Genomic DNA, 72,089 nt, shown 5'->3' on the forward strand with positions numbered 1-72,089 from the left:
TTGAAGTTAAGGTGTTTAATTTATACAACTTTTTAACTAAGGAACTATATATTATCAATCAACACTGAATTTAAGAAAATATTAAACATTCTATTTTCAAATGAACAAGAATAACCTGATTTGTCACAAGAAATTGAAATCAAATTCTGTCTAAAAGACGATACAATAAGTGTATTTTTTAAATCCATGTAGACATCAGTTCTTAAATAAAGCCTAAAAACACCTATGGACTCAACTTTAGCCTTCTTTCCATTCCCCATATAGATGTATCATTCACCATTAAGCGGAAGACAACTCCTGAGATAACCTTACATAGTGATATTTATGTAAATAGTAGCACCGATATCTATCCATCAGGTGTTAGTTAATATATTTGGGGTAGTTTTTCTTCATATGACTTTTCTTCTTATAGAAGAAACAAGTGGACTCCTTATCCGATTTCTTGTGCTCCTTATAGCTATAGTCCCCAGAATCTACAATTTGATTATCCTTTCCTTTATTGTTGATCATCTTTCGCTTCTTATTCAACCTTGAAAACCATATGTTAAGTGAGCACTCTCAGATGTCTCAGCCCTTAGTCTCTCCTCCTCTTACATGCATTGAGCTATAAGCTTATTCAATGTCCATTTTTCCTTTTAAGTATTATAAGAAATCTTAAAAGTAGTGAATCGTGCAGGTAGAGACATCAATACGAAATGTACTAACATATTCTCAAACATTTTAAGTTTTAGTGCTTTCAGAATTCTGGCGATATTGAACATTTTCATAATGTACTCCTTGATATTTCCTTTTCCATTATATCACATAGATAGCAACTTCGAAAGAAGTTTAATAGTCTCGACCTTTTTGTTTGCAACAAAATCGTCTGTTAGTTGGCTTAGGAAACTCGTAGCATCCTCTCCTACAATTATTGAGCCTTTAATTGATGTCGGAATAGAAAGCCTCATGCTACTTAGACTCATGTAGTTTGTTCGCTCTCATTTTTTAAATTTAGCCTTCTGCTCTATAATGCTGGCACTAGTCAAGGGTGTGAGGTGATTATTGTTGGATCGAGAAGGCGCTAGAGGGGGGGTGAATAGTGCTCGTGGCTTATTTGTTCGATTCGAAAATAATAATCGAGTAAAGCAACAGAAATATAAAAGAACACAAGGCAAACACAAGGTATTTACTTGGTTCGGAGCCTATGACGACTCCTACTCCAAGGCCCACGCTCGTTGAGCGTTTACGTTTGGCAAAAACTATAATTTTGAAAAGGATTACAAATTTCAAGTACAATTCACAATCATTAAATATACCAATGACAATAGAGATGGTCGTTTCTGAGCTCCAGGTCGTCGGCGTCAAGTTGTGTCTTCGTCGGAACTTCTCGTTAGCAGCTGGTTGCATAAGGGTTGCTTCGAAGGTGATTTTTTGACTGCTGCCTCGAGAGCTCCTCGAGGCAGCAGTCAAAAACACACATGTTAGTTCACCAAACACACATGAAGGCGCCTCAGATACTGTTCATCCGAGGCTTGCCTTGCTCATTTGTCCCTGCAAAGCATGTTAGTTCACCAAATACACACATACCCTGCAAGACAAAGTTAACACACATAAAATATAGTAAAAGCAGTAGACGACAGTCACCGGACTGTCCGGTTTTGACTTCGAATTTCCCCCCGGAAACCCTAGGTCGAACCGACGCCTACTGTTCCCTCTTCCAGGGAATGCGCCCTCACTTACTCCCCTCAGGAGAGATTACCTGATGCCAGTTCGGTCCTCCAGACTGATTGGACTTTTGCTTAGCGTCTGATGCTTCCGGTCTTCATGCTGGACTTCCGGTCCATGACCTATCCAGACTTCTACCCAGTTCGCGACACCAGGATTTCAACCTAGGGTTACTGCCCCCTAGGATTTTTGCTCGAAGCTCCGACCCGCCAAGTCTTTCCGCATAGGGTTACCACCCCCTATGGCCTAGGGTTACCACCTCCTAGGGTTTTCCCTTTGCCTAACCGCAGCTAGGACTTTTGCCTAAGTAAACTTAGGACTTTCCTGCAATGCTCATTCAAGATATCAGATAACAAAACACCTTAACTTCAAACCCTTTGACATAATCAAAACATAGGTTCGATCATTGATGCTTCCTGCACCAACAATCTCTCCCTTTTTTATTACGACAATATAGTTCAAAGTTAAGAAAATATAGCAGCAATATGAGGAATTTAAAGCAAAGGAATAAATGAGATAAGAAAAGAAAAATTTCTTATATTCCCTCCTTACTTAACTTTGATCTCTCTCCCCTTTGACATAAATCAAAAAGAAATTACTTAGGGAGAAGGATTCTTTTTTTTTCATGTACTTTTTAGCTCCCCCTGAAGAGTAGCTAAAACTTAGTACTGTTAACAAAAACTTAGGGTGCGTTTGGTACGCACGTTTTTCATTTTCATTTTCTGGAAAATGCACGTTTTTTTGAAAAATGGTGTTTGGTTTGCGTTTTTTGTAATTGTTTTCTATAAAAATAGCTAGCGTTTTCTAGAAAAACAGAAAATGAAAAAAAGTCATTTTCTGTTTTCTAGAAAACGCACGTTTTCCAGAAAATGAAAATGGAAAACGCGCATACCAAACGAACCCTTAGCTTCTTTAAATAATTATTTTGAGAGACACTATGCTAAATTCTTTTGAAAGCTTTTTAAAATAATTCTTCAAATGATTTTGAAATAATTTTCAAAGTATTTTTTAAGTAATTTTTCAAATGATTTTGAAATAATTTTCAAAGTATTTTTTAAAATAATTTTTCAAATGATTTTGAAATAATTTTCAAAGTATTTTATGTAATTTTTCAATGATTTTGAAATAATTTTCAAAATATTTTTTAAATAATTTTTCAAGTGATTTTGAAATAATTTTCAAAGTATTTTTTAAGTAATTTTTCAAATGATTTTGAAATAATTTTCAAAGTATTTTAAGTAATTTTTCAAGTGATTTTGAAATAATTTTCAAAGTATTTTGTAAATAATTTTTCAAGTGATTTTGAAATAATTTTCAAAGTATTTTTTAAGTAATTTTTCAAATGATTTTGAAATAATTTTCAAAGTATTTTGTAAATAATTTTTCAAGTGATTTTGAAATAATTTTCAAAGTATTTTTTAAGTAATTTTTCAAGTGATTTTGAAATAATTTTCAAAGTATTTTGTAAATAATTTTTCAAGTGATTTTGAAATAATTTTCAAAGTATTTTTTAAGTAATTTTTCAAATGATTTTGAAATAATTTTCAATGTATTTTTTAAATAATTTTTCAAATTATTTTGAAATAATTTTCAAAGTATTTTAAGTAATTTTTCAAATGATTTTGAAATAATTTTCAAAGTATTTTTTAAATAATTTTTCAAGTGGTTTTGAAATAATTTTCAAAGTATTTTTTAAGTAATTTTTCAAATGATTTTGAAATAATTTTCAAAGTATTTTTTAAATTATTTTTCAAGTGGTTTTGAATAATTTTCAAAGTATTTTTTAAGTAATTTTTCAAATGATTTTGAAATAATTTTCAAAGATTTTTAAAGTTTTTTTTTAAGTAATAAAAGATTTTTCAAGGAATTTTTAAAATAATTTTAAAAAGATTTTTCAAGGAATTTTGAAAATAAGTTTTAAAGGATTTTTCAAGGAATTTTTAAAATAATTTTTAAAGGATTTTTAAGGAATTTTTAAAAGATTTTCCAAAGAATTTTTTAAATTGATTTTTGTTTAAGTTAAAATTAAATTGTCTAATTAAACATTGAATAAATTGAAATTGTTCAACTAAGTTAACCCTAGGTCCATCTCATTCGATTCTAAGTTATCAATCAGGTAATCTTAAGTAATTTTGTGAGATGATTATTTTTGGTTATTTCTAAGGATTAATTTACATTTGAGTTAAACTTAGGTTTTCCAATTAGTCAATTAAATATGTCTTTCCATGATTGGTTCCTAGGTCAGGGCGAGACTCTAGGCCTTCTTGGGTATGAGATCATCCACCCCTTCCTAGACAGAACCGTTCAAAGAGTATATATATATTTTTTTTTTGAAACTCCTAGATTTAACTAGCAAGTATAAATTACGCCTAGATCCTTAAGCTATTCTAGTCTAAGCATGTATATTGCAAGGAAAATAAATAAACAAGCATCAATAAAGTTTATGTATTTATTAAGATAGTTTTTCTATTGGCTCCTCTAGATCATAGCCTCGATATGGTCTATCAAGGAAATGGATCTGCTCCTTGGGGACCTAATAGTGACTAGGTCCAACTTGATTAACCAAGTTGGACTTTGGCACCCATGCTTGGACAATTTTTCTTTTATTTCTATTAACTAAGGATAGATATGCTTTGTTCTTTCTTTTGGTTTTAAACCCAAGTCCGGATTTGTTGAAAACAGCTCGTTGTTTTCCAAGAATCAGATCAAGATTCTTGGAACCCAGGGTGAACCGTTCCAACGTGTCCTTGAGTTCTTTAATTTGAGTTTTCAAACTAGAATTCTCTTCCTCAAGTTGTTGGACTTGAGTTGAGTTTCCAATTTGAACTGACTCAGTTAAGGAGCTCGAGTCAGTCGCTTCCTTAAAGGTTGTTACCTCCTTTAGAAGTGACTTGACTCGGACGTTGGATTTAGCCAACTTCTTTAATAAATAAGGCACTAAATTCTTTAATTCATCTAATTGAGTTTCGGCAAGTAGCAAACTTACAGTGGGGTTCGGTCCTTCGGAAACGAATGCGGATCCGTGGCTTCACTCGGACTCGCTTTTTGACTTGCTCTCGGTTTCAGACTCGAACTCGGTTTCAATGATGTTTGCTTACACTGGTAACGTGAGGAAGCTCGACGGTTCTTCTTCATCAGTCTTGGATTCGTCTGATGACTCAGACCAAGTTGCTTTCAATGCCTTCTTTCTCCGTTGCTTTTTGTTTGGGCAATCCGGCTTGTAGTGCCCCTTCTCGTTGCAGCCGTAGCAGGTGACTCCGGACTTGTCCTTCGTGTGCGTTTGAGTCGCCTTCTTATTTCTGCAGATCCTTCGTACAAGCCTTAATAGCTCGAAAACAATCTCGTCGTTATCTTCCGATTCATCTTTGATTTCGGGTTTGGTTTTGTGCTTTGCTTTAGTTTCCCGAGTTCTGCTTGTACCTGCAACCAAAGCAACACCTTTCTCGACCGGGCGTGCATTAGTCTGCTCATGCAATTCGAAATCAGAGAAAAATTCATCAAGTTTAATTAAAGATTAATTCTTAGAAATTTTGTAGGCATCTACCATTGATGCCCATAATGTATTCCTGGGAAAGGTATTAAGCGCGTACCTTATTACATCGCAATTTTCTATTCTCTGGCCGATCGCGTGAAGGGCGTTAAGGAGGTCCTGGATGAGCTCATGCAACTGGCTCGCCATCTCACTTTCCTGCATTTTGATGTTATATAATTTATTTAAAATAAAGTCTTGTTTATTTACCTTAGCGTCAGGAGTGCCCTCGTGCAACTTAATTAGCTTTTCCCATAGCTCTTTTCCGTTTGAGAATGATCCGACTCTGTCAGTTCTTCTTTTGTTAACCCGCATTGTAGCATGCAAGTTGCTTTGGCGTCGGCTTCAACCTTCTTCCTTATGCTGGTATCCCAGTTAATGCATGAAACTAGTTCTCCAGCGCCGTCACGTGGAAGTCCGAGACCGGTCTGGATAATAATTCACATCTCGACTTGCGTCTTGAGGTGATATTCCATCCGGTTCTTCCAATGTCCAAAGTCCTCGCTGGAAAAGAGTGGCAGGTGGACTGTGCTGAAACCTTCTTGGAGAGCCATTAAAGAATCTAGCACACAATAAAACGAAAAACAAATCCCAGGACTTGATCCTGGATTAGCAGTGCGGGATGTATGATAAAAGTAAACGAACTCAAGTGGTGTTGCACCAACTTCGAGCAAAAAAATTGATTCGAACGAGAAAATAGATCGAAATATGGCAATTATACTAGTTCCGATCGACTCCGAAAAATTGAAAAGACCACGAAAAAATTTGCTTGACTGGTGGTTGCACCAAATCAAAGCGACCTCGCTCTGATACCAATTGTTGGATCGAGAACGCGCTAGAGAGGGGGGGTGAATAGCGCTCGTGACTTATTCGTTCGATTCGAAAATACTAATCGAGTAAAACAGCGGATATATAAAAGAACACAACGCAAACACAAGGTATTTACTTGGTTCGGAGCCTATCGCGACTCCTACTCCAAGGTCCACGCTCGTTGAGCATTTACGTTGGACAACAACTATAATTTCGAAAAGGATTACAAATTTCAAGTACAATTCACAATCATTAAATATACCAACGACAATAGAGATGGCCGTTTCTGAGCTCCGGGTCGTCGGTGTCAAGTTGTAGCTTCTTCGGAACTTCTCGTTAGCAGCTGGTTGCGTAAGGGTTGCTTGGAAGGTGATTTTTTGACTGTTGCCTCGAGAGCTCCTTTTATACACTGCTGGAAGCGCCTCCAAACCAGTCCGAGGCGCCTCCAAACCAGTCCGAGGCGCCTCCAAGCCTCTCGAGTCGACCGCGTGGATCAGCGGAGAAACCTTCATCGCTTATCCTGCTTGTGGCGCCTCCATGGCCACTCCAAGGAGCCTCCAAGCTCTGGTCCAAGGTGCCTCCAACTCCATCCGAGGTGCCTCCAGCTCCTCTTCGCAGCCAGCTCACACTCTGCACCCGAGGTGCCTCCAAGCTCCATGGAGGCGCCTCGGATACTATTCATTCGAGACTTGCCTTGCTCATTTGTCTCTGCAAAGCATGTTAGTTCACCAAACACACACATACCCTACAAGACAAAGTTAGTGTTAGGACCAAAAGTAGCTAGAGGGGGGGGTGAATAGCTCGTCACTCGCTCGTTCTCGACGTTGCTTGGCGTTGCTTGTTTCTTCAAGAATATGCAGCGAAAAATACAGAAACAAACACTCAATGCTAACACTAGGATTTTACTTGGTATCCACCTCCAAAGGAGGTGACTAATCCAAGGATCCACACCACGCACACACCCTCCACTATGAATAACACTCCTTTATGGTAACTACCAAAGGCGGAGAAGCCTTACAAAACTCTCAGTACAAGAAGAAAGGAAAGGGAAACAAAATACAAGCGCAAAGCTTACAATGAGTACAGAAAACCCTAACCCTAGCTTCTCTTCTTGCCTTTGATCCGCCTCTTGACTTGGAAAGCTTCCAAGATCCTTCAAGAACTGGCGATCTGATCTTTGAGAGCGCTGTGGAGAAGTTGGCGAGAGATCTGGAGTGATTCGGTGAAGCGATACCGCAGCCATCGCACGCCTGCAGCTTAAATCGACGCCAACGGTCGGAACCCGATCGATTCAAATGTTCCCAATCGATCGGGGAGGCTTTGGATCGATCCACGGATCGATCCAGAGCGCCTCTGTGCTCTAGGAAAAACGCCTGGATCGATCCACGGATCGATCCAGCGCTTATCGCGCAAAACAGCCGCGTCCCAATCGATCCACTGATCGATTGGGACATCTGGATCGATCCACGGATCGATCTAGAGGCTTTCTGTTCGCAGGGAAAAGCCTGGATCGATCCACTGATCGATCCAGCTCCTGGATCGATCCCCTGATCGATCCAGCACTTGGTTTTTGCCCAAAACCAAGTTCCAAGACTCCCAAACCAACATCCGGTCATTCTTGACCTGTTGGTACATCATGCCTAGCATCTGGTCACTCCCTTGACCTGCCAGGACTTCTCACCAAGTGTCCGGTCAATTCCTTTGACCCACTTGGACTTTTCTCGTCATGCCAAGTATCTGGTCACTCCCTTGACCTACTTGGACTTTCCTATTCAGATGTCTGGTCAATCCCTTTGACCTATCTGTATTTCCTCGTGCCAAGTATCCAGTCAATCCTTTGACCTACTTGGACTTCCCAACACCAGATGTCCGATCATCCTTGATCCATCTGGATTTTCCCTTGCCTGGCTTCACTCACCAGGACTTTCACCTAGCTTCACTCACTAGGGTTTTCCATCTGCCTAGCTTCACTCACTAGGTCTTTCACCTGGCTTCACTCACCAGGATTTTCCTTCTGCCTAACATCCCAGTTAGGACTTCCCAGTCAAGTATTCGGTCAACCTTGACCTACTTGACTCTTCTTCAATTAACATCTTATTGTCAAACATCTAAACCCAAACCAAGACTCAGCTTGGTCAACCAGGTCAACCTTGACCTGAGGGATGTTGCACCAACAGTTAGCACACATAAAATATAGTAAAAGCTGTAGACGATAGTCACCGGACTGTCCGGTTCTGACTTCGGATTTCCCACTAGAAACCCTAGGTCGAACCGACGCCTACTGTTCCCTCTTCCAGGGAACGCGTCATCACTTACTCCCCTCAGGAGAGATTACCTGATGCCAGTTTGGTCCTCCAGTCCGACTGGACTTTTGCTAACGTCCGATGCTTCCGGTGCACGACACATCCAGACTTCTACTCGGTTCGCGACACCAGGATTTCAACCTAGGGTTACCGCCCCCAAGGAATTTTCACTACAAGAAAAATGTCATTCAACAACACTCAAACGACAACGGTTTTATACCAAACCGTTGTCTTTTTATCTTTTAACAACGGTTTTAATCAAAACTGTTGTCTTTTAGTAATTTTTTTGGCCTATGACAACGGTTTTTAAAAACTGTTGTCAATTTATGTTTTTTTGAGGATACGACAACGGTTTTTAAAGGGAACGACAACAGTTTTTTAAAACTATTGTCTATGTGCACTTTTTTGGGATTACGACAACAGTGTTTAAAAACTGTTGTCTATTAAGTGTTGTTGAATGCGATTATATTTTCTTTCGCCACTTTTTCTCCTTCGTCATTTGTCTGTTTTACGCTTTATTTTTTTCTGTCTCTTTCCCAAAACCCTACTCTTCGCCGCCTCCTCCTCACCGCCCTCTTCGTCGCCTCCCTCCTCACCAACCTCTTCACCGCCTTCTTCACCGCCTCCCTCCTCACCGCCCTCTTCGCTGCCTCCCTCTTCGCCGCCTCCCTCCTCACCACCCTCTTCGCTGCCTCCTTCCTCGCCGCCCTCTTCGTCGCCTCAACTTTCGGCCTCGCCACCTCCTCCTCGCGGCCTCTACTTTCAGCCATCTTCACCGCCTCCTCCTCGTCGCCTCGACTTTCAGCCAGTTCCAACACAAGAAGGAAGAAGAAGGAAGGAGGAGGAGGAAGATGGAAATCCCTCTCCTGATTGTCTCACTGATCTTTCTCTGCTTCTTTTCCTCTGCTCTCTCATCTTCTGTGGTCACCTATTTACCTGGATTCCAAGGCCCCCTTCCCTACATGACCAAGGGAAGCTTGGTCTACGATCGGCGACGGTGAATCATGTTTCGGCGTCTCCTGTTGCAGCATCCCCGCCGTGGTGTCGCCACTGGCTTCCTCGCTCTCACCGCCTTCACTCTCGGTTCCTCCGACGGCCCCTCCCTCCCCACAAGTAACCCTCCTTTCTTCCTTTTCCCTTCACCTCCTTTCTCAATATTTTCTCTTCTTTCTCACGCATGTGCTCCCCTTCGTAAAAGATGTCGCCATTTCGATATACGATCCGTTTCGGCAATTTCTGTCTTCGACTTCGTCGATTTTCTCACAAGATTTCACGCTTCCATTCTCAGTCTTTTCTCCAGGTTTAAACCTAACCTATCGTCCTTAAAGTTTTCTTTCATCGATTTGGAGTTGCATAATCTTTTAATCTGATTCGTAGAGTTTTTTGCACGGCATTTTCCAACCGCGTGCCCTCTTCCACCTCCGGATTCAAGTAAGGACGTGGCATGCTGCAGTGGATGCCTCAAAAGGAACTCTATTGTCAAAGCGGCCGTGATAGCTGGTCCTGCCGTGGTGAATATATGTCTTACTGAAGGTGAAAGGACTTTATTGTGTCTTCAGATTTCCTCAATATGTGGATTTTTTTTAGGTGTATTCGTTTGAACGATGAGCTTTTTCCAATACTTCTTTTTAGATGTATATGGTCCTATGCCTATAATGGGTATAGGTTCTGGCACTATCATTGATCCTGATGGGATGATCTTGACCCGTGCAGACTTTTCTAGTAGGCAAGTGATCTCAAAAGGCAAAGTGAGTATGCAAACCTACAACTTAGTTATTCATCTTGATGAAGAAATGCGCTTAGAACTGGATGAGGACTGAGAATTTGAATTTGCAAGTTATATCCAGTTGGACTTGGTTACAAAAACTATCTGGGTGAAGTTACAAGCAATTAGATTTCATCATGTAGACTAATAAAGATTGTGACTCATGTCTTAGTCCACCTTTGTAGGGCGGAAATTGTAGAAGATTGCAAGATGCATATCGGTCTTTTTGAAGTTTCCTTGGTTAGCTTGCTGTCATACAAGTTTGAAAGATGTTCTCCTAACTCAGTCTGGTTCATATCTGACTATGCTAAGTTTGCTTGAGATGATGAGATGTAATAGTCCTGGACCATATCTTTAAGTTTCCTGGACCATATAAGGGAAGCTTGGTCTACCATCCTTATTCCTGGACCAAGGTAACTTCTTCTTCTTGATCAATAATTGAGGAAGCAATATGATACATGCTTTTGTCCTGTCTGTGTGAAAACATTCGTGCAGGTAGCCAACATTATCTTTGTAGATTCCCCGTTGGGTTATGGATTCTCATACTCAAGAAAATATGAAGGGTATGATGCCAACGATACTATTTGGTCCGAACAGGCTTCTAAGTTTCTTTTACAGGTGGGAAAGATCATATATATTCCTGATGTAATTACTGTAAGTGCCTTAAATATGTAATCTTTCACTTTTGCAGTGGCTTGTTGAGCACCCACAGTTCATCTCCAATCCCCTCTACATTGCTGGGGATTCATATGCTGGAAAAATTGTACCTATGGTGGCCAAAAGAATATTGGATGGTAACTCTACTTTTAATGTAAACTATTGATGAGGGTGTTAATTTACATGCCATTTTCATTTACTGTAATTCAGGTATTGATGAAGGGAAAGAACCATTACTTAACCTTCAGGTAAATTGCTTGAATTGATGGGCCACTGGCAATAAAGGGAAAGAATCTAATTTTGATCTTTAAATTATGTCATAGTTTATATGAAAGAAAAAGCCTTGGCTTTCAGGGTTACTTGATTGGCAATCCATCCACGGGTGGAAAAGTCGATACCAATTCTAAAATACCTTATGCTCACAGCATGGGAATCATATCAAATGACTTCTTTGGGGTAATCTTAGTAGATCAACTAGGACGAATTTCTCAAAATGATCTTTGGTATCACTTCACGAATTGTTATTTAGTTATTATTTTTTTCCAATTAATTATATTTTGTTCTTTAAGATCATATAATTTATGTGTGTTCACAGTTCACAAAAGCGGAGTACTCTCAAGAAGAAATTGATGAAGTGCGCTCTGAGATAGCAGAATGCATACAAGATCATATTTATGAATAGGTATATACATGAGTTCATCTTATTGCATTTGACAATAATAATATTCAGTTAAATTGAATACATGCTGCTTATACTTGATTGCACTTGATTTGGAGATATCTGTCTCTGAGTCCATTTACCAAATCCAATCGGCATGACTAAACTGCATACTTGATGCACCAACATCAAATACAAACCGATAACTTAATCCTTTGTCAAATATAAAAATTGATTAACCTTAATCCTTTGTCAAATATGTATACTGTATTTTGGTTTACATAACAAACTTTCTGGGGTTCTCAATTTTATAATGTAGATGTCTTTGTTTAGAAGGGTAATAATCTTGTTACTGCAGCATCTTCATTTTTTAGATGACTCCATTATTAATAGTGACGAAGGGGGTATTTTACATCAAATTGAGATGATTATGGCCAATTTTTTCTGGGGTTCTATCAGTTCCAATAGGAAGATTCACTGGATCTCTTGGAAAGATATTTGTAAACCTAAGCTAGAAGGAGGATTGGGAGTAGAGAACACACTTGTCGAAATTTCTGTCTAGCATGTACTGTGGGTCAGTCTCTCCTGTGGTGGTTTTACTCAAAAACAATCTTCACATTGTTGGAAAAGGACGTTACAGATGAGAAACGTAGCAGAAGAGCAGATTAGATGGCGTTTAGGTGAAGATCATATTAATTTCTGGTTTGATACATGGTTAGATGCAGGTCCTTTGTTAAATCCCTCAGTCTCATCGTTAAATCTTGGGCTTTTATGTTCTTTACTAGTTTTATCTGTGTGATTTCCATGATCTAATTAGCGGTATCCTCTATGATGTTGTTGGAAGTTTGGATTGCTCTTTTCTACTCTCTATTCCGTGTAAAAACTAAATAAACCATCTCTATGCTTTTGCATGATTGTCGGAGAATTTTATTCGAATATGAATTGGGGAAAATGCTAATATAGTTAGGAATTTTGATTCCTGCTAGAAGTTAGGCCGTTTACTGAGTCTATTTGAGTATCAAGAGAGTAGATCCTTATGATAATTGTGGGTTGATCAATTTGCTTGCTCTGTGAATTTAAATTAGTAAAGCTTGTTTGCTTGATTCTCTGTGTGCTGCTTTGTTGCTTCAGCCCTTGTTTGTATTTGTGATTTTGTATGCTCTGGAAATAAGTTGGAACTTGATTTTTCATGTCTAATTTAGCTAGATTCTATAATGCTTTTTTGATGCTCGATGATAGAACCAGAATCTGGTTGTTGCTCTAAGCCATTTCTGCAAGTAGATTTTCCTGAATTTGCTATTAATTAAGCAAATGCTATATGTAGATCTGCAAGTCTTCGATTTTTAGATTAATTTAAATAATTATGCTGATTTACTAAAGAAATTGCTGGCGGATTATCTCGCTAACAAAGCAGTTGAACCTATAGTAGATGGAGTTTCGCTAGACTTCAAATTGGATAGAATTTTTTTTGGTATATGTAAAGTTGATAGGTTTGGTTTACCATACTTAAGAGTTACTTGTAAAGCCATATAGCTGGTCTTTTAAGACATACTACTCTGAGTTTTTGTAAAGCTGTAATAAGGTCAGGTGTGAAATTTCCAAGAGATCCATTTTTTATGTCATTTACTCCTGGGAAATGAATTAACTTGCAATCATATGCTATTTACCTCAGGGAAAAGATAATGACCCGTTTCTGTGAAAGGAGAAGAAAAGAGAAGCTAGGAGGGAGGAGAAACCAGAAAAGGCTGCAGTTTAGAAGATGCACAGGTAGAGAAGACGTGCTCCAACAAAACATGATATTTTGGACTATATGTGTGATATATATAAACTTTTGGCTGTGTAAACTTTTGTGATGTTTGAATGTTGATGTTTGGAACTTTAATGATGTTTGGATGATGATGTTTGGTACTTTAATGAAATTTACATTGTAAATATTGATTATGTAGGTTTTTTATCAATGAAATTTGCACTGGATGTTTTTTATAAACCATTGAGTAGGAAAAGATTAATAAGTTTTTTATTTATTGTCAAAATATTGTATATTGTACCCAAAGACATCAGTTTAAATATGTCAAACTGTTGTCAATGGCGTTAAAAGACAATAGTGACAAACTGATGTTATTTAACATCGTTGCCTAAAAAGACAACGGTTTTTAACCGTTGTCAAACCGATGTCATTGGCAAAAAAGACAACGCTTTTTAGCCGTTGTCGTAGACAATTCAAAACTGTTGTTGAAAAGCCTAGGCATACGCTCAAAGACAACGGTGAAAAACTGTTGTCTTTGTAGGAAAAGACAACAGTTTTTCACCGTTGTAAAAATGTTGTCTTTGCCTTCAAAGACAACGGTTAAAAACTGTTGTCGTTGGCCACCCCTTTTAACAACACAGTCTTTAACAACAGTTCAAAATAGCCTACGATAACGGTTTAAAACCGTTGTTGTTTGTCTTTTTTCTTGTAGTGTTTGCCCGAAGCTCCGACCCGCCAAGCCTTTCCGCATAAGGTTACCACCTCCTAGGGTTACCACCTCCTAGGATTTTCCCTTTACCTAACCGCAGCTAGGACTTTTGTCTAAGTAAACTTAGGACTTTCCTACAATGCTCATTCAAGATATCAGATAACAAAACACCTTAACTTTGAACCCTTTGACATAATCAAAACATAGGTTCGATCATTGATGTTTCCTGCACCAACAATTATGTCTCAATGCATAGTCTAAGTTTATACATCTCAAGACTATGATCACGTACTTTTTCCATTATGCAAAGTTAGAACTAGTCAATATAGGGATGTTATTAATACTCACAATTATTAATTGCACTAGAATTATAAGGGTGAAAACAATGTAAACTTATGATTTAATTAAAACCAAGAATAGATATAAGCAAGATAGTAAATATCATATAAAGTATACAATAATATAAAAAAAAAACATATGAATGAGCTCTTTATGAGATACTAAATACAACATTACACATTATCTGTGGATTAAAAATGTAATTTGTTAGCGGTACTTTCTAATATAACTCAAATCTTAGGTAGCAACATAATGTGTCTTCCTTTGGGTTATCATATTATACGCATACTTGGACACTTTATATGAATTATAAAATGGTCCATAGCTCACAATAACCTTAATTAGACACACAATATGTCTTCTTTTGGGCCGACATATTTTGTGCATGATTTGAACAAAAAATTAAAATTTATTCTTTAGTTGTAAGCTACATTGAACATATATTTGACATAAAAATAATTTTCCTTTGGGTCAATTACTTTTCGTATAGATATGCATCTATTTACACAAAATACACTAAACCTACCTAAGGTGTCTTTCTTTTCACTTTCACAATAATTCAATTTAGAAGAACATGTGTAGATAGACCGAAGACTTCCCTAAGAACCTTAATGGAACATACAAGTACTTAATTACCCTTAATTGCTCATAATTAAACTTTTTAATCGATTAATATCTTACAACAATTGATTGACAACAACTAATCGATTACCTCAATCTATTTGAAAGCTTACTATGTGCGACTTTAGTACCATCAATCTATTTGAAAGTTTGCTATATGTGACTTCAATACCATCAATCGATTGATGGTGTGTGCCAATCAATAAGTATCACCAATTGATCCCACTAGTTGATTAAAAAACATTCTGTATTCAACAACACAAGTATCAATCTATTGTTGAATCATGACAATCAATTGGTTGCCACCAATCGATTCACGCAGTCGATCCCAGAGCCTTTTGTGCTTGATTTCAATATTGACAATCAATTGGTGTATTGGTGGCTTCAATTGATTATCCTAATTGATTTAAATCGATTCTGTACCTGATTTCAAAATTATCAATCGATTGATGTAAATCATCAATAAATTGGTAACTTCAATCGATCAAACTGATCGCTAAAAATCATTTCTGTTAGACTTCAAGGCTCTCGATTGATTGGTGAAAATGGTGAATCAATTGGTAGCTATAGTCGATTCAGCCAATCGATCAAAATTGATTCAGTTCGCTAATTTTGGCTTGGCAATCAATTGCCCAACTAAGGTAATTGTTTGAGCCATCACAATTTTGTAGGTCCGGGTTGGCTGGCTAGAGGGTTAGGGGTGAATATCCTACAAGTCAAATTCAAATCTCTTGCTACCAAACATAGCAAGGAACACACATTAATTCAAACAAATAAAAATATAAAAAATAAAGAAGAAATAAGAATTACTTAGTTACAATCTAGATAGTTGTTAATCTAAGGCAATGAAAAAACTCCACTAAAATTCTCCTTCAATACAGAGGACGGAGTAACCTTTTACAAATATTTATAGTGCAGAACAATTAAGCAAGAATTATGAAATGAAAAGTACAAGTGTGTTGTTATTAGACTTTGAGCAACAGGGTTCTATTTATAGCTCACTAGTTAAAGTTAACAGTTTGCTGACTTGACACCTCCCAGGCTCTTGAACTCGGTCGAATCAATCCACTCCTCATCGTCTTCTCTCTAAATGGATATTCACTTCCTGGGTGCCTAGACCCAGTCTGGGCGCCTGGAGTTGGTTGACATGGACTCCATGTTGATCCTCTTCGACCAATGGCTCGCTAACATGCCCAAAACAATTCGAACACTTAGACTCGGTCCGGACACCTAGAGTCTGGGCACTTGGACACGGTCAACTTAGAAGTTGACCATTTTCTCGTCCAATCGCTTGGGCGATACTCCAACCATCCAAAGTTGAGCTCATCCAAACCCAAAGTTGGCTTCTCCTTCCTCGGAAGCGCCACACGTATCATTCTCATCCGTTGGTGTATGATTCCATAGCTCCTTGTTTCTCAAATGCACCAAGCCCGTCGATTCACTTCCCATGTCATCATTTTCGCTTATTGCATCTTCCACTCGACTTCTTGTGTTTCTAAGTCCTTACACACTTAGACAAAAGAGATCAAAATTATAGAGTCTAACATAACTCGGTTGATCACATCAAAATCAATCTGGGGTACTTACAGTTTTTCTTTTTTTATGTGCATCAACTCAAGTTAAATTAAGGTAAAATAAATAATAAAATAATTTATTCTAAAACAAATATATTTGCATTTAGTACAAATAATAAGTTTGCAATAAATCTAAGAAAAATGTTATACCTCCCCCTTAACTTAATCCCTAATTTCTTCTCCTTTGATCATATAAAAAAAATTCGAAAAATATTCAAAAAAATTTTAAGGGTTGTAAACAGAGTAAAAAAGAACATATCTTTTTACCAAAATTATTTTTCAAAGATAGTAATTTTTTACCAATTAATTCTCTATTTGTAAAAAATAATTTTTAAATTTTGAAAAAATATTAAAATTTTTTGTAATGGTCAAATAGAACTAAGTTGGAGTTGGATAAGGATAAAATATTTTATGACAACCATATTTTATTTTGACCAGAATAAATTATTTTGAGCAAAAATAATTATTTTTTAATTTAAATAATTAAAAATAAAATTTATCATTTAAAATTATTTTTTAAAAAATCTAAAATATAACGGTCTTCAGTTAAAAAATTAAGATTTTAAAAATTAATTTCCTAAATACTTTAAATTTTAAAATTATATTTTTTATCAAAAATTCATAAAAATTATATAATAGCCAAAAAAAAAATCTTAAATATTCTTAAGCTAACAGAAAACATAATTTATTATAAAAACAAAGATTTTCAAAAATCAATTTGAAACATTTGTATTTTAAAATTTATTTTTTGAAATAAATTTTTTAAAAAAATAATATAATGGTTAAATCTAATTTTGTTTTATCTTAACAGATAATACCTTTATTTTTTACAAAAAAAATAAATAGAAAATATAAACGAAAGGTCTATGAAATAATTAATTTTGTTAAAAATGTAAAATTCAAACCAAATTAAATTTAAGCTTGCATACAAAATTAATTTAACCTAAGTATGATTTAGAAACTCAAAATGAATTCCTACCTTTAGATTTATTAAATACTTTTGTGGAATGTAATTTTTCACACTTTTAGTAATTTGGTCTCTATGATTTTTTAATATACCAATTTAGCTCTTTGTATTTCTAAAATTTGAAATTGGTGAAACATTCAAATTTGAGGATGCATAATTCCTTTTCAATAATTCTATTTCTTCTTTAAGTTTTGGATTTTTTGTTTGAATTTTGTCAAAATTTTCTACTAATAAAGCATAATTTTTCTTTGACTCTAGATATTTTGACCATAGCTTGTTTTACATAGAGATCTGCTTAACATTTTGATGGCTTCATATAATTTATCAGAAGATAAGAGACGTACTTCACTTACAGTCTCGGACTTATCCGTAAACGCTTCCCCTTCATTGATGCTCTCCTTGGAAATGGCTTTGTCGTCTTCTTCTCGGTGACTAGCTATTAGTGCTAGTCCGGCGTATTCTTTGAGCTCAGACTCTTCCAATGACGACTCATCTCATATAGCTTTGAGATTCTTATGTTTTAACTATCTTGGTCCTATACTTTTTTTTCTTTTGCCTTGCTTTTCAATTTCAGGCAGTTGTCTTTGATATGCCCTTTTTCTTGACAGTTGTAGCATAGAATCTTTCTTTTGCTTCAAAGTAGCTTGATTGCTTATTTCTTATCAAAGTTATTAGATTTAAAGAACTTTAAAAACTTTCTTACCATAAAAGTTTCTTCATGTTTGTCAAGTCATGATTCGGAGTCCAACTCGATCTTATCGGCTTGTATTGCTAAACCCTTATTTAGCTCCTTTCTTTGTCATGTACATCGAGAATCGTGTAATTCAAATATAGAGAATAAATTTTCTAAACTACTTACCTCAAGGTTCTTGGAAATATAATAGGAGTCTACTATAGACATCCATTGTGGTGTTCTCAGGAACACAATTAATGCATACCTTTGCAAATCCTGATTCATTACTATTTCTCCAAGGTTCATAAGTTCGGTGATCAGCTCCTTAATTAATCCTTGCTTGTAGATAAGCTACTGTTTCTTCCTTTTCCATCCGTCCAGAGGTTACTGAGTTGGTTTCGGAGGAGATCCTGTCTTAGGAGTTTAGCCCCCGAGGTTCCTTCGTGTAACTTTAGGAATTTCTCCCAAAATTCTTTTGGGGATTCATAGGCACCAACTCTATTGATTTCTTGAGGCGACAGTGTGCTTAACAGATGAAATTCTGCTTTATTATTGGCTATGAAGTCATTCTGCTCCTTCTTATTCCATAGATGTTTTTCCTTTTCTTCTCCATGTTAATCTTTGGGTATTACAAAATCATACTTTATTGTTAAAAGATTCTTAAAATCAGTTTTAAAAATATCTCCATTTCCTTTTTAATTTCTAAATCATGAAATTCGCCTCAAACTTTGGTGGATGAATGCTCGATTTGACCATCATCTTCTTGCTTTAGCTAGCAATTAGTCCTTTTAGACCGGTTTGGCTCTAATGTCACTTGTAGGAGCTTGCAAGTCAAATTCAAATATCTTGCTACCAAACTTATCAAGGAACACACATTAATTTAAACAAATAAAAACATAAACAATATAATGAAGCGGTAGGAATTATTTGATTACAACTTATGTGGTTGTTAATCTAAGGCAATGAAAAAAGCTCAACTAAAATTCTCCTTCAATGCAGTGGGCAGAGTAGCCTCTTCTTACAAACGTTTAAAGCGCAGAACATCTAAACTAGAATTACGAAATGAAAAGTGCAAGTGCATTGTTATTAGACTAGAGCTGCTCTTTTCTATTTGGAGTTGCTTGATCGCCTTCTTGAAGATAATGTTGACCGAGTTGCTTGTATCAACAAACGTATGGTGTATGTTATAATTAGCTATAACAACCTTAATAATTAAAGCATCATCATGGGGTACTTCCACCCCTTTTAAATCCTTAGACCTAAAACTAATCTCGGGCACTTATCCTGCTCTTAGCTACAACTGACTACATAGATTTCCAATCGGCAGGCGTGCGAATTCTCACAGGATTGGAGTCTCCGTCGGTTAGGCCTCTTGATTGAGTTTTCTTCTTACCGTATTGGGAGATGCTCCTGTTTGTCCAGGGCACAGGCTTGAGCCCAACTTTATTGTTGTTGGGGCGTTTGCTGGTGCCTCTAGCATCTCGATGGTCCCTTCTAGGTGGCCCATTCGACCAATGATAGCGTCAACAGTTAGGAGACGGAGAGCACTGGTAGAATCCCTAGTTAGCCTCCCGACGCTTCTTTTGATTGTAGTGGTAGCAATCTTGAGTATTGTGCATCTTTGATCGATAGTAAATGCAGAACTTTGGAGTCCATCTAGGGGGCTCAGGGAATCTCATCCGCTCTACCTCTATGTATTGTACAACGTGGGACCTTTGCTCATGGGGATGTGGAGGAAGGCCCACTCTAGGCCCTTTGTGAGGCAGGGGAGGGGGAGGAGTTAAATTGCATGATAAGTATTGTTGCATCATAAGAAGACTAAATTGCATGATAAGATTGTTGCATAAGAGTTTTTTTTTTTTGGAACACACCACTTCTAGAATAATGGATTATCATTATATCTTATTAAAAGCTAATCAAGATTTATCCATTTTTTTAAAAAAATTTATTTTTTTTAAAAAAATTTTTAGTCGGATGCTAGGGTAAATGAAGACCTAAAGATGAGAAAGCTCCAGACACAAAGTCTAGGAAATACGAGGTTCATCTAGCATGATGTAATTGATTTTAATTGGTATATTAAAGGAAGACATGTGCTTGAGGTTTAAGGAATTCAAACACCCTTTGTTAGGATTTACCAATTTATTGGCGGTGACTAAAAAATAGAGAAATGATATGATTTTGAAGTGTTTATAAGGGGATTAGGACACAAGAAGATACTATTGTTCCATTGTACTCTTTCAACTCAAGATTGTTCTCAAGCTCTCATTTGCAACACTCTCAAGTAACCAAAAGAAGGAGAATCATGCTTAACTTGTAATGTTTTCTACATCTTCTTTGTGTTACCTTTCTTTGAGTGAGAGTTGTAGACTCCTTGTAATACTGTTGTAAAAGGTTTCTCCACTTTCAATTTTTATTCGTGAAGGAGAAGTTTTAGTGGAAGAAGAGAGTTAGGAGTTGACCCTTGGATTTGTCATCTCAAGGAGGCAGATACCAAGTAAATCAAATGTATTAGCATTTTGGTTTGCTTTGCTTCAAGTTTCCGCTGCAAATCAAAATTGAAGAAGTGAAGTGAACTATTCACCCTCCTTTAACTCTCATGGTCCTAGCAAATGGTATCAGAGCCATGGTTTAGACCGGATGCTATATGGGGTGGCCTTGAATGAAGTTGAGGGCAGGCCTAGAGTAGGTCAAGAGTGACTAAATGCTTGAGGGGAGACTCGAAACAGGTCAATAATGACCGGATGCTTGAGGGGAGACCCAAAGTAGGTCAAGAATAACTGGATGCTTGCGAGGAGTCTCGGAACATGTCAAGAGTAACTGGATGTTTGAGGGGAGGTTGGAGTAGGTCAAGAGTAATCAAATGCTTGAGGGATACCCGAACCATGAGAGTAATAGTAGTATTTCGTTTAAGGGTTGAGAATACAATCAAAGTTCCAAATTGAAAATACATAGAAAAGATCATGAGTTTAAAAAATAAAAGATATCTCAATTGGTTTGAAGTCTTTTGAGAATAACCATAAAATAAATTCATGAAAATTTGGCCCAAAGTAGAGAATATCATATAATTGTGAAAATATGTGAATTTTTTTAGTCCTAACTATCTAGCTTACGCTGACTAATTCTAGGGGTGATCGGCCGGTCTAACGAAAGTTTTCTATCGACTATCAAAATAAATTGAAAAACGTTTGTAGTGAGCGGTCCATTAGTTCAGCATTCTTAGATCAAACGCTCGTTAAAAGAAATTTATTCATTAATTCGTTGAAATTAGAATTCCATCCTTAGATATTTAAAAAAATTGAGAAGGTGTCTTGCTGTTCTTCCATTGCTGAAATTCCGATCCCTGATTGTTATTTTTCTTGCCGTGAGAATTTTCTACCCTGGCATTAGTAAGTCTTGATGGGACGGTGAAGGCTCTTATGGCATTTAATCTAGACAAACTTTCCCTTAGCTGCGTGTTAGAAGGATGCGTGAGAGAACTCTAACACTTATCAAACACTCAACTAAGGACTCAAACATAGTACCACTTGATGCAACAAGCAAAACTCACGAAGATGAAAATCTAAACTCTTGAAGAGAACTCAAATTTATTAACATGCATGCCCCATTTTATTTAAAAGATAGCAACAAATTAACATATTCCTAAAATACTTTGATCAAACTTGGAACCGACTACCCTATTTTTTCCAAAAGAATTGCCTAATTTGCTACAAACTAATCAAAATAAAACACTCTAGTTTCAATATTCATAAGATTTAAAACTTCAGAACATAAATGATACCATTATGATGCCAAGAATTTGTATGTAGATACAATTTCGTAACTTCTGTTTTTGTTTGGAAGGGATGCATCCAAGAACGAATTGGATTTTGCTCATCCATTACCATTCACTCTTCTTGTCAGAATAGAATTGGCCATCATTGACAAGTATAAATGGAAGAGCAGTAGCTTTGAGTATGAAATCTTCAATCGCATCCACTGGAAGCCGGTCTTGAGGAACCAATGTAAGTGTGGATGGTGAAGTGGTTAGCAGGGAGTGTGATTTGGCTACTTTTCTAGCATGTTGTCTGGTGTTCAAATTCAAATACCTTTTGCCACAAACCGCATTTGCTTCATCGGTCGTTGTCGTTATCAGAAAGGGAGATTGCGTAGGCAAAAGATTCCAAGGAAGTTTTTGTGGAAGGGAATGGAACAGCAATGGCTACAGCTAATGTTCCTTGAAATTTTAGTGTTAGTTGAAAACTCAGTTGAGGTTCAACAGCACCCACTGAGTTTCCCTGCTACCCTTCAAAGAAAAAAAATATATGAATTTTTTGAATTTTTTTTTTAAAGTGACAAACTTTAGATTTCATGGTAAATCTTTTGTTTTTTCTCTTATTTCTTTATCAAATTTTAGTATGTTATTCCCAACGTGCGTAAGCTACATTTCTACCTGCTTAAATCATTAGACTTAATTAGTTTTTCAATTTTTTTAAAACATATTTAAATTTCTTTTAGAGAGTAGTTGATGTTTTTGTCTTTATCTGTACGGTTGTTATTGAAGGAGACTTATTGTCTCTTCTTTTAAAGAAAAATTTACACATAAAAACTTGTGTATTAATTTTTTTATTAATTATATTGATTGGCTTGCATATTCATCTTGAGGGTGAAAATTCAAAGGGCACCTCAAATTATATAAATCATTAAAAAAATGCTATGTTAATAAAAAAACAAAAGAAAGTTAAAAAAGATGCCCTACCAGATGTTTTATTCGGAAAATACCTTTACTTTTAGTAATATTGTACTAATTACTAAACTGTAGAGTAATACTCCGTAGCTGCTATATGCAAGGAAGGAGGATAATGAAGTGGAGCGGAAGTAGATTTGTCATTTCTATCCTTATTTTTGAATTATATTTCTGTTCTCATCCTTGATTGTATCTAATCATGGAATCTTCATTTTCGCTTCAAATGTCCATTCTCCGTTGACTTGGTAATTTTTTTTTTCCAATTTTTAATGCTTTTAATAAAAATATTAATACAAGAATCGGTATATAAATGTTAATATTAATTAAACAAATATATATATATATCTTACTATCTTATTAAAAATCTTTACTAACTAACTTTGATGAAGTCTAAAATAAATTTACGTTAATATCATTTTTTCTATTCACACTAAAAATAATTCCAAAGTTTATTAGTAATTCCACAAGTGAAACAATCAGTGATCTAGAGCTCAAGACTCGGCTGCGACATATTATTATAAATTTTTTTCTCATCATTAATTTTCTCTGGTTGTTTTATATAAAAAAATATAGTTCTCTTTAGTCCCACATCTTAGAATTGACAACACTATGATCAAAGAAGTTTCTATAAATATTTTAGGCCGACAATATTAAAAAATATACTTTTCTTAATTTTTTTTACTAAGATAAGTATAATATTAAATTAAATTAATTTTTTTTCATAGGGAAGTCGTAAGGGTGACACTCAAAAATTCAAACAATTTGGATTTTCAAAGACCCAAATAATTCAGATTTTCAAAAGTCAGGTACTTTACCCTAATGACTCTACTTTAGTATTTTGCTTTAATTAATATAATTTCATTATAAAAGGTCAATGTGATTTCAATATATTATATATATATAATAATAATAATAATAATAATAACATTAATAATATCTAATTTAATAAACAGAAATGATTAAATTTCATTATTATTATTACCATCATCATCATCATCATCGATATGAGTTTAGAAATAGGGATAGCATCCCATACTCACACTGTCAATTGTGCAAATTTGAAAAATCCTTGAACTTGAACCCACTTTTGAAAAGATACCCCAAACCCGTCCCGTTTCAAATTTTCCTCACGGGGCCCGGATCTATGAGGAAATTGTCATCCCTAGATACACGTAACAATTAATATAACATTATTGTAGTATTATAGTAGCTATTACTTAGCCGCTACTAAAATAATAGTTGTTATAATTTTATTGTAGTTATTTAATAATTTTTATAATTATTTTAAAATAATTTTGATTTAGAATGATTTAGAATTATTTTATTTTAAAAATTATTTTAATATAATAATATTCTGGATTTAAAACTTAAGATTGAAAATTTTAGGTTTTAAAATTTAAAATTTTAAAATTTAAGATTCAACTATCTATGTAGCTATTACAACTTATATAGTAACTACATAATAATTTAGTAGCTTTTACAACTTCTGTAAAGTGATTTGATTTGATTTTATTTTATTTTTAAATATCTTTTCACTTTTTAAATTCTTTGACGATTTATATAATTTGCATTGTTGTTTTAATTTTTTACCTAAGAATTTTTTTCTCATCTAAATTATTTTTTAAAATCTAGATTTCTTATATAAATTATTATCTTCTCCAACAACTGATAATGGAGCCAAATTATAAGATTACTTTTCTTGTGTTGATCAAATGGAGGGCTCAAGGAACAATAACAATACTATAATCAAGATAACGACTTCAAATCATTCAATTTGTAGATAGCGAATGGATGATTTACTCTTGTTTTTATTATAAAGATACTCTTTTGGACAATGAAAGCAAACCCAAGAATATGTCTGATAGCGACTGGAAAAAAAATAGAAAAACATTTAGAAAGATTAGCAACAGGTCGATAATAACATGTACCTAACATATTGCCAATGAAGCACAAACGACACTATTAATCTTGTAGAAGTTGCATGAGAAGAAATTTTCAAAACAAAATCTTTCATTTTAGGAAGCAATGCATTTGAGAGACCAAGATAGAATGTCTCTTTCTAAGCACTAGACTGTCTTTCCAAGTATACTTAATTAGTTGGTTTCTATGGAAATGAAATTAGCTGACATGCTTTTATGTCAAATTGATTCTTTGTTAGGGAGTTGGGAGGCACTTGTTGAATCTCTAGTGACTTTGCAAACTACTTTAATGATAGTAAATTATGTTAGCGCAATCAGGCCAAGTGATGAGTTTGATCAAATTATTTTGATATATTTTGCAATAGATTTAAATTAGGTTTATGTTATGTTAATTGAAGACTTTTGTCAAGTATACATGTGTAAAAATCTTGATAGGTTTTTATAGGTGCAATGGTTGAGAAATGCAAGTAGTCAATACTGACTAGATAGTAGATGAACAAGTGCAAAAAGCATTAGTATATAAGCAAGTCAATTTTAAATTGATAGAGGAAGAAGTCCAAGTGAACAAAGTTATTAGGGTGAAGAAGTTTGGCAGGTGTTGTCAAATAGAGAATTCCAAAAGGATCTTGACAAACAGAGAAAATCAATAGGAGTTGGTATGATTTGACTTCTAACCTTACCTAATATCCAATATTCAACCATCCCATATAATTACCCTTGACTTGCTTCTACTTTCACTAAACTACTTGACATTCAATCTCCCATGATCAGTTAAGACTTCCTATCAAGTGTTTGACATTCAATTCTATTATATATCTAATATTCAATTCTTCATGAACTATTAGGATTTTCATATCTAAATTTTTAACTTCAACTACTAACTATTTAGTCATCTTTAACTCACTTAGAGTTCTTCATTATCAAAATTTTATTGGACTTTCAACCATTAAATACTTGATCAACATTGACTCGTTTGAGGTTATCATTTAGACACTCACGATTCAATCCCATCTATGACGAATTTACAAAAAAATTTCTCCAAATAGAAAGCATAATCAAAAGATACTGAATTTCTTTTGGATTTATCAATATTGACTCATTTGAACTTTTTACTATCTAATATCTAATATCTAATAAATCTTGGCATACTAAACATTTCATTAAAGTATTAAATATATTAATTAAATATCAAAATCTAATCTAAATCTTATCAACCTTGATTAAAAGTCGATTGCACCAGTAGTTTTTAATTTGACTTTGTTTCTAATCAAGAGAAAGTACGTCTTGCAAAATCCATGTGGATTTTTTATTTGCTTGCCTTGTTTCATAACACTAGACCAATTATCAACATCAATATAATAACTAAATTCATTAATAGACATTCAAAATTTTTCATAAAAATACAATTTTCAAAATTAGTCATCAAAGTATCTTGCATACGAAATTTCTAATAAAGAAATGAACACAGGGCCCTCCGTGGTTGTGAGCCCGCGCGAGAGGAAAAACAAAACACGTGAGAAAGGAAAATTTCATTTCGTCCGTTTGGACGGATAAAAAAATTTCCAAAAATAATCCGGGTGGATTCTTAAATTCTTCTATTCATTATTTTATAATAAATTTACAACAGAAAGGATGTAATTCATTCTTTTTCACAAAATAAACACTGAAAATTTGCTAATTTTTCCTCATGAAAATTTTCCAGAAGAAGTGTTGAGATCGCGCCGTAACAAATGTGAAGAATCACATAAGAGAAATCGAAGAGGAAAAAACATCAAAAGAGGAGAGAAGACTTAAAAAAAAAAAATTTACTTCACAAAACATCCAAGAAAACTCTATAAGAATTAAGTTAGAGTTACAATGATGCTTATATATAGTATTTTTATCAAGAATACCAAGTAAATATAAAATCCCGTAACTCTCAGTGCCTCATGAAAAGTCGTAGCAGATGTTCTCTTGAAGTTGCTGATTGAAGGCTCTTATATAGGCTCATTTCGGGTGCCTAGAACCTCTCCAGGTGCTTGGACCATGCTGATGTGGCGAGCTCTCATCGAAACTTCATCCACGAAGTTTTATCCACCTTCGGGCGCTTGAACCCCCTCCGGGCGCTTGGACCATTGACGTGGGCTCGACTAGTCGATACACTCCAACTCAACTTCGGGATGGAATTTCTAGTCCAAGCGCTTGGACCACCTAGGTGCCTGACACTTGCCTAGGCGAGGCTGGTATGAGCGCTCGTACTCTTTTTTTTTCAGCATTCTTCCCTGCAAAATAGAGTTAGTCCAAGTATAAAAATTATCTTGCAAAATAGAGTTAGCACATTAAAAATATGATAGTAGTAGTAATCAGATCATGCCTCCTTAGGACCAGCATCTAGTAAAGGTCTAAGTTTAGGTTTCTCAAGTGGACCTAAGCTGGGCCGACACCTACAGCTCCCTCAACTAGGAACGCATCGTCACTGGATCTCTTCTCTAGTTGCTTACTTCCACTTACTAATAGCAGTCGTTTGACTTTGTCTTTGACCCACCAGGTCTTCTCGTCAGTTGTCAAGTCTCAAGGACCCAACTAGATTTTGGCCGGTTGTTAGGTCCCGTGAATTCAACCGGACTTTCTGCCAAATATCGGGTCCCACAGACCTATCTAGACTTCGTACCAATTATCAGATCCCTCAGACCTAGCTGAATTTCAGTCTAGTGTCATGTCCTTCAGACCAGTCAACTCCTGCACACTTGGTAGAAAACTTAGACAAACAACACATCTAATTTTAACCTATTTGTCATATATCAAAACTTGATTATCAGTGCAACCTGCACCAACAGAGCATGCCTCCGGGCATGCTCCTATCACAAGCGTGCCCATTCCTGTCGACTCGGACACGGCTAGGCCATGTCCAGTGGCATGGTCATGTTATTCTCCTCATACTCGGGCACGGCCAGGTCGTGTCCGGTGGCACGACCTTAAGTATATGAAAATTCACTTAACTGCATCCCAATGTTGTTGATCAGGATTTGAAAGAAACTAACTATACTAACATCTTGTGTCAAATCATGTCTTGTGTAAACCATAACATATATTAGACAACCAACTGTACTAGCATAGAGAACTTTTGACATGTCTTGGATCTCTTCATCCATCCTTGGGCATTGTACAAGAGATAATTAATGCACCAGAGGTGGACTTATAGACTTTGCATTACTCATGTTGAATCTGTCCAACACCTTCTCAATGTAACTATGCTGAGATAGTTACAATTTCCTAGAGACTATATCTTTATATATCTCCATCCCAAAAATCTTCTTGGCTGCACCCAAACCCTTCATGTTAAATTCATTGCTCAGTAGATTATTTAACTTATTGACCTCCTTCATACTCTTCACAGCAATCAACATGTCATTAACATATAGTAGCAAGAAGATAAGTGAATCATCATTAAGGCTCCTCACATAAATACATCAGTCATACTCACTTCTTGTGTATACATTTTGAATCATGTATGAATCAAAATACTTGTACCACTATCTTGGAGATTACTTTTGGTCATAAACTAACTTCTTCAATTTACATACTAAGTGCTTTTGCCCAGGCAACCTAAAACCTTTTGGTTATGATATGTAAATCTGCTCCTCTAAATCACCGAGAAGAAATGTTATTTTTACATCCATTTTCTCTAACTATAAATCATGATGTGATACCAATCCAAAATTTCTCTGATAGATGTATATCTAATCACCGAAGAAAATATGTCATCATAGTCAATCCTCTTTCTCTGTGAGTATCCCTTTGCTACTAGTCGAGCCTTGAATTTCTCCTCCTCCTTTTCAGAGATGACTCCCTTCTTCTTGCATACTCATTTGCATCATATAACCCTCTTACCTTTAGGAAGTTCCACCAAATCCCAAGTTTGTTTCTTATGTAAATACTCTATCTCCTCTACCATAGCACACATCCACTTATCCTTCTTTGAGTTGTGTATTACCTCCTAAAAAGTAGTAGGATCTTCGGTAAAAGTGATATATGCATAAGAAACCATGTCTTCAAAACCATACTGGGTAGGTAGTTTGATTGTATGTTGGGTCTTGTCTCTAGTTATAGTATGATACTCCATGTGTTTTGAGTTACCACCATTAAAATCATGAGTTTCTAGTTCCACTTGTACAACATCCTTCTCTTTACTGTAGTTTTTTGATGTTTGATTATCTTTCCCCTGAGTACATTGTAACATGGCGCTTTCATCAAATACTACATCTCTACTAATCATCACATTTCTTGCCTTAGGATCACAAAGCTTGAAACCTTGTATCCCTTTCTGATAATCTAGAAAAATACCTTGTCTAAACTTCACATTCAACTTTGATTTGTCCTCACTAGAAATGTGCATATAGGTTGGACATTCAAACACTCTCGGACTAGAGTAATCAACTAGAATTTCCATTCATACCTTCTCTGATACTTTGTCATCTAGTGTTGCTATTGGTGATTAATTGATCAAGAAACATGCCATATTTGCTGCCTCTACCCAAAAGTTCTCTGCAAGCTCGGCATTCAACCTGAGACATCGAACTCTTTTGATTATTGTCTTGTTCATCCTTTTTGCTATGCCATTTGGCTACGGTGTTCTACGAACCATGAAGTGTCATCTCTTGATACCATGTTGCTCACAAAATTCCTAGAAATTCAAATATGTGTACTCAATCCCATTATTGATCTCAGACATTTCAGTTTTTTAGTCTAATTCTCTACTTCAAATTTCACATCTTAAACTTTCAGAAAGTTTATGACTTGTGACACATGAGGTACACCCAAACTTTCCATGAGTAATTGTCGATGAAGCTCAAAATATAAGTATCCACCACGTGATGCTATATTGGCCTATCCTCTAAGATCTATATGCATATAAAACAGTGCTTTGTTTCTTGATAACATAATACTTGTAGAAGTCGAGTTTGTATGCCTTAATGCCCTTCAATAGACCTCTTTTATAAAGCTCCAACATCTCACAGTCACTGATGTGACTAGTTGCATATGCCACAAGACTATATTATCTAATTCTAGTTCTACAGTGGCAGCTCCACCTACAACTGTAGTACCTAACAATCTATAGATGTTTCGTGTTAGCACTACAACAAAAACCCTCATAGACATTGGTTTTCCACTGGTGTCTATTTCATTTTCGACCGATGTCTATGAAGCTGATGTTAAAAGTCTGCCATTTTAGACATCGGGTTAAAACCGGTGTAGTATCACTTAACGACACCGGTTTTACAGCGGTGGAAAACCGATGTAATATTAGTTAATAACACCGGTTTTACAGCGGTGGAAAACCGATGTAATATGTATATTTTTTCACAAATTTGATTTCCGAAACCATGAAAAACCGACAATAACAAAAAAAATACACAAATATTCACAAATTATACAAATATTCTTCATTCAATAATATCCATAAAATACACAAATATTAACAAATTATATAAATAATCTTCTTAGAACAATATCCATAAAATACCCAAACATTCTTTTTACATCAAAAGCTAGCTAATAGATATACTATCCCTAACCATTAATGGGTACCCCACGGAGCAGTAGGCCTCACTTCCTGTCCAGATCCAACATTCAATCCTTTCCCTAGGTCCCATAGCATAGTTCAGTGGTCGTCTCTGAAGTCCTCAGTGGTAGAAGTCCGACCCCATTCTCCTTTTCTTGTTCACTCCTCCCTTTTCCCAGTCATCCCTCTTCCCTGTCATCTGTGCAATTAGTTTGTAAATTCAAATAACCAGAACACGAGAAAAATATACATATTCAATGACATTCAATAAAATATATAATATAGTTAAACAAAGTGAAGACCTTGACAAAATTAAGACTCCAATGGTTTAGTCATGCATATTGCATAGAGTTCAATTGAGGAGTAAGAACTAAGAACCATATAGCTGACCAAATAGTTAGCAAAAATATGGGTTCATTGATGTTGATAACATATTTCTCTGTCCTATTTACTAATAACCACCTGATATGGGTTCATTAAAAAATTTTGTCATATTTTGTCAAAATTAGAATCAACTAGCTATAGACTGAAACTGAGCCTAAGCAGAATCAGAATCATAAACTTGCTGAACAATCTTGGGCATCCTACAATAGATTATCCAAAAGTTGCAAAACAAAGTTGTAAAAAGTAGTAAAAGATTTGCAACTCTTATTCGATGCATAACAACAATTTTGATTTTGACACACGAGGCATTAACACCTGTTTTAACTTGACGCTATCTACTTGATAAAGTCAAGCAAAGACATTTACCTTCACTTCGATCCTTGAATCCTCGAATAATACATGCAAGACTCCAAGGCCTTCCACCAGAGCATGCTTTTGCTCCACCTTTTAATATGCCATTGTGTTGCTTCACTCTGAGAATATGTCATCTTTTGTCAAACAATGGGAAGGGTTTCACTTATATATGCACGAATCTATATATTCATCAACAACATCTTCCTGCTAGACGAATCTAATGAAGGTAAAGGCACACAAATAATACAAAAAAAAATTCTTCTGAGTGTGTGTTGATAAAATATGGCTACGCACCTTAAAAGTCCTCATATTTAACAGAGAAACTTTTCCACCTGATGCAGACGTTGCATAAGAGTCATTCTTAGATAAAGCAATACAAGCAGTTGCTTCTTCTGGATTGTTATCACTCCTTTCATTGGTCATAAGAATACCATTTGGTGGCTGACGGAGCTGAGGAGCAACAGATGCAGTTGACTGAACAAGCAAAGCAAACAATCAGCACTAGGCTTATAGCAAATAGATAATTTCTTACAACTGTTTCTTTCTGACCTTTCCCGATGGATTTCGTTCATCGCACGACCACTGCCAGAGTTTATGCACTGCATTGGAACCAAGTGCTAGTAAACTGCATCCAGAAGAAAAACTACATTGGAACCAAGTGCTTTGATTTTACCATCAGTTGAAGTTGAGAAGAAAAACTTCACAGATAGAAATAATGAAACACTAGAAATATATAATTCTGTTTCTGTCCAGTATACTGTTTCTGTCCAGTTGAAGCATCCCACACCTATTCATCATGCAACGGAACCTGTTAAGAACATACAATTCTTCTTGTACAATCTTCTGACTGATCAACCACATGGTTTTACTCACTTTAATTGCCTTGTCATTGCCGCAAGTGATGATCGAGAGAGTCTTCTTGGGATAGGAAAAGGCAATGTCATTAACACTGCCTATATGAGCATCAATCTGCAGAACAAGATGCTATCATCATCATCATATATATGGTTGCCAAACACCATAACTATTAACTGACCTCCAAATGTTGTCGTAATTCTTCATTTAAATTAAAAGCATAGATCTGCACTAGATGCTTTGAAAATGCAACACCTATTAGTATCACATAAGAATAACAAGAATTTTAGTTTGATGAACTTGATTAAAATAATCCAACTTTGTTTTTTTGCTTCGGCATACCAAGAATAGAACCTTCAGGACTCCACAAGCATCTGTTGACAGATTAGAACAAAAAATACTTTGTTCACTACAGCAAAGAACAAAAAATGATAAAATCTAAATTAATAAAACACATAAATAAAGTCCAATTCGATCGAAAGCTTACCACATATACACAACTATGCAAGTGTCTGTGATTGGCTTCAATTCACAAAAGGGAATTATGTCATTGCAGTTAACATAGACTGTGCGCTCCATGCCAAACACAAAAGGGAATTATGATATCAAGTAACTGTGTCAATTAAAGAGCAAGTTGAATCTCAAGTAGATGTTGATGGTCCATTTGCTGCATGCTTACATTGAGAACTTGTTGTCTTTGCCTTGTCATCTCATTCCCACCCACGAGAAAGTAAGCAGTGTGCCTGAAAGCCAGCCTAAATAATAAAAATAATAATAGTATTCATATCATCAACAAAGGAAGACACAGTGTGGGTTGATATGTGCCTGAAAAAATTCATCATTTTGACTTTTGAATTAGGATCGATGCTCATGGTGCTATCGAGTGCTTGTTGCATGTGGTGCAACCACCTCTCAGCAGCTTGGTGTGTAACAGGGAATGGTGCATGTCGTCCGATCAGAGCTGGATGACTTGCAATAATGATTGATTCAAACGAAACCGTGTTGCAACAATTCAGCCAAAGGTTTCCCTTCATTACAGAAGCAAACTTAGAACTAGAATCTATAGAGAGAGATGGATGTATCAATTTCTTGTACATTTTTCAGATTTTTTCTTCTGTATCAGCTGAGTCCAGATACTAAATTATTCTTATGATTTCCTTACCAAATGAATAAAACATGCCTTTTGTTGCATCAAACTCCATAATACTGGTCTAAATTTAGCAGCATATCCACAAACTAAAATTAATTATTCATAATAAATTCAAATGCACGAACTCAGGTGTTTCAGTTATGTGACTATTTTTGATATAATCACATAACCGAAACACCAGAGATATGATCAGTATAACAATATCTCAGTATGCATCAAAGTAGGACACCAACCATTCTTGTACTTCCTAACCACCATTCTCCTAAAGGCTCAATGAACAAATCCTGAACACAAGGTGATTACAAAAGAGAATAGAATATTTAAGAGGTCATATGAAATTACAATGATACGAATATCATCACAATAATCAATTTGTGTAAGATTCTGATCATATAAAACAAATATAAAATGATAAATTTGGCAGATGCTAAATGATTTTGCTACTTTAAAAGGCGAAACAAATAGTGCAAGTTTCAGAAAGAAGCTATCAGACATCAAAAGAACAAGTTCCCTTCACCTTTCCTCTGGGAATACAGATTAGGGCCTCCCATCCTCTGAACGAAGAACTCGTACTGGTTCCAAATCGCGTCCTCCTTCTTCGAATTCGAAAAGATAGATCAGAACCCCACTCTTCCTCATCAGCGAAAACCCTACCAACCATCTGTGTTAACAAAATCAGAGATGGTTATAATCAATCGAGCATCTACAACGGACGGAGAGGGTCGCGGAGGAAGAGGTAGGTAGATCGGCTCACCTGTTGTAGAAATTGGTTGAGAGATCGATGAAGGGCTGGATTCCGCCTAGGGTTTCGAAGAGGTTGGTCTCGTCGATGGCGAGGCGTCGCTCACTGCCACTTCGCTCGAGGACGAAGGTAGCGTATTATCTATAGCCTTGATAATTGTGGCGCCGACCCATTTTGACTTAACCCACCTGCTAAACTATTGAAGATGAGGAAGAATTTCAGTAGCGACAATGGATAAAGAAAAAAAATTTCGGAATGTAAAGAAGGACTCCAACGATCACAGTGAATGTTGGACCGGAGATGGATGAAGGAAAAACTATCGGAATGCGAAGAAGGCCTCCTCTTCTCAACCAAATGGAGGAGTTGGAGGAGATGCGGTGTGGTTGGACGGAGAAGCAAGTTCGTCGTGTCTTGATCCTAATCGGGAGAGGATCTAGGAAGGGGGGAAGAGGGAGATGAGGTTGAGAGAGATGGTCGGAGGTTTAGGTTTAGGCTGAGAGAGATGGTCGGATGGTCGGATGGTCGGAGGTTTAGGTTTAGGCTGAGAGAGATGTCTCGGTTTAGGTTATCGCGAGAGAGATGGTCGCGCGGAGGAAGGGGCGGGATAAAGATTTAGGTTTGGAGGGAATTCATAGTGTGCAGATTTTGGCTTGTGTGGAAAATTAAAATATTTTATTTGGGTTCATTAACATCGGATTTTAAAAACCGATGTTAAAATCGGTGTCTATTAACGAAAAAAAGGGCGCTCATAGACATCGCCTAAAAAACCGATGTTTATGAGCTAAAATCTGCGCTCATAGACACCGGATTTTAGAAAAACCGGTGTAAAATACTCAAAGACATCGGTTTTAGCCTAAAACCGTTGTTGTTCCACTGATGTCTATGAGCGATTTTGTTGTAGTGTAGTTTCTATCTTTTCATCACTGTTAGAGTATCTTTATTGATTTTCATTACTCTTCATGCATATTTGTGACATGCTAAATTCAAGATCCAAGAACATGCTGAATCCAAGATCCAAGAATCTGTGAATGACTCTGAACTAGATAAAACAAAAAACATATCACTATTGCCACTCTATGAATTTTCTTCTTCCACTATATTTGCAAACTTCGATGAGTTATCTTTACTCTTTGCATTTTCTTTTTTTCTCTCTTGACAATCTCTCTTGATGTGATCTTTTATCCCACACTTGTAGCATGTGATCTCTTTCTTCTTTCTCAATTTAGATCGGGCCATATTATCGTATCCCGACCCATATCAAGTCTTACTCCTATCACATTCTTAATTATCTCTTACCCTAAATTTTTCACCTTGAAATGTCTCATCACTGGCTTTCTTCAACTGATGAAATCCCAACAGATCACTTATAACTTCCTCTAGCTTGAGGGTTTCCTTTCTCCACACCAGAGTCATAACTAAATTCTCGTACATGGAGATAATGGTAGAGAATTCAATAACATCAGTGCCTTGTCTTCATCTTCGATCTTCACATCAACTGTTTTTAGATCACTTACAATCTGATTGAAGATGTTGATATGTTGGCTCATATCTACGCCTTCTGACATCTTAAGCCTGAACAATTTATACTTAAGATAGAGCTTGTTCGTCAATGACTTGGGCATGTAATGACTTTGCAATTTCTGCCAAACTACCATCGATGTTTCCACGTGCATAACATGATACGCCACATCATCTGTTAGACAAAGCATGATCGTTGTCACTGCCTTGGCTTGTAGTTCCTCCTAATCTGACCTTTCCATTGCTTTCGATTTCATTTGGCCTAGTGCCTTCACCATGCCTTATTGCACGAACAAATCTTTAACCCTCCTCTGCTACAAATCAAAATTTTTAGTTCCATCGAACTTCACCATATTGAATTTCACAGAAGAGATCCTAGAAATGATGTCGTGAATTTGATATAAATTGTTGAGATCGCATCGCAACAAACATGAAGAATCACAGAAGAGAAACCAAAGAGGAAGAAAAATCGAAAGAGGAGAGAATATGACAAAGAATTATCGTGGTTAGGCAATGTACCTACTCTATAAAATGGTCATGAAACTCTATAAGAATTAAGATTAGAGTATAATGATAATATTTATACATCCCAAGTCAGACATGATATTTTAGACCAAAAATACAAAGTAAATTTAAAATCCTGCAACTCTCGGCTCCTCCAGAACGAGGCATGGCTAGACCATGTCCAGTGGCACGGTTGTGCTCTTCCAGTCAGACCTTAACATGACTAGACCATGTCTGATGACATAGTTGTACTATTCTCCTCAGACTCAGACTCGACCATCCTATTCTCTTTAGACCCAGACACAACTAGGTCATGTTCGATGGCACGGTTATGCCTAACATAACCTCATATAAGTCATCTCCGGTCGGAAATAAAACCTTTTAAAAAAATTATGTACAATTGAAGTAATTATGATTGAAAATGATCAAAAATGTAAAGTGTAAAATCCAAAGTAAAGCTTACAAATAAAGTAGAATAAGAAATACACATGGACTAATATTGTCATTAGTCAACTGCCCTGAATAAAATTGCAACCGAATCACATTGATCTCTAATATTGTTGGAATTTTTGGTGGAACTTGGATAAGGAAACAATAATGTAGGTGAGACTTTGTAACAAGTATGAGGATGGGAGAAAGACTCTATGAAGAGAAATGTTTACTGCATACAATTTTCATCATACAAGATCCCTATTTATACACTTAGATTCATGCTTCCACATTCTTCTACAATTAATACATCACATCATTCAATATAAAACAATTATATTTATTTTTTTCTATACTAATGACTCTTGTCATAAAGAGTTTTATTGAACTTAGTAAGATAATTGAACTTTGCTTAGTTCATGAAGAGTCGCATGAAGTCAAATTAATTTTGACAACTTCCTTGTATGGTTGACGAAGTCAAGTTGTTCTTGGCATTGCTCTTGCATAGATGAAGAAGTCAATTTATCTTTGGAATAAGTTTACATGTCAACATCTATCCCCCTAAACTTGTTCTTCCTTGAACTCCCAGCAAATTCCTTAGGTATTGAAAAACTTTCATTTTTAGAGGCTTTGTAAATACATCAGTTACTTGATCATTTGACTTCACATGGAGCAATTCTATTTCTTTTAACATAATATACTCCAGCTTATGAAATGAAAGCGAGTATTGATAAGCTTGGATCTTTCATGATGAACTGGGGTTTTGGCTAAAGCAATTACTGATTTGTTATTCACATAGATCTTGGTTGTAGCTTCTTGTTGCAATCTAATATCCTGGAGTAATCTCTTTAGCCAACTAGCATGACAAATATAAGAGGTTGCAGCAATATACTTAGCTTCATAAGTTGATAGAGCAACAATTGAGTGTTTCTTTGAAGACTAAGTGATGTAACATTACCAAGATATAGCACATATCCAATAATACTCTTGCGATCATCATCACTTCTAGCCCAATCGCAATCATTGAAACCAATAAACTCCATATCTTTCGTTGATAAATAGAGAAGCTCATAATCAAATTTTCCTTTGATATATCTAAGAATTCTCTTAGATGCATATAAGTGAAAAGGATTTAGAGTTTCCATATACCTGCTTACCAAACCAACTCTAAATAATATATCAGGTCTTGTATATGTAAGATACCTGAGGCAACCTATTGATGCGGGAAGCACCAGACGATCGAATCTGTGTTTTGATTATGTCAAAAGGTTCAAAGTTAAGGTTATTTGTTGTTTGATAAATTTGAATGAGATTGCAGGAAAGTCCTAAGTGTTCTTAGGTAAAATTCCTAAGTGTTCTTAGGAAAACCCAAGGTCCTAGAGGGTGGTAATCCTAGGCAGAAAGTCTTGGTGGGTCGAACGTTTCGGGCAAAATCCTAAAGTCGGGGACTCTAGGTTGAAATCCTGGTGTCGCGAACCGGGTGGAAGTTTGGACGGGTCGTGGAGAGAACGTCTAGCATGAAGACTGGAAGCTTTAGACGCTGAGCAAAATCTAGTTGGTCTGGAGGATCAATCTGGCAACAGGTAACTTCTCCCGAGAGGAGTAGGTGAGGTCGCGTTCCCCGAAGAGGGAACAATAGGCGTCGGTTTGACCTAGGATTTCTGAGAAACTTGAAGTCAGAACCGGACAATCCGGTGACTGTCAAATACTTGTATTTATCTTATATTATTGTGCTAACTTAGTTTTGCAGGGTATACTTTATTTGTCGACTAATATGCCTTGCAGGAATGAAGTTGCCCAAGGGAATGCTCAGATGAACAGTGTCCAAGGCGCCTCTGGGCTGTTGGAGGCACCTCGGGTTCCTTGGTCGAAAGCCTCGCAAAGTAAGGCATAAAGGCGCCTTCCAAGGAGATGGAACGTGCCTTGAACGCTAGATGGAGGGTGCCCTCCATGGAGCTTGGAGGCGCCTTCAAGTTGATAAGCAGCTGACACCGCAGAGGTTATCGATGCTATGATTTCGGGATAAGTATCCTTGTTGAAGGTGCCTCCTATGGATGCTAGAGGTACCCTCAATGTGCTACTTAAGATAATCTCGAGCAGAGGCTGCAACACACTTGATTTTGGTAATCTTTCTTCCGTGTGCTGCTAACAAGACGATCTTGTGAAGTCATAACACTCTCCGACAACCATAAGCTCTCAATTTCAAACATCATTGTTGTCGGTATAATATTTGATAGCACTTTAATTATTGTACTCGTTTGTAATATTTCAGATTGATAGTGAATTGTCCAAAGTAAACACTCAATGAGTGTGAGTCTTGGAGTAGGAGTCGTCATAGGCTCCGAACCAAGTAAAACTAACTTGTGTTTATTTTTCTTTAATTGTTGTTATTCCGCTGCGTATCTTTGATTGATTCTTTTAAAACGAACAAATTAGCCACGAGCGCTATTCACCCTCCCCCCTCTAGGGCTTTTCGATCCAACACAACCCACAAGACTCTTGTAATAAGTTAGATTCACAAGTTTTTCTTCTCCATCTTTAGTCATTCTAATATCGTATTCAATGGGCATATCTATAGCATAACAATCTTCCATTGAGAATTTTTTCAGAATCTCATTAGCATATTTTTCTTGTAATACAAAGATTCCCTCTTCTCTTTGTTATACTTCAATATCGAGGAAGTATCTCATCAATTCTAGATCTGTCCTCTCAAACTCCTTCTCTATTGATTGCTTGAATTCTCTAATCATGGAGATATTATTACTTGTAAAAATTAAATCATCCACATCAAGTATAAAGAATGCTCATAGGGACACTTTGTGAAACATTCCTTTATAAAGTGTTCATCAATTCTTAAATTCCAAGATCTAGGGGCTTGCTTGAGTCCTTAAAGAGCTTTCTTTAATTTTATACCTTTTCTTTTTGCCCTTTAATGATAAAATCGGGTGGTTGCTTAATATAGATCTCTTTTTCAATATTTCTATTTAAGAAAGCAAATATTATGTCCATATGATATATCTTCCATCTTCTTTGAATTGTAAGAGAGATGAGTACTCTTACTGTTTCAAGTCAGGCTACTAGTGCGAAGACTTCTTCATAGTCAATCTCGTACTTTTTCTTGTATCCTTTAGCAACGAACTTTGCTTTGTACCTTTCAACTTCTTTTGCATTTATCTTTATTTTGAACACCCATTTGACTCGAATAGCTTTGTGTCATTGTAAAAGTGAAGTGAACTCCCATGTATTATTTTTCTTTATAGTATGAATCTCTTCTTCCATTGCTTTTCTTTACTTTGCATCCTTGAAGGCTTCTTCATAAGTTATAAGATCATATTCTATAAATAGGCACAAATTATTAAGAGCAAAGTCAACATCAATCACTTGGCTGGAGTCATATATATTTTGAATGCTCTTCATCTTTTTCACAATTGGACTATTTGGATCATCACTTTCTGACTAAGTATCAACTTGTTTGTGTGATGATACTTCTTCACTCTCTCCTTGCTTGTCTTTCTACCCTTTATAATCTTCTTTAAATGAGATTTTCTTCATGTCATCATTATTGTTATTGTTCCAATTCCATGCTTGTTCTTCATCAAATTCCACATCTCTGTTGGACCCTTAGCGGCCGGCTAGAGGGGGTGAATAATCCTGCAAAAATAACACAAACATTCCTCAAATGTTATAGCTTAATTAAATTAACACTTGCATAAAATAAATATGAAACTAGAAAGAAGAGGCACAACGAGATTTAGTTGGTTACAACCGGGGAAGTTGTTAATTCAAGAAAGTTGAAGCTCACTATCAAAGTCTCCTTCAGGCGGAGAAGCCTCTTACAACGTTGATGGCTCACAAACAAGTAGTAGAATAAAGTAGAAGTGTTTACAAGTGTTGTTGTGAACTATTTGGACTAGGGTTGTATTTATAGACCTGATCGGGGCGCCTAGAAGGGTTCCAGACACCTCTAGGGGATAAAACTTTATCCCTGTCGTAACGGATTGCGTTTGACGTGATTCGAATAAAATTCTTGATCCAAGCATCCGAACCTAACTTAACATTATGTTAACTAGTTGGTCTGGGTTCTTGCTCTAGCTCCACTCACTTGGGCCCGAGTTTTCTGCTCCGGCTTTGGTTCCGCTTGCTTAGGTGATTTCGGCCATCCAAAATAGGGTTCACCCGAAGTTATTTTTCTGCCTTCAAGCAATCTTCCGATCCGACTTCTCATCCCTCAGAAATGTCGCGCACCTCCTTCTCGCCCTCTTACATACTCTTCCGCGGCACCTCGTCCCTCGGACGCACCGAGCTCATTATCTCTCTCCCGCGCCGTCCTTCTCACTAGTTGCGTCTTTCGCTCGACTTTTTGTGCTCCTAAGTTTCTGCACACTTAGACATAGGGGTTAAATACCAACAGGACCTAACTTAACTTGGTTGATCACATCAAAACTACCATGGGGTACTTATAATCTCCCCCTTTTTAATGTGAGTAAATCCAAATTAAGTTAGGGTAAACCATAAAAATAACAGTTATAAAATTTTTACAAGTACAAAAATTTAAAATTTATACTACCCTCCCCTTAGACTTAATCTTTACTACTCTCCTTTTTTATCACATTAAAAATGGGATACATTAAAAATGTTACTTGGAAAGTCTAAAACAAAAGTCTAAGGGAAAATTTCAAAAAAAAATATTAAAGTTTAAGGTTTGAAAAATCTAGATTTATCAATGAAGTTTTAAAAAAATATTAACCTATATAAGGCAGATAAAAAATTTTATATAAAGTTGAAATTATTGTTAAGCAAAAAATAAGGTCTTTTCCGCATTAATTTTTTTAGATAAGTGATAAAGTTATCTTTCTCGAAAAAATTAACTTCTAATTAATTTCTAACCAAATTTTTGGCAAACAATTTAAAGTATTTTTATAACAACTAATTGCTTAACAGTTAATCAATTTAATACTTATTTCAATAATTGAAATTCAACTTGTGGCGAGGTACCAGACCTTTTTGGATATTGGAGAAATAAACCACTTTCTAGACAAAGCCTTTTAAAAAATTAAATATTTAACTTTCTGTCTGAAAGCTAAAGAAAATAATTATCTAAATATGATTTTGGAACCCAAAATAAGTTCCTTCATACATGATTATTAATCAAAAATTTAATAGGAATGTATTTCTATGATATTTTCTTAATTTTTCTCTTAAAATACCAGTTAAACCTTCGACGATGTTTATAATTTCTTTCTAGAGCATGTAAAAAATTTGAATGTTAGTTTTCCTTTTCTAACATTTCTATTTTATCTTTTAATTTTACATTTTCATCTATTAATTTATGAAATTCTTCTTTTAAGCATACATATTCTTTCTTTGATTTTACATACTTTGTTCTCTTTTTATATAATGATTTACTTAGCATTTGCACAATTTTAAATAATTGCTCTAGAGGAAGTTTACTTACCTGACTTACCATATATTCATCGGTAGATGCTATTAGCTTCCTTCTACTCTTGGTCACAACCTCTTTATATAGGAGCTTAGACCATTGCAGCATTCAATGGCTAAATTAAAGTCATTTACTGTCCATTAACCCGTCCAACTCAAATGTCTAGCTAGATTCTTCATTAATCATCGATTAATGTATCTGTTACATTTGAACAGCATGCAAAAACATTCAAATAACAAAACGTCTGTTCATTTGTTTGGGCAAATTTTGCCGCGACCGGTCTAGCATTCGATACGCGTAAATTGTGCTTGTATACAAATTAACTTGGTTCAATGCAATTCGAACCTTGAATTTGCACCTCCTGAGCATCCACGCGTGAGAGAGTCTTTCCTCATGAATTTATTCACAACTACAATGCTTGTGAAACAATATAAATTAATCAATATACCTTGAAACTCCCCATCTCAAACTAAAGTCTAATTCATAATGGTACCTCTTTCCTCTCCATCACTTTTTCATTCACATTTATCCAATAAGGGAAAGTATAAAATAAGTCAGAGAAAACTTCTGCAGACGAAAAAGAAAATAGTATGGGAATTGCAAAGGAACTAACTCACAACAAAGAAATAAACAGAGCAATCCCAACTACTTCAAAAACGTGGGCATAAAAGAAATCTTAATGAACACTATTTGAGTATGAACCGATCGTTAGTTCGAGTGATTGATAAGCTCAGTAGCCGACCAGCCAAGTAAAATGATTTGGTTGGACTTTTGTTGTGCCAAAAAGTATCTAAAGACGTCGAGAGGTTTTTCAGTGCTCGGTCTTCATTAAACAATTAGAGACTTTCATGGAAATTTAACCACAGTAAGAGATCTAGATCGTCTATTACAGTTTTACTGGCTTGAGATCGTCTAGTTCTTTCCATCACATTCAATTTAAATGATCTTGCAAGTTCAATGACACTCAAAACTATGCCAATAAACTTTAGAAGTGACCATTGGTAGGTTAGCCAGCTCGTTCTCATATGCAACAACTCCAGTGGTGAATGGAGAATTGGTCATCTCAGCAGGTTTGCCACTTGATAATTGATCTCCAGTGGCCAGTTGTGGAAGTGGAAGTGTTTGCTTTAGGAAGGCCAAGTCATCTCGGTTGTGGAATCTGAATCTATATGATCTAGTTTTCCTTGTTAATTCCTCCTTTTTTTTTGTTGCTGCTTCTGGTGAATCAATTTTTCTTAGTCTTAGATCTAATAACGTTTCTTCTCTTCTGATGATTGGTTGCTTACATTGAACCCTTTTCCTGCTTTTTCTACAGGACAATGGTCCCTGATGACAATTCAACATCAATCTAGGTTGGTCATCTTAAGCTTCTGGGATTAGTTAAACCACTATCCTGCCTCTTTCTCCCTTTATCTTGTGCTAAACTTCTCTTATGTATTTTCAAGTGACCCAGTTCAATTGTGTTGAATAATTTACCTAGAGAGCTTTTTTTTTTTATTTAACTAGCATAAAATTCATTGAATATTTACAACTGCACTGAAACGTACTTTTTCATGAATATTCTAGGCGCGTGGAAACACTGGTAGCCCGGTCATACTAGTCTTTGGTCGCCCACTGCTTTGGCATGACACCGAAGGGCTATAAACTACCCATTCCAATTCTGATGACTGTGCTCTACAGTGAATGACAGGCCATCAGGCAATGCATGTGCAGGATAACTAAATACAAAGCAAAGTTGCCCCAGGGTAAGGGGAAAAGATATATTTTTATAAAAAACTAAAAAATTTATATGTTAGGGGAATCTCTGAGGCCCTACAGTGGTAGGGCTTTGGTTATCTATCAATCAGAAGAGTCAAAGTTGAGATGAGAATACAGCAAAGCCTCACAAAAACTGCCAATCTCAAGGCAAAGGACCAAAGTGGACCTCCTTCCCTTCACATGCTTTGCCGATTCCCTACCTCTTATCCCATCACATCCCGACAAAATCAAATGCATAAACTTATTCTCGAATCAAGGGAAAGCAAAATGAGAAGTAACCAACGGCAAAAAAGACAGGCAATTATCAAAGAAAAAAAAAAAGGTTTTGCCCACTTTAGTTTAAAGTATCTTTTTATCACTCCTTTATTCCTAAAGTACCTTTCTGAAAGATCTTAAGAGAGTCACAATAAATTTTAGAGATTTTTTTTTTTTTGACTTTTAAGGCAATTACCTATAAAAGATGGACAAGATAAACAAAAGGATAGAAGAGGACTCATTGGATACAAGTTGGAAGAAACTTATATTATTTGTATCTATTTTACTTAGACAGTGCTTTGCCAATTGTAGCACTAAAAAAACGCATGTTTTAGTCAGTAATTCATTCTAAAATAGCTATGTTTTAGTCAGTAAGGACAAAGCACAATAACTATTGTAGTAAGGTGATTACAGGCATCCTTTCTACCTCCCTAATCCATTCCTATATTATATGAAAGATGATAAATCATGAATTAAATTTATAAGATCACCAATGATTACAAGTGGGAGAAATTTTTTTCAAAGACAATGCTCCCGTCTTTCTCTAATCAAATGGACACCCACAGCAAATAAAATTACAAGAGATCAAGACAAAAATTTAACAGATTTCAGTGTATATATATATATAGAACATATTGCAATTTATTCAGGCATAATATAATTTCTAAAGAAAAAAGATTGAGTCAATACAGAATTAAGATTTTAATAAATTAAAAAAATATGAAAACAATAAATTACACACAAAAGAAGGGGGAAATGTTTACCTAGTGTTTAGTTATTCTAGGCGTAGACAAGCAGTGAAAAGCCTTGCGATCGTCGCAGTTCCATTTCCTCTTCGCTTGCCCAATCCATCACCGACCACGTGCTCGCTGATGACGCCGATGAAGTTGAAGAAGCGGAGCAACTTGTCTTCTGCATGCTTCTCTTCCTCCCGGATTTCCTCCTCTCTCCGCCACTTCCTCCGCTACTGCTACAGCTCCTGTTGATGTGCTTGGTCTTACCATTGTACCGGTCGGTGGCCAAGTTTTTGTACAGCGGATCGCCGGAACGCCCCTGGCTAGGATTCTCCTCGTCCTCGAACCGAAGAACGAAGACGGCGTGCCCTAGTTCCGCCGCAACGGAGGCGGAGACATCGCCGCCGGAAGTTTTGGGAACAGAGGGGTTGTTCTTGGGGTGGAAGAACCAGTTGTGGAGGTCCCAGGAGAACTGGATCCGACCCCCGTCGAGTTCCACTCTTTCGCTGCCGCGGAACTTCCAACGTAGGCGCCGCACGTGCACGACCCGCTTGCCGTCGACCTGCACCGACATCGCAAATTCTTTCCCCTTCTCCTTTCCCCCGATCTCGATGAAGATCTCGCGGTCCCGGCCTCCGAGTCGGGCCCGAGACCTGTATGACCTCCGGCTGCCTCCGTTCTCCACCAGAACCACATGCTCGAGCCTGGATATCAGTGCCGAGGGCGCGAGAGGGTGCTGGGCTTTGGTCTTCTTGTGCGCCTCGTCGATGAGATCCCCCGCGACGAGGATTAGATCTGCATCGACGGAGACGGCGACGAAGAACCCCACGGCGGGCTCGGGGCCGCTAGGGAAGGTCGCGCGAGTGAGGTCCCACGTGATGTCCACGGAGCGGCGGCGACCGACTCGATCCTTGAAGTGGAACCGCCTGGCGCCGCGCCGCTTCCAGAGAAGCCACGGCCGGACACGGAAACTGAGGGGCTCCCCTCCCTCTTCCTCCTCGTCCTCGCCGTCGTCGTCTACCTCATCGAGGCGGAGGACGGCGCGAAGGGAGAGGCCGAGGAGAGTGCGTGACCACGTGAGCGAAGCGAGGCCGAGGGGTGTCTCGTAGACCGAGGTCGTCAGGGTCGGCCCTTCGGAGGAGGAGGCCGACGGCCCAGCAGCGACGACGCCTCGAAAGCACGAGGGCATGGTCTTCCAACGAGGTTTTGGCAGCCCGGTTGGTAGCTCGGAAGTGAAGAAGAGAGGGAGGGAGAGGGCGATTGAAGTGGGTATTATATCAATTACAAAGGAAGTGGACAGCTAGCGGCGTCGAAATGTCACCGTGCAACAACACCTCCTCGGATTCTGCTGCTAGCCAGTAGCCCCGCTCCCTTCCCCACCCCCATTGCTGCTGTAGTGGTAAGCAATCAAATTAATAGACCAAAGAAGCTTTCCTTCCTTGTACTGTCTGTCTAACGGCTTCACTGACCTGACGCTTGTAACTTGTAACTGAACAGGTGCGTGGTAATTGCTGCTCCTTCCGCTAATTCGTAAGTTGTTTACAAAAACAGATGCAAAAGACTCGGCTCCTGAGGTGGGCACGAGCCTCATACGGATCCACGTCCACGTCCACGTCCACGTCCACGTCCACGTCCACGTCCACGTTGCCAGGGCATCGAATAATGGTGCCGATCGGGTGAATGACCTCTTTATTTTACTGGCAATGGCACGTCGCAACAACGCAAGGGTCAACAACGCATCGCATGGACCACAGTATTTCTGTGCCACGCTACACGAGCTCGAAACGAGACTGCCCTGGCCCGAGGCTCGCGGAGGACACATTACACTTACAGCAGGCCCACAAATGCCACCCCACCGAAGCTCTTAAATTTGTGAGGATTTTTTTTTAAACAAAAATACTTATTTCAAGCACTCAATTGGTTTTTAATTAAATCTCATTAAATGATTACCTATATTTAATTAATTAGACTCTTTAATTACTCTTGCAGATTTACTTTTATTGGTTTAGATAGGTCAAGATAGATCTTCATAAAGTATCTATCTCATTAACCACGTGTAATTGCCATTGATTTTTCAAATGATCTAACAAATATTTTTTTAAGTGCTCAAACATCGAATGGCTAATGTTACACTGTCCTTTTGTACATACGTATTCATAAGGTTAACAATATTCCTAGTGTTTGTATCCCTTGCAAGACATCATTATGTCTTCTCGGGGCGATGCGATGATTAAGACATGGGATATTACCACATGAGGTCTTAGGGGTTGAAACTCGGCGCGACCGAGCATGACTTCTTCCATGTCTTGACCATTTGCACTAATGACTAGTAGCTACCCGTGATTTATCTCCTCCGTGTTGACCTAGAGACGGGTTGACGGGGGCACTAGGGGCAAGCGAATCGTTTTTTTTTGCCACATGATAATCTCAAGTTTATGGATGACTTATAACTACCTTGAACAAAAACTCATAGATAGAAAATATCAAATTAACACTCATTGTTTTATGGATGACTTATAACTACCTTGAACAAAAACTCATAGATAGAAAATATCAAATTAACACTCACAACAATGTCTAATGATTAGGAATGTAAGTGAGTCAAAACCAAGTTTGACTGTATTCGAACTTATTTATTTACTTATTGAACTTATTCAAGCTTATTTATTAGGCCTAACTCTAGTTTGTTGTGGAAGTCCAGCTTTTGGTCAAAAGTCAAATAGAGTGGTAAGCTCCTGGTCGAGGCGATACACCTGACTCCCTCAATTCTCGACTCCGTCAATTCAGTCACCCGACTCCCTCAACTCGGTAATCCGACTCCCTCAACTCCCAACTTCCTTAGTTTGGTTGATTGACTCCCTCAACTCGGCAACCCGACTCCCTCAACTTCCCACTCCTTTAGTCTAGTTGTCTGACTCCTTCAACTAGGTAACCCAACTCCCTCAACTCTCGACTCCTCAGTCCGATCGCTCAACTCCATCAACTCAGCAACCTGACTCCCTCAATTCTTGACTCCCTCGGTCTCACCTAACTCCCTCAACTCAGCAACCCAACTCTCTCAACTCCCAACTCCCAACTCCCTCAATTCGGTCGTCCAATTCCTTCAACTCGGCAACCCAACTCCCTCAACTCTCAACTCCCTCAGTCCAGTCGTCCAACTACCTCACTTGGCAACCCAACTCCCTCAACTCCCGAGTCCTTCAATCTGGTTGTCCAACCCCCTCAACTTTGCAACCCGACTCCCTCAACTCTTGACTCCCTTAGCCCAATCACCCAACTCCCTCGAGCGGGACTTGCATCATACGTGGTTCATTAAGCTATTTCTCCAAGAAGACGTGGACAACGTAGTCAGTCGCTCCTAGAGGACGTGGGCAATGTAAGTGTTTATCTCAAAACACGAGGAGAACGTGAATGCACATCTACATCTTTATAAAAGGTTGCCCACTCTTGCTAGCACAAGTATGAAAACACAATTATCTAAACTTTACTACTTCATAGCTTTCACTTGTGGCTAGCTTCTGTGCTAACTTGAGCATCGGAATGGCCACGCTGAGTCTAACCTCGGCACCACTCCTAACCTCCTGCTGAGTGATTGTATGATCGCCGTGAGCCTTCTTAACCATCTTGTCATGTATAACTTATTCCATGGCAGTTACCCTTAGTTGACTCACTAGATCGCAATCTCAAATAGCAACAAATTGGCATCGTCTATGGGAATTCGTCTGAACTGAGACGTTGAGATGGTGGAACCATGGAGAACTATCGATGGTCCTAGTTCCACAAGCGACATGGCTTAGGGTGAGACTATCACCATGGATCAAGGAGATTTCAAGATGTTAATTGATCAAGCGATGAAGCGGGTTCTGCAAAGGCTTCCTTCCTACAAATTTGACTCTTGAAGAAGTACCCAATGCCTCAACTAAGGTGTCACCCATCCCCAGTCGAGTGTCAATGGACCCAACAAGCCCTCCTCCTATTGCCTTCGCCAAGCCATGGAGCAAGACCATGGTCCTACCTGAAGAGCGTCCAATTGATCTTTGATGGGAGAGACACCTCTTCCAAACCAAAATAAAAGCAAAGAGCCCCGGCATGCCAAAGAAAGAAGTTCCCAGGGGCACGTCTTTCTCAAGCCGAGTCCTGGATGATGTGTGACCACGTAATTTTTGGATGCCACAACTCGGGGAATACATCAGTTCAGTCAGCCTCGAGGACCATCTAAGCTAATTCAAGAACACCTCCCTACTTCACCAGTACACTGATGGCATCAAATACTAAGTCTTTCTAACGACTCTCTTTGCCTTAACTCAACGATGGTTTAACCGATTATCAGCCTCATCCAGCCAAACTTTTATCGGCTTCAAGGTCGCATTCTTGCATCACTTTGCCAACGATAATAGCTACCATAAGATGCCTCTGAATTTGTTTGCCCTAAAGTTGACGACTGAAGAGAGCCTAAGAGAATACATACAAAGGTTTAACAAAGTTGCTTTGGGCGTGCCCTCGACTACTTCTAAAGTACTCGTAAGCGCTTGTTGAATCGAAAGAGACGAGGGGAGGAGGTAAATCTCATTTGTTTAAAAACTTCTTTTCATTTCATTTTGTAACTCAAAGTAGTAGTGGAATAAGTAAATACAAACACACAAAAATACAAGTTCTTTTTTAATTACTTAGTTCGTAGTCCAAAAACTACTACTCCAAGGCATGCAATCCTTGATCACTTTACGATGGACAATCCACTAAAATTCTTCTCTCTTAAAACTTTTAGAGAAGAAGTAAACTCCTATAAGAATGGAGATAGATAGTAGAAACTACTATCACCTTACATGAATGCAAGTAAATAAGAATATACTGATAACGTGGAGATTACAAATCAAGCATAGGTTGTCAGAGAGCCTTAGGGTGTCATAGTCATAGAACTTGCATGAACAAGAGCACAAGAGTGAGATGAAACATTGAGAGAATTGATTACTGAGCCTCAGACCTCTAGGCTTCTTTTATAGGCTTCTATCAATCGATTGGAAACTATCAGTCAACTGAACAACTATCAGGCTGTCACGCCCCCAGAAGAGTCCCTGTCCTAGAAAATTTCGGCAGCATCTCCCCTGTACGACGGACAATCAAAAATTTTCTACAAGCACTAAATACTCAGCCACAGGCGGCTGGAATCATAACAATAATAAAAATCAATCACCACGCAGTTTATATATATATTCAGCCTATGGCTGACACAACCACACAGTAATAATACTCTGACTCAAAAACCACCCTACTCAACTACACTCGTAAAGCTCAAAACCGACGAACTCACCTCTTCTGCCCTCCAGGCAGGCATGTAGTAGAATAAAAACCAAATCCAAATCCATCAATATAATAAAATCTATATCATGTCCATAAGCAAATAAATCCAGATCAAAACAAGTGCAAACAGTCTAGAACAGAAAAGGAAACCAAACGAAAAACCAATCACATCCTCGAGGTCTGCAGGGACCAGCAACTGGAACTCTCTCCTGACAGCATCAACCTGAAAATATCAACAATGGAGGCGGGGTGAGTCCAACACTCAGCAGGTACAATTGATATGCAAAGTAAAGAAATAACACCTAGCACTAATCATGCGTACAGTCTCCTGATAAAGATAAAGGTAACTACAAACCGAAGAAAACAGGAGAGAATCTGTACTAACCAGGACCCGGTAAAAGGACAAACAGTCCGAAAGGTATAGAAGACCTGTATGCATGTCAATCAAGGTATCCAAGCAATGTGCAGCATATAAGTGCAACAAACACAAACACAAACAGTAAATGCATCATATGATGCTAATGTCATGGTCACCTGACGCCAGTCACCGACTCACAACAACAGTGGGACCGAGTGGGTAGGGCTGTGACAACCGTGCACTCTGCAACACTACTCCTGATGAGTGATCGAGTGGACGGGATGCTGTCGGAGTACATACGTACTCCTACCCCAAATCATAAATGGGGGAGCGCAATGCTCTCATCTCCCGGTACACTATGACGGGGAGGAATCTCTAACATGCTACACGCTGCGTCACACTACCCATGAGCGGATCAACGGAGCACCGGAAGAGTCAAACTGACGTGCTACCACGCTGTGTCCCGCTACCCATGAGCGTCACAACGAAGCACCGAACAGTGATGAAACTGGCAAAGTGCTCGACAATAAAGGAGCAATCAATCACTCAGCATGCAATCATGCGAATGGTGCATGTCACTCAACATGGTAATATACTAAACCAATCTCTGGACATATCATAATGTGCACCAAAGCGAATGAATTATATCAAGGTATCTGATCATATAAGGTATCAAACCTAGGTCCTGACATGGTAAAATATGGTTATATCACTACCCATGAGCATGTGGAATCAGGTACATATCCATACAAGATGTAAACAAACAATCAATCAATAGGTAGCATGTATTGGGCAGTGATTAACCGAAACAAGTAAGAAACACAATTAATGCATCTTGTTAATTTAATTACTAAGCATATCAAAGACAATAAGTCAAAAGTACCCGCCTCCGAAAATAGAAAGTCCAATCTGACTCCGAGATACTCGTCTCGCGTCAAAATCCTGTATATTAAACATAAGGTCTAGTTTAGCTAATTCTATCATACCACAAAATTAGCCAAATTAAATGCTAATCCAATTAAATAATAAGTTCATCCTTAATTCCAATATCGACCCATAAACCTATCCACAATCCACCAATGGATCAAGAATCCAAACTTAATTCCATTCGAATTAGGACTTGCAATAAGGATAATCAATCATAGCATTTTACCCAATTTAGACCTAATTCAACCCACATATCAAATCCTTATGCCTTACCTCAAATCGTATGTATCATTGTTGATCCAAAATCAAAGATGTTGGCTGCTGAAACAAGATCAGAGCCGCTGTTGGGGATCACAAAGTTACTGCCCAAACAACACATGTTATGCTAATACACTGCATCAACATCTCAAGATTGCAAGATGAATCAAATTAAAGCCCAACATTTCATACCTAAATCCCAAGCTCCTGTTGACGCTCAACTGATCAGAAAACCAATTTAGCCACAGCAGATTGAAAACCCTATTCTGCCATATAAACCAAATCCAAACACTTATCAATTCCTCCACAACAAAATCTGAGAACAGAACCACAACCTAATTCCAATCAAAGTTAGGGTACATAGCCTAAAATCTGTGATGAATCGAACCTGTGGCCGGCGACAGTGCAAGGGCACGGCTTCGGCAGGGCTCGGCTAGGGCACAGTGTCGATAGGCTCGGCTAGAGCACGGTGTCGGCAGTGCTCCCTGCGTCGGCAATGCTTGAACAGGGAGGAAGAGGAAGAAGACTTCGGTCGGCGGTGGCTCGTCGGACCAGAGAAGAGGGAAAGGAATTCGGGAGGCGACGGCGGCACCTAGGGCTCGGGTCGACGCTGCTTGGCGCGAGGAAGAAGTGTCGGCGCTAATCCGTGCGGCGGACTCCAGGGAGGTTAGGGAAAAGCTCGGGAAGAAGAAATGAAGAGGAGGAGAAGAAGTTGCCGAGGGATTTGTCGCGAGAGGGGAGGAAAACCGCCGTGGGCAGTTAGGGTAGGCGTCGGCGCGAGAGAAGGGGCTCGGGGAAGAGGGAAACGGCGAGGGAAAGAAAACAAATAAGAAAAAGGAAAAAAAAAAGAAATAATTAAATAAATCTTTTCCTCACTTAAATGGGTAGCCTAAACAGGCTTTTCCGGACCCTGTTTTTATCCCCGCCAACTCGTCCGTACGAGCTCCGAAAAATTCCCGAAAAATATCCAAAAATTCCGGAAAATTCCCTTATTAATATTCGTCATTTTTCCGGTATTTTACATTCTCCCCCACTAATAAAAATTTGGTCCCCAAATTTCAGTATCTACCATCAGCAAGTACTAATAACATATATAGAAAGTATAAATGCTGAACGGTAAACTGAATAACATACCTCAAGTGAAAAGATGGGGATATCGAGCTCGGATAGTGTCCTCGAGCTCCCAAGTAGCCTCCTCGTCCGAATGATGCTGTCATCCGACTTTAACCAGTCGGATAGTCTTGTTCCGCAACTGACGCTCTTTCCGGTCGAGAATCCGTACCGGAACCTCCTCATATGTAATGTCAGGCTGAACTGGAACTGGAATATCTGCCAGCACATGTGTCGGATCGGGTACATATCTCCTCAGCATGGATACATGAAATACATCGTGCACGCCTGACAGGGACGGTGGTAGTGCCAGTCGGTAAGCTACTGCTCCGATCCTCTCCAAGATCTCGAAAGGACCAATGTACCGCGGAGCTAGCTTACCTCTGAGGCCAAATCTCTTCACCCCTTTCGTAGGTGAAACTCGCAGAAATACATGGTCGCCAACAGAGAACTCTAGTGGTCTGCGTCTTCGATCAGCGTACGTACGAGCTCCGAAAAATTCCCGAAAAATATCCAAAAATTCCGGAAAATTCCCTTATTAATATTCGTCATTTTTCCGGTATTTTACACAGGCAATTGGTTTCTGTTCCCTTCCTTGTTTGCTGAGATACGATCTGATCAATACCACAAAATCTGAGTATTCAATCAACTGGCTCCTGTTCCTGTTAGCAATCTCCAGAGGTTTCCTTTCCTGCGACGATTTGATCATATCCATAATGTCTTTCCAAATGAGATCGGTCAACTAATCCCCCAACTAAACCAATCTTTCTTTCTTTGCATTGATTCAAATCTCTCTGTGGCTATCCACATGGATCAGTCAACTGAACCTCCCTGTTCAATCGACTGAACCCCTCAATCAACAAGAACTTTACTTTTTGCAAAATAAAGTCGACACGGTAATATTGAAATAATGATCCTGCAAAACAAAGTTAGAAACATATAATAATGCATGAATAAGATAGACAAATAGGACCGTCTTGATCTCAACTTAGAAATATGCATTTATTTCGTGAGTCAGATCAACGTCTAAGGTTTGTCCCGACTAGGACATGACCTCACTGTTCTTCTTCTCAAAAGAACCACTCCACTCTAAGAGCTTACATCAACTTATTCATCAAATATCTTATCTCCATACATGTTTGACCTTTCTTTACTCGGTATTTAATCGACCTAATCTACTAATACTTTCTTGCAAAACTAAATTAGTACAATGAAAAGCATAATGGCAGCATTGTATTTTGGTTTACCAAATATGCTAGTCTAGTCGACCGTGCACGATCGATCGAAAACTTTTTGATCACACATACTTGAGTTCATTTCTTTAAGACTTCTGACTTCCTAGGGTTCACTCTCCTAGAGTTTTCCTTTTGCTTGAATTTCACTCTTTCAAGACTTCTCACTACCTAGGGTTCACTCCCCTACGATTTTCCCTTTACTTGTAATTCACTCCTCTAAAACATCTCACTACTGAAGGTTCACTCTCTTAGAATTTTTCTCTTGCCCAGCATATGGTCACCCTTGACCTGCTTGGACATTCTAATTACTCGGTAGACTACTCACCCTTGCCAGCCATTCGATCACCTTGACCTGCCGAGATTTACTAGTCACTCGGTTGATTTCTCACCATTGCCAAACATCCTATCACCTTAACATTCCTAGATGTGTCAATCATTTAGTAGACTTCTTACCCTTGCTAGTCATATGATCAACTTTGACCTAACTAAACTTTCAAACATCAAGTCGTATTTGGACAACCCTTGGTAAAACCTTACTAGACTTCATTAAACATATTATCAAACAAATATCAAAACTTTGGAGGTAGATTGCACCAACAATGCTTTCTCCCAAGGCTTACAAGAAGGAGACCTATTTCGATCTCTGATGAAGAAGCCTTCGACAACTTTCGATCATCTCTTGGGTCAGACAAAGAAGTATATTAATGTATATGAAGTTCAAGCTGCAAGGAAGAAGAAGGTCGTGACACTAACATCAGCACCGACTCGACTGGAGCACAAGGCTCCTCTCCACCTCTTTGGCATAAAGAGTCATTCCCCAACCACCAGCATACTCAGTTCAAGACAAGGGGGGGAACCATGCAAATAGTAGAAGTGGCCCCGACTTTCGACTTCGAGTTGGGAAGATCAAATAATGAGAATTCAGAGAGTTATTCCATCTATCATCTCTCTCATGGGCATTACACCCATGAATGTCAGCAGTATGTTAGAGAACTCCATCGTGTAATTGAGGAGTATTTGCCTACCCAAGGATCATCTCTTGTGTCTTCTCAACGATCGGTAGTTAGGCATGCCTGAGAAGAGAATTCGGAGTGTCGAGCCAACCATCGTAGAGAATTGTTGGATCATCAAAGGGACACATCCCCAAGAAGGAGGTATCAGTCTCAGGATCCAGCTCAGCGTTGGCAAGCAACCCATCCTAAAAATGCTGGGGAAGATCCCTCGCATCGAGGTGACATCAACATGATCTTGGGAAGCTTAACCGATGGAGACTTAAACTGGGCCAAAAGGACTAATGGTCGAAGATTCAAGAGTTACGGTATCGGCTCCAAATCTCAGGCAGATATAGGTCCCCTGATTTGTTTCGGTCCCCGATATTTAGAAGAGGTAACTATTCCTCATGAGGATGTGCTGGTGGTAGGGCTGTAATAGCTAATTACAATATGGCGGGAGTCTTCGTCGACACTAGGAGCTTGGTCAACATACTTTTCAAACAGTCCTTTGACCTGATGCAAATAGACTGACATGAATTATGACCCATCTCTATGGAATTAATTGGGCTTATTGTACAAATTAGAAAAGAACTAGTCTACTAGACAATGGTGAAAAAGGGAGAAAGACGACAGCACAAGATGACCAAGGAAGCACTTGGAGAAGATGCTTTTACCTACGTTGACCTTTTGATCTTCTCATTGGCTTAAGAAGATCATAGTAGATGGGGCCATAAGCATGTCACATTCTATTTAACATATATGTTGATGTATGCTATGATATGCCATGATTGTATGCGATGCATGTATAGTTTAATCGTAATTAGGTCCTTTTAATATGCTTACTAAAGTTTAGTACTCACTATTACCTCGATCAATTGTAGTCAGGTTTGCCAAAGCAAAGTGACTCGATTTATCTTAGTAGAGTTCAACAGGATAATTGTGATGTCCGACTATTAAACTTTGGGTGTGACTTAACTAAATTACCTTAACTAGATTGAGGACTTAGAGATATATCACATATGATGTAATTCAAATTATATAAGTCTTGGGCGATTAACAAAAGCTAACTCAAGATGAGTTATAATATGAATTTCATACGATGGGCAAATGAACAAATAGTCTTGTTAACCTCACTAAATAAGAGCTGCATATGATGAAATTGGTAAACGTTGCCTATCTAAATTATACAAGTTTTAGGCAATTAGCCAAAAACTTGTATCTGAAGTATAATATGGATCTTGAGCTATTCTTGCACCACCCGCCACCACTGCTACTTATGCTAATAGGGATGCTTATAAGAAGTATCAAGATAATGCATTAGATGTGTCATGTCTTATGCTTGTTACCATGAACTCTGAGCTTCAAGAGCAACACAAGAATATGAATACTTATGATATAATTGCACATATTAAATAATTATATCAGGGGCAGGCAAGGTACAAGAGATTTGAAATATCTGAGGCTTTATTCCAATGTAAGATGCAGGAAGGAAGTCCCGTAAGAATTCATGTACTTAAAATGATTGGGTATATTGAGAATCTTGAAAGATTGGGATTTCCTTTGTGCCAAGAATTGGCCACAGACCTTGTTATGCAGTTGTTACTTAAGAGCTATAGTTAATTTATCATGAACTATAACATGAATAAAATTGACAAGTCATTGCCTGAGATATTATGCATGTTTAGAACTACTAAACTCAATCTTAAGAAGATAAAGCATAATATCATTTTGATGGTGCACAAGGGAAAAGGCAAATGGCAACCCAAAGGTAAGGGTAATTCAGTAATTCCTTGTCGTTGTCAGAATTCTTAATTCATGAGTTGTAGGGAGGGACTTATGTCACCACAAACAGAGACTAAAGAAAGTGTTGGATTTAAAGCTGGTGTTAAAGATTACAAATTGACTTATTATACTCCTGACTACGAAGTCAAAGATACTGATATCTTGGCAGCATTCCGAGTAACTCCTCAACCTAGAGTTCCACCCAAAGAAGCAGGGGCTGCGGTAGCTGCCGAATCTTCTACTGGTACATGGACAACTGTGTGGACTGATGGACTTACCAGTCTTGATCGTTACAAAGGGCGATGCTACCACATCGAGGCTGTTATTGGGGAGGATAATCAATATATTGCTTATGTAGCTTATCCTTTAGACCTTTTTGAAGAAGGTTCTGTTACTAACATGTTTACTTCCATTGTGGGTAATGTGTTTGGTTTCAAAGCCTTACGAGCTCTACGTTTGGAGGATCTGCGAATTCCTACTTCCTATTCCAAAACTTTCCAATGCCCGCCTCACGACATTCAGGTTGAAAGAGATAAGTTGAACAAGTATGGTCGTCCCCTATTGGGATGTACTATTAAACCAAAATTGGGATTATCTGCAAAAAACTACGGTAGAGTAGTTTATGAGTGTCTACGTGGTGGGCTTGATTTTACCAAAGATGATGAAAACGTGAACTCACAACCATTTATGCGTTGGAGAGACCGTTTCCTATTTTGTGTTGAAGCACTTTTTAAAGCGCAGGCCGAAATAGGTGAAATTAAAGGACATTACTTGAATGCTACTGCATGTACATGTGAAGAAATGATGAAAAGGGCCATATTTGCCAGAGAATTAGGAGCTCCTATCGTAATGCATGATTACTTAACTGGTGGATTCACTGCAAATACTAGCTTGGCTTATTATTGTCGCGACAATGGCCTACTTCTTCACATCCATCGCGCAATGCATGCAGTTATTGATAGACAGAAAAATCATGGTATGCATTTTCGTGTACTAGCTTAAGCATTACGTATGTCTGGTGGAGACCATATTCACGCTGGTACAGTAGTAGGTAAACTGGAAGGGGAACACGAAATGACTTTAGGTTTTGTTGATTTATTACGTGATGATTTTATTGAAATAGATCGAAGTCGTGGTATTTTCTTCACTCAAGATTGGGTTTCTATGTCAGGTGTTATACCCGTGGCTTCGGGGGGTATTCATGTTTGGCATATGCCTGCGCTGACCGAAATCTTTGGGGATGATTCCGTACTACAGTTTGGAGGAGGAACTTTAGGACACCCTTGGGGAAATGCACCTGGTGCAGTAGCTAATAGGGTGGCTTTAGAAGCGTGTGTACAAGCTCGTAATGAGGGACGTGATCTTGCTCGTGAAGGTAATGAAATTATCCGTGAAGCTTCCAAATGGAGCCCTGAACTAGCCGCTGCTTGTGAAGTATGGAAAGAGATCAAATTCGAATTCGAACCAGTAGATAAGCTAGATAAAGAGAAAAGCTAAGTGTGCATAATTCAGTAATTCCTGTTTGTTCTCCTACTAAGTCTCATGCATTGAAATCGAAAAGTGGAGTGACTAAGGAAGGAACCTGGTGTCACTGTAGTGACACCGGACACTGGAAGAGAACTGCAAGTTGTACCTCGAGGAAGTAAAAAGGAAAAGAAATGAGACTTCTGCCTTAGGTATATATACTATAAAAGTTAATATATCTATTTTTTCTTCATGGGTATTAGATATCGGTTGTGCATCTCACATTTGTACGAATACAGGGTCTCAGAAAGAGTATATCATTGATAAAAGATGAAGTGGGCATACGAATAGGCAATGGCACAAGAGTTGTTGCTATAGTTATAGGAACATATTCCTTATCTTTTTCCAGTGGGCTTATCATAGAACTAGAAGAATGTTGTTATGTGTCTGCCTTAACTAAGAACATTATTGCTGTTTCTTGTTTAGACAAGAAAGGTTTTTCATTTGTAATAAAGGACAAATGTTATTTTATGTATTTCAATGAAATGTTCTATTGTAGTGCATATCTTGTGAATGGACTTTATGTTCTTGATTTTGAAAACCTAATCTATAACATAAATATCAAATAGTTCAAATCTAATGATTTATACCAAACATATCTCTGGCATTGTCACTTGAGTCACATAAATGAAAATCACATATCTCAACTCTATAACGATGGACTTTTAGACTCATTCGATTTTGAATCATATGAGATATGTGAATCTTGTCTACTAGGCAAGATGACAAAGACTTCTTTTAGTGGATACAATGAAAGAGCTAATGATTTATTAGGACTCATACATACTGATTTTTGCAGCCTTTTCAATATAGAAGATAGAGGAGACTATCAATACTTCATTACTTTTACTAATGATTTCAATAGATATAGCTATGTGTATCTCATGAAACACAAGTCTAAATCTTTTAAAAATTTTAAAGAATTCAAGAATGAAGTATAAAACCAACTTGGAAAGTGTATTAAGATGCTTTGATCAGATTGAGATGGGGAATACCGTAGCCAAGAGTTTTGTGACCATCTTGTTGAGTTTGGGATCATATCTTAACTCACTCCACCTTGAACACCACAGTGGAATGGTATATCAAAAAGAAGAAATCGTACTTTATTATATATGGTACGATAAATGATGACTTAGACAGATCTTTCTTCTTCTTTTTGGGGATTTGCTCTAGAGACGGCTGCTTTCACACTTAATCGCGTTCCATCTAAAACCGTCATAAAGACATCATATACGAGGACTGGGAAGAGCCCTAAGATATCTTTTATGAAGATTTGGGATTGTGAGGCTTATGCTCGACGTCAAATTTCAAATAAACTATGACTTAAATCAAATAACTATTATTTTATAGGATATCCCAAGGAAACAAAGAGATATTACTTTTATAATCTCACACAAGGCAAAGTGTTTGTTACTAGAAATGGTATTTTTGTATAAAAGGAATTTATTTCTAAAGAGCTAGTGGGAGTAAAATTGATCTTGAAGAAGTTCAAGATACACAGACTAGCGCTGAGGCCTTGATAGAAATTGAACATACACCATAAATTGTTGATGGTTAATCTGTTACACTGCAAGAAGTTGTGGAGCAATAACCTGTTCAAGTAGAACAAGTTCTACGTACATCTGATAGGATACGTCATCAACCTGAGAGATATTCTTTTCTCTTATCTGACCACGGTGATATATTTCTTGTTGATCTCAACGAGCCTACATCCTATCAAGAAGTTGTCATGCAGGCTCTGAGAAATAGCTAGAGGCCATGAGATTCGAAATAGAATCCATGTACACTAACTAAGTATGGGCTTTGGTTGATCCACTTGAAGGGATCAAACCCATTAAGTGTAAGTGGGTCTTCAAAGTGAAAACTGACATGGATGGTACCTATAAAAGTAGATTAATGGCTAAAGGATTCAAGTAGATTCATTGTATAGACTATAACTAAACCTTTTCACCAGTTGCGATGCTCAAGTCTATTCAGATCATATTTGATATTGCAGCCTACTATGATTATGAAATTTGGAAGATGGATATCAAAATTACTTTTCTTAATGGAAATCTACTCGAGGATGTATATATGACACAACCTGAGGGTTTTGTATATCTAAAGCATGATGGAAAGGTATGTAAGTTGTAAAAATCCATTTATGAATTAAAGCAAACTTCTAAAAGCTGGAATCTTTGATTCAATGATGGGATCAAAGCATTTGGTTTTATTAAGAATAAAGATAAATCTTGTGTCTACAAGAGGATTAGTGGGAACACAGTCATCTTTCTCATTTTGTATGTAGATGACATACTTCTTATTGGAAATGATATCTCTAGACTACAATCTATGAAGACATGACTTGGGAATTGTTTTAGGTGAAGCAGCGTATATTTTATGCATCAAGATCTATATAGATAGATCTAAGAGATTGCTTAGTCTATGTCAAAGTATATATATTGACAAAGTGTTTAGTCATTTTTCTATGCAAAATTCCAAGAATGGAGTTTTGCGAATATCACATAGTGTGAACCTTTCAAAGACTCAATGCCCCTCGTATAGGGAAGAGAGGGACCCCATGGGTCAGATTCCTTATGTGTCTACTATAGGATCTACCATGTACTTCATGCTTTGTACTCATCCTAATATTTTGTATGCATTAATCATGATGAGTAGATATCAGTCAGATCTAGGTGAAAGTCACTAGATAGCAATCAAAGATATTCTTAAATACTTGAGAAGAACGAAAGAAATTAAAATTTCTTGATATTTAGAGGTGATGAGGAGCTCGCTGTAAAGGGTTATAGTGATGCAAGCTTTCAAACTGACAAGGATGATTCCAGATCGCAATTAGGATATGTATTTTACTTAAATAGTGGTGCTGGGTATTAGGTTTTACGACGGTTCCATCTCATTCAAGAGATCATCGATAAAGGAGATATGAGACTATGTAGAATATCGACCGATACTAACATTGCGGATCCTTTGACCAAAGTTTTAGCACAGAGGAATCATGATGGTCTCACTAAGTCAATGGGTATTATATATCTCAGTGATTGACTCTAATGCTAGTGGGAGATTCTTAGTGTAAGCCCTAAGAACTATTCAAGAGTTGATTGACTTAGGATATTGTATCATATTTTATTAATAAAAGGAAATGATTATTATATTTACTTCAGATCTGTGCTAAATGAATAAGTATATTAATGTCTTTGGGTAGTAGGTTCTAGTTTACAATATATCAATTGGTTGAATTGATAGTGAAAGCTTGTAAATATATATGGCATTGCTTTTAACTATTCCTAGTCAAGCATTAATATGCAAGGACAATATTAATATGTTGAGACTAACATGTAGGTCAATTAATGACCTAATCTTACAAGTCATGAATATGAGATATCAAGTTGACGTATGGGTATATATTAGAAAATATGTACTAAATTGACTTTCCATGAGATGTTGAATGGATCATTATATGAGTGTCATAAATATTTTTATAGTGACTATTGGTATGAATAGTCCTTAGACCTAAAGTCATTACGATTTCCTACAAAAGGAGTTGTATATTTTGGTATCGGCAAACGTCATAATAACAAAGTAGACTATAAAGTCAATTACTAGGTATGTAATAAGTTATGCAGAGGGATGTGAGTGATATAGATAGGATCTATCTCTTCCATATGACGGAAGTGATATCTCTGAGCCCCTTGATTAAGTAGGACACAAGAATGCATGGTCATGCTCAAATTAGTCAATATGAGATATTGAGTTTATTTGATTAAGTGTGTCTACTTAGGAATAAAAAAACATAAAGATTGATAAGAGGATGACACAGTCTATGCCTCATTGATCAATCTAGATATCAAGAATAGAAGAACAAAGTCATACAAGATAATAGACACAGAAATGTTAGGCCAGATCTCAACATTCTTGTCACTTGCGTAGCAATAATGCATTGTTAGATGTCACTCATTGTTTATGTATCTAAAATGATTTTAAATACATTACCAATGTTACGAGAGTCTATTGGGTTATACATAAAGAACATGTTGATTTAGAGATAGCTTTAATTTAGTTTGACTAAATTATTATGAGTCTTAAGATTATTGGGTTACTCGTTGAGTTAGACTCATTCACGATACCCCTCCAATTTGGCTGACCGAGGGATATGAAGAATTATCAATAGTACCCAAGAAACCAAATCAGTCTACTCGAGTGGCAATCAATCTCTCACTCAAGTTGAAGAAAAAGGTAATTGTCGGCATGCCTCGCAACCAAGACATCTTTGCTTGGTCGCCTACGGTCATAAAACACCAACTCAACAACTGAAACGACCTAAAACTTTATCCCCTTATAGCTTTCAAAACACATCGTACAAACCCTCCCTCCTAAAAATGAATAAAGTTAAATAAATCAACTCTGACATCATGCATTTCGAGCATGTTCAAATATAAATCAATAAAACAAAATCTTGTTTGAACACCAAAATCAACAATGTGAATAAATATCTAAAGACCAAAATGTGCAACCTATAAGGATCTTGAGCACAAAACAACATAAGCACAACAGAATAAACTTTAAGATCCTTTCCAGAAGATCTATGCGAAAGAAACTATATACTAGTTGAGTTGAGAGTTCTACCTTTGTTGCATAAACACAAACTCTCGACAACAACTTTGTTCTCATTGGATCTCAGCATGATCAAGTGTTCGTGTCTCTACGGTATCAACACCAACATGTTTCATTTGTCTCACGAACTCACAATTTGGAGAAGAATCACCTTCATTGTGCAATTGTGCAAGAGATGGTTTGGCCAAGAGAATTCGGCCAAAGCAAGGGGAGGAAGAAGGTTAGAAGATCAAGAGTCACTCATGAAAAATGAACTCAAAAGACCTTTTATATTCTTCAAGGAATACCAAAAGTCTCAAGGAATACCAAGAGTCTTTACCTTTTGGTCTTCTTCCAATAATGATACAAATTAATCTCCATTATTAATCTACATTATCATCTTAATGGGTTAGATTTAGTATATTGGATTAGCTATTAATCTAATAAGTCATTAACCCAGTAAGCGTAATCATCTCATAATTAGCTCTTAAGGCTAATACTAACACAACCAACCAAATTAAGAAATCTGACCAATCATTACATCATCGACTCAAAAAAAAAAACTCAACATCCTAATGCAGAGAATAACATAAATTGAAAAAGAAAGAACAAGGTTATCAGGTGCGCACTACCTAGTACGAGCTAGCTCAAGACTCTCCAACACCTCATTACCTACACCGTATGGATCTAGTGAATCTAAAGACTCAATAAGTTCAAATATTTTATAGCGAGAAATAAATATACATTCATATACTTTTCAATATATATTTTTAAGAAAATACCTTGGACATTTAAAATTTAAACCTTGCTGACATTTACTCTCATGAACCTTCAAACTTTAATAAAATAACATCAAACATTAACTTTCAACATCAACTTTAAACATCTATTTAAGTGAGTTTATATCATTGAATGTGACCCCTTTACCTCAACGTTTGTTCATTTGGCCACATATTTACCTTAATACTAGGTTCAGTTGTGTTCACCTCTATCCTCTAAGTCAGATTCCACAACCTCTTTTCTTTTGATTTAGTAAGAATTCTGATATCATCTAAATCGGACTCCTTACCCGCCAAATAGCCACAAACAATTCTCATTGCTAAAAGGAAAATAGTTTTTCTTTTCATGCATAGAAATCATTACTAAAACATATAAATTCCTTCCATTTCCCTATGTTTTAAAGCATGATACCAACGACACATAATAAGTGATTTAAAGGTGCTTAAACATAAAATAAAGTTTAGAGATGCTAACCGCCACCCTCATTGGTTCAAACTAAAAACACCAAATCCCTTTCCATCCACCTCTAAACGTACCCATATAGCCCAAATGTTCAACTCCTCAATCCCAGACTTAAAATCTCATCTTGAGACCTCTTACTAGCACCTCAACTGATGTCCCAGAACTAATCCAACTCCTCTCATCTCCTATTGCAACCTCTAAACCTGATTGATAATAGATCTTCACTCGAACCTCTTCCTAGCCCTCGAGTCAACCAATGACACAACTAATGACCAGACACCTTCAACTCACGGTTAAATCACTGGATCGAACCTCCCCGACTCTAGCCCTTTTTCCTCCCCACAACCACACTTCCTCGGCCCCTCCAACATCCTTCCATGTCTCTAAGGCAACAGCAACTCCCAATTATTTCAAGCAACAAATTTTCAATCAAAAGGTCAACAAAACTGTGTCAAACCATCACTCCAACATCCCTAAGGAATCAACAAATTCTTGATTATTTCCAACAACAAATTTTCATAAAAAGATCGACAAAACTTTTTCAAACCATCGCTCCAACATCTCTAAGGTAGCAACAAACTCCCGATTATTTCCAGCAACAATTTTTCAAAAAAAAAAGTTGGCAAAACTTCATTAAACCACCACTCCAATGTCCCTAAGGCAGCATCAAACTCCCAATTATTTCTAGCAACAAATTTTCAATAAAAGGTCAACAAAACTTTGTCAAACCACCTTTCCAATGTCCCTAAGGCAACATCAAACACCCGATTCTTTCTAGCATCAGATTTTCAATCAAAAAGTCAACAAAACCATGTTAAAACCTCACTCCAATGCCTCTAAGGTAGCAGCAACTTTGCAAAAATTCTAGCATCAAAATTTCCAAGTAAAAAGGTCATAGAACTTTGTCAAAACATCACAATGATTGAAAAACACATTCGTTATCCATAAAACATGCATCAAGCATCAAAACATTCATATTATAATGCATATAGTACAGAAATAAATGTTAGAAATCTTATCTCAGTGTTTTAAACATACAAAAATTGAGCAAGGCATAGGAGAACAACAAGAGACGATCTGACAATGTTCTCCTTCAATATCTCAAACTTTTGGGATGTTTTCTCGAGGGTTTTCTAAGGATGAAGGTGATGGCACAAATATTCAAGAAAACCCCTAGAATTCCTTCTCTCCCCCTCTTCCTAAATAACATGCTAAGGAATTATCTATTTGTTGCAATTTGGATCAGGCCAGTTAATTTCATTACCATTATCATTATTATTATTATTATTATTATTATTATTATTATTATTTGTTTATTTTTTAAATTTTTTTGTACGCTACAACAATACTAACCCAGAAGCTTGACCCATCCAACAAAAGAAATTGTTCTTTGGCCAAAATAGAACAAAATAATCAAAGCCGAGATTACTAAGCTGATGGAAGCTGGCCATATTAAGGAGGTTGAGTTCTTAACCTAGTTGGCTAATGTGGTGGTGGTTCCCAAGCTCAGGGGGGGAAATGGAGGGTCTGTGTGGACTTTCAGAATATCAACAAAGCTTGCCTGAAGGATTATTATCCCTTACCTTGAACCAACCAATTGATGGACTCGATCTCAAGCTGCGAGCTCATATGCATATTGGATGCATATCAGGGCTACCACCATATACCCTAGGTGGTCAAAGATTAAGAAAATGTCAACTTTGTTACCTTGAATGGAACCTTCTGTTACACTATTATGCCATTTCTACTAAAAAAATGCAAGAGCAATGTACCAATGATTGAGGGGTCGCGTATTCAAGCAACAGATTAGAAGGAATGTTGAGGTTTATATCAATGATATTTTGATAAAAAGTAGCCAGGTCGAGAACCTGGTTAGAGACATTGAGGAAACTTGTGGCACATTAGGTAGATATGGTCTTAAAATAAATCTGAACAAGTGCTTGTTTGAAGTCAAGAGAGGTCATTTCCTCGGTTACATTGTAACCAAGCGAGAAATTGAAGTTAACTCGGAGAAAGTTCTAGCATTACAAGATATTCCCTCCCCAATAAACCTCAAGGAGATGTAGAGGTTAGTCGAATGAATCACAACACTCTCTTGATTCATATCTAGATTACCTGACAAGAGTTTGCCCATCTTCAAGGTTCTCCAGAAGGCGGCTCGGTTCGAGTGAGATGACAAGTGTGAACAAGCCTTCACTGTGTTGGTTCGTGTTAGACCGGCAAGAGGGAGGTGAATTGCCCTAGAAATCAATTTAACACTTTCTCGATCTTTGGGCTTTAGTTAATAGACACTTGTAAATTAAGATAAAATGAATGCATAAAAAAGAAATACAAGACTACCGATTTACTTGGTTTACAACCAGGGAGGTTGCTAATCCAAAGCAGAAGTAAGCACTTGCAAGAATCTCCTTCTTCGATAAGGTTAGAGGCGGAGAAGCTTCGTACAACGGTTTATAGCTCAGAAAGTAGAAAAACATATTTGAAAATTATATACAAGTGTTGTGTTTAATTAAAAGGAACAGGGCTCTATTTATAGCCCACTAGTCGAAATAGTCATTTGATGATGTGGCAGCTTTCGGGAGCCTGAACTAAGTCCGGGCACCTCCACTGGTCGCCTCAATCCTCTTCACAACGTCTTTGTGATAAGTCACTTATCCTTGCCCGGGCGCCTGGACCAGTCCAAGCACCTGGATTGGTGCTGACGTGGACTTCGAAGTTATTCTCGCCGCAATAGTAAAAAAGGGTTGCATGTTCTAACCTAGGCTGGTTCGGGCACCCAGACTGGTCAAGACGCCTGGACTCTGGGTGTTTGGACAAGTCAACTCCATGTTGACTTATCCGGCTGCTGCTCCGGTCGCTTGGGTGATTCTCCGGCCATCCAAAGTTGAGCTCACCCAAACACAACTCCAGCCTTCTCCTTGAACAGTCTTCTGCTCAAGCTTCTCGTTCCTCGGAAGCGACGCGCGCGTCCTTCTTGTCCGCCAATTCACTCTTCTACAACACCTCGTCACTCAGATGCATCGAACCTGTCACTTACTTCTCATACCATCCTTCTCACTAGCTGCATCTTCCGCTCAACTTTTTATGTTCCTAAGTTTCTGTACACTTAGACACAAGGATCAAATATAACAGGACCTAACTTAACCCGGTTAATCACATCAAAACTTACCCAGGGTACTTATATCTCTTCCTTTTTGATGTGCATCAACCCAAGTTAAATTAGAGTAATAAAAAAATAAATAATGATTGATTTTGTAATTTACTACAATCAGTTTGCAATTAAAGTAAGTAAAGAATTTTAAAATCTATACTCCTAAACTTAATCTCTAATTCTCCTCCTTTGATCATATAAAAAAATGAAGTAGAAAAATATTAAAAAAATTTCTAGGGGTGTAACATAGAATTATCAGTTATATGTCTTTTTACGAAAATTAAATTCAAAAAGGAATAATGTTTATCCAATTAATTAGAAGTTTTTTAAAAAAATAATTTTAAAAATTATTTAATGTGTCAAAAAAATTTGAAATTTTTTTTCAATGATAATCATAAAAATTGGAAAACATGATAAAAAATTTAAGTGTTACATATTTTTTATTTTAACCATATAAAATATTTTAAATATATAAAATTATGTTTGAAAATAAATATTTAAAAATAGTTTTACAATTCAAAAAATCTAGATAATTTTTTTAAAATATTTAAAATATAACGGTAATTATCTCAAAAATCAAGTTTTTCAAAGTTCATCTCCAAAAAAAATTTCAATTATATTTTTTGATCAAAAATTCATAACAAATTATGTGATTGTGAAAACAATTCAAAGAAAAATTATTCTGACCTAGAATTGACTTCATTATCACATAAAAAATTCCAATAGAAAAATTGAATAGTGGGTATACAAAATAATTAATTTTATAAACACTATTTAAACTTAAAGCAAATTAAAATTAAAGCATGTACAAATTAATTTTAATCAAGTTACACATGATTTTGGAACCCAAAATAAGTTCCTGCATACTAGATTTATCAGAAATTTTCGTGGTATATAATTTCTAAGAATTTTTTTAATTTGACCCTTGTAAAATCTAAAATATTAATTTAGCCCTTGAAAATTTCTAGAATTCTAAGCATTTGAATATGCATAATCCTTTTCCAATATTCCTATTTGCTCTTTTAAGTCAGAGTTTTTCATTTGAATTCTGTCAAAAAGTTTTAATGGGCATGCTTTAGCTAAGTTTATTTTTAATACCTTATTTCTATTTTTAAATCCATACATTTATTTCGCAGTTTACATAAACTTCTAAATAGCATTTGAATAGCATCATAAAGTTGGTCGGGAGGTAAGAGGCATATCTCTTAACGCGACAGACTCATTGTTCAAAGCTCTCACTTCATCGATGCTTTCGATGCTCATCTCGGATGAAGTCTCATCGTTTTCTTTATCTTGATGACTCGCCATTGATGCAAGTCCGGCATATTGCTCTGTCTCAGATTCAGATGGCGTCTCGGACCCTCAGATTTTTGTGCTTCATTCGTCTTGGTCCTTTGTCTTTGTCTTTTTTCTTGGTCTTCAGTTTCGGGCAGTTGGCTTTAATGTATCATTCTTCTTGACAGTTATAGTACTGAGCCTTTCATTTGCTTCGAAGAAGTTTCTTGGCCTACAACTTGTTAAACTTGTTATACTTAAGGAACTTACTAAACTTCCTTACCATAAAGGTTGCTTTGTCTTCGTCGAGTGATGTATCAGAATCCAGGTCGTCTTTCTAGTTAGCATTCAGTGCTAGGTTTTGACTTAGCTCCTTTTCCCTTTTTAGACATGTGCATCTCAACTCGTGTAATTCGAAAGTAGAAAATAAATTTTCTAATGTATTTACATCGAGGTCTTTTGAGATGTATAAAGAGTCTACTATAGACATCAATTCGGGTGTTCTTGGAAAAATATTTAAAGCATACCTTAGCGAATCTCAGTTTGTTACCATTTCTCCAAGATTCATGAGTCTGGTGATCAGCTCTTTGATTCTTGCGTGTAGATGAGCGACTATTTTTTCTTTTTCCATCTAGAGGTTGTTGAGTTGGTTCCAAAGCAAGTCTCATCTTGCGAGTTTAGTCTTCGAGGTCCCTTCGTGCAACTCCAAGAACTTCTTATGGTGGTAAAATGCCTAGCAGATGGAATTCTTCTTTGTCATTTGCCACGAATCGATTTGTTCCTTGCTCTATAGATATTCTTCTTTTTTTGTTACTGTGATTTTTGGGTGCTACAAATCCATATTTGATAGTTAATAAAATCTCAAAATTATTCTTAAAAAATACCTCCATTCTTTTCTTCCATGTGGCGAAATCTCCCTCAAACTTTGGTGGATGGATACTCGCTCCGGCCATCTTTGTGCTACTTTAATTGGCGGTTAGTCTTTCTGGATGTCCAGGCTCTGATACCAATTGTTAGTCCGCGTTAGGCCGATAGAGGGGGTGAATTACCCTGAAAATAAATTTAACACTTTCTTGATCTTTGGGTTTTAGTTAACAGACACTTGTAAATTAAGATAAAATGAATGCATAAAAAAATATGAGACTACCGATTTACTTGGTTTATAATCGGAGAGGTTACTAATCTGAGGCAGAAGTAAGCACTAGCAAAAATTTCCTTCTTCGATAAGTTCGGAGGCAGAGAAGCCTCATACAACGGTTTACATCTCAGAAAGTAGAAAAACATATTTGAAAATCATATACAAGTGTTGTGTTTAACTAAGAGGATCATGACTTTATTTATAACCCACTGGTCGAAATAATCATCTGATGATGTGGCAGTCTTCGAGGTGCCTGGACCAAGTTCAGGCACCTCCATTGGTCGCCTCAATCATCTTTGCAACGGCCTTATGATAAGGCATTTATCTTGCCCGAGCGCTTGGACCAATCTGGTGTCTGAATTGGTATTGACATGGACTCCGAAGTTACCATTGCCGCAAGAATCGAAAAGGGGCGTCTGTTCTGACCCAGGCTGGTTCAGATGCTTGGATTTCAAGCACCTAGACTTTGTCTAGGCGTTTGGACAAGTCAACTCCATGTTGACTTGTCCAGCTGCTATTCTGGTCACTTGGATGACTCTCCGACCATCCATAGTTGAGCTTACCCAAACCTAACTCTGGCCTCCTCTTCGAGCATTCTTCTTCTTCGGCTTCTCATCCCGTGGAAATGTCGCGCGCGTCCTTCTCATCCACTGATATAATCTTCCGTGGCACCTCGTACCTCAGATGCACCAAGCTCATCGACTCACTTCTCATGTCATCATTCTGACTAGCTACATCTTCTGCTAGACTTCTTGTATTCCTAAGTTCCTACACACTTAAACACAAGGATCAAATTAAATGCAACAAGACCTAACTTAACCCAATTGATCACATCAAAATTCACCCGGGTGACTTACACACTGCACTTAATATATACCTAACTAGTTTACCCCTACTCTCTAAGCCTATTACAAGAGAAGCACTCTGGATATATTTTGTGGTAGTTAAAGGAGCAAGCAGTTTAGTTCTACTTCAATAGGAGGGTATCACTCAACACCCTATCTATTTTTCTGCTTATCTTTTGAAGGACGTAGAGACTAGATATTCCACTTTGGAGAAGTCGACTCTAGCTCTAGTCATGATGGCTCGCAAACTTCAACTGTACTTCCTGTCCCATCCCCGCATTGTGCTTACCAATAACACCTTGGGTCATATATTAACTAATACCAAGGCCTCAGGATGACATAACTTAATGAGTATGACATCCAATACCAATAGGGATGGATCCAAGAATTAGAAGTGGGTTGTTCTGATCTTGAGTTAGTTGAGTCTGCTAAGGACGCTGTAGAAGAGGTTTGTGTTCACTTCACACGAGCACATTATCATCTCTTTTTTCTATATTTTATTAAATTTTTAAATTTTTTATTGACTGGATTTTTTCCATTATTTATGAAATTGTTAAATTAATTTACTAGTAATGATATCTAATTCTGAGAAATTAAAAATTTGGGGGCCATGGTGGAAGCCTGGCCGCTGACACTGACATTAAAGAGTGTCACTGACAGTGAGGTAGAGGTAGCCGGTCCATGAGTGTGATATGAAACTATGCTTGAGTGTCTCATGCAGGACCTCAATCTATAGTTGCTTGTCTTTGACATCGACATAAGAGTACATCACGTGTAGAGGACATGTCGATCCGATCAAGGGCGACTCTGTTGATGACTACGCCTCAAGGGGTGAGGGTCTGGCCACTGAGAGAGTGACCATAGTCATGAGTGACGACAGGGAAATGATATGGAAATGAGTAAGCGAGTTGGAAGAAAGAGGCGAGATCGTTGGGAGGACCAGTGGAGGATGACATAATTAATTAAAATTAAGAAGGTAATTATTTTTCGTACATCCCATTTGTGTTTTTTTATTCATGAAATAAAATTAGTATATAATTATTTTTTTAAGGAAGGATTTAAAAGGATATTTAGTGTTAAAAAAATAATTACAATGTTTTAGAAAAAATGATTTTATGATTTTTTTGGATAATTTAGTCTTCGACTTAGATTTGTCTATGTTATTTTATCAAAGCAGCTACCATGTAAGGAAATGAATGGTTGTTTAAAAGTCTCCATACAGAACCCTCAGTGATAACTCTTTGTGTCATTTTGTGATTAATCATATGTTTGGGCCGGACTACAGTACAGCCCAGCCCTTATATAAATTCGTCTCTAAATACCAGCTTAGAATGACCATCAAGGGAAAAAAACATGTCAGGAGTTGAAGGAGACTTGGAGGATCTTTGTAGATGGGCCCACTACGAAGCAAGCCAGTGGAGTGGGGGTGTTATTGATTTCACCCATGAAGAGATGTTGTAGCTAGTCATCTAATTAAACATCTGAGCATCTAACAATAAGGACGAGTATGAGGTGTTGTTGGCTGGACTCTGAGCTGCCAAACAAGTTGGTGTCTCTCGAATTATCATTCACTCTGATTTCCAACTGGCTACACATTAGCTTGAGGGAACATTCAAAACCAAGAATGATCAACTCTGATGTTATGTTACAGCTTTCAAAATATTTTGAGTCGATTTTGAAGAAGCCCTCATCCAGAAGATATCCCAAGCTAAAAATGAGAAGGGAGATGAGCTTGCCAAGATGGCAAGTGCCTTAGCCACAGGGACATTAGATGACCTAGTCAACTGAGTGTAGTACGTCACAAAGATAGACCAAGTACCTACACGAGGAGTTAGTCAACTAGCGAACCTCATTTATCTCCTTTCTAAAGGAGGGGACTCTACCCGACCACCTTGATCAAGCCTGACTTCTCAAAAGGCAAGCCACATGATTCACTCTAGTTAAAGACTACTTATACAAGAAGACTTTCTCTTGTCCTCTGTGCAGATGTCTTAGCCCCGA

At 37.3% G+C, this 72,089-nt stretch overlaps 1 protein-coding gene, 1 long non-coding RNA gene and 1 pseudogene across 3 annotated transcripts; 2 read left to right on the forward strand and 1 right to left on the reverse strand.

The window, feature by feature from the left end:
- Window positions 1-10,645: 10,645 nt before the first annotated feature.
- On the forward strand, window positions 10,646-11,012 carry LOC121987716. Its single transcript, XR_006113705.1, has 3 exons — window positions 10,646-10,729; window positions 10,803-10,905; window positions 10,979-11,012. It is a non-coding gene; the product is annotated as an uncharacterized LOC121987716 (long non-coding RNA).
- Window positions 11,013-39,507: 28,495 nt separating this feature from the next.
- Window positions 39,508-45,734, reverse strand: LOC121985284. 2 transcript variants are annotated; one of them, XM_042538636.1, is made up of 2 exons: window positions 44,394-45,734; window positions 39,508-39,827 (listed from the first exon to the last, which is right to left on the reverse strand). In XM_042538636.1, exon 1 carries the CDS (start codon window positions 45,550-45,552, stop codon window positions 44,410-44,412), a length of 1,143 nt encoding a protein of 380 aa, XP_042394570.1. In that variant the 5' UTR covers window positions 45,553-45,734; the 3' UTR covers window positions 39,508-39,827; window positions 44,394-44,409. The 2 variants fall into 2 exon arrangements, with proteins under 2 accessions (XP_042394570.1, XP_042394571.1); XM_042538637.1 differs by lacking the exon at window positions 39,508-39,827 and adding an exon at window positions 43,103-43,290.
- A 10,614-nt stretch (window positions 45,735-56,348) lies between these two features.
- LOC121985286 lies at window positions 56,349-57,850 on the forward strand (annotated as a pseudogene).
- The last annotated feature ends 14,239 nt before the right edge of the window (window positions 57,851-72,089 follow it).

Source organism: Zingiber officinale, chromosome 5B (assembly GCF_018446385.1).
Source record: "Zingiber officinale cultivar Zhangliang chromosome 5B, Zo_v1.1, whole genome shotgun sequence".
Classification (NCBI taxonomy): Eukaryota; Viridiplantae; Streptophyta; class Magnoliopsida; order Zingiberales; family Zingiberaceae; genus Zingiber; species Zingiber officinale.

Coding starts and splice junctions, on each gene's coding strand:
- LOC121985284 (XM_042538636.1), bottom strand. CDS start 45,552: ATGCCCTCGTGCTTTCGAGGCGTCGTCGCTGCTGGGCCGTCGGCCTCC.